The sequence below is a fragment of the Anthonomus grandis genome, chromosome 22, assembly GCF_022605725.1.
Source record: "Anthonomus grandis grandis chromosome 22, icAntGran1.3, whole genome shotgun sequence".
Classification (NCBI taxonomy): domain Eukaryota; kingdom Metazoa; phylum Arthropoda; class Insecta; order Coleoptera; family Curculionidae; genus Anthonomus; species Anthonomus grandis.
In genome coordinates this window covers 31,235,865-31,307,284 of record NC_065567.1, presented here as the reverse complement: position 1 = coordinate 31,307,284, position 71,420 = coordinate 31,235,865, and the positions used below count along the sequence as shown (strand labels likewise).

Below are 71,420 nucleotides of genomic sequence, written 5' to 3'. Positions count from 1 at the left end.
CAATCATCTTACAGAGAACATAGAGAAGAATTGACTCAACTGCCTAGACAAATATTCTGATTACTTCCAGGCACTTGAATGAATTCAATTATCTCAGAGTGAGCAATAAGACTAATTTACTCAATTACTTGGAGGAATATTTTGGTTACTTCCAGGCAGTTGAATAAATTCAATCATCTTACAGTGACCAAAAAGAGTTATTGATTCAACTGCCTGGAAGAATATATTGATTACTTTTCGGCAGTTGAATGAACTCAACCATCTCACAGTGAACAAAGAGAGTAATTGAGTCAACTGCCTGGACGAATATTTTGATTATTTCCAGGCACTCGAATAAATTCAATCATCTCACAGTGAGTAAAGAGAGTAATTGACTCAACTGCCTGGACGAATATTGTGATTACTTCCAGGCTGAATTGAATGAATTCAAAATAATATTCTTACAGAAGTATTACAATATTTTTTACAGAATGTGCAAAAAGTTAGAATTTTAATTGTTTTTATAAAATGTTATATTATAGTCAAAAAAAAAATTAATCAGGAGAAAAAAATTAATTAAAAATAAAATATATGAAATTTAAATTGCAACTATTATTTTAAAATCTTCTATTTTGTGGAAAAACATTTTATATATTATAAAAAAATTTAAATATTATTAATAAATATATAATATAAATTAAAAATAGGAAAAATCAGTTTAACTCATAATTAAGTAAGTTTTTTAAAGAAATGACATGAAAACTTATTCAAGGTTTAAGAATAATTATGGTTGACATATAGAAAGCTTACGTTTCTCAAATAGTTCAGAAAAGTGATATTTCAAGAATCATTATCATAAATTCAATCATCTTACAGTGAACATAGAGAATAATTGACTCAACTGCCTGGGCGAATATTTTTATTATTTCCAGGCACTCGAATAAATTCAATCATCTCACAGTGAGTAAAGAGAGTAATTGACTCAACTGCCTGGACGAATATTGAGATTACTTTCAGGCAGTTGAATGAATTCAATCATCTCACAGTGAACAAAGAGAGGTTGACTCAACTGTCTGGACGAATATTCTGATTAGTTCCAGACAGTTCAATGAATTTAATCATCTCACAATGAACAAAGAGAATAATTGCTTTAACTGCCTGAACGAATATTTTGATTACTTCCAGGTAGTTGAATGAATATCATAGTGAATATTTAAATTATTGAGTATTTTTTCCAAATAAGCGTTTTTGTTGAATATTTTTCCAAGTTACTGATGGAACATTTTCACTTATATTCTTCGACCACTAGTAAATTGTAAAAGTGGTAAAGAGACTATAAATGAAAATTACCTCTTGTATGAGAGTTGGGAAAATTCTCAAAAAGATAAGTTGAGCAATAATTTATCAAGGGGGGAGGATATCAGTGAAAATGTTCCCTTGTCCATGACTAGATAAAATATTTAATAATTTTTGCTCATATTTCTTCAGACTTATGAATATTTGATACCTTACAAAGGAACAGTCTCAGTGTACAGCCTCCTTTGTAAGGTACTAAATGTACAACATGGTCAAAGAGAGCAGTATTATTAATACAATTGTCTTTATTTGTAAAAAAAAAATTTAAGATTTTGTGATGTAAGTTGTACCAATCACATCAAATCAAAGTGGTTTTTCTATGATTATTATTATTAAAAATGTTATATCTGAATCTTTTACTTTTTTTATGGATGAATTCAAAGATGCATTAAATTATATCGAGAAACAAATTAAGTAAGAAAATTAAGAAAGCAAAAAAAGTTAAGAAACAAATCACCATCAGCTGCTTTATAAAGAATTACAATTAGAACATTTAAAAAATTAATTTTAAGAGCCAAGACCTCACAGTAATATTCTTGAGGCAAACTCACAATACCTTCAACATTAATGCCTTGTCTGATTAAGACAATACAGCCACCACAACAGTTTTAAAATGCTGAATCAATGTTTATCAAGTATTTTAATCAATATACAAGAGACTTTGCTTGAGAAGGAATATTAATGTGACCCCAAGTTTCCTTTAGGGAATATTTTCTAAAGAACTTTTTTCCATGACGCTCCCTAGGGGCAGAAATAGGAAGATTCAAGTTACTTCTTAGACATGCGTAAAGCACTTACCTTTTTTATTGTACTGTGAGTACTGTGGTGAGCACTTGACGTAGAAGGTAAGAACACACTTCTGGAACTTAACGGTGCGTTAAGTGTCCTATCCGCGCGCGTTTTGGACGGTTTTATTTGCAATAAGTCTTCGATGGAGTGACTGTTTCGTTTCGGTCGGTTACTCATGTTTTTCCCCTGAAAAAAAATGAATGAAAGTGAAAGTGGATAGTATTCTTTTATTTTTCTCATGTAACCATCAGTGCCCTACCAACAAATAAAAATTCACATCTTAAGCACCGAAAACAAACAATTTATAAAACGTAACCGCTAGCGAGTCGAGTAAAGTGAAGTAAAGTCTGTCTCAAGATAGGAAGTGGAGTTGAGGTAAAGTTTGCAATCTGCAAAATCGATACCTTATTAGAAAACTTTTTGAGTAGTTGGGAAACTTTTATAAACAATGAGAGTCTGATATCTGGAAGTAAACAGCTGAATGCTGATTAAAAAGATAGAATTTTACTTGGTTTTTCTTTGGATGTAAATTAAAATTTGTTTAATTAATTAAAGGAAAAAATTTATTTTACATAGAGAAACTCTTTGGTGTTGTGTGAAAAAAATGTTTTTTAGAAAAAGTTTGTCTCTCAGTAGGGATTGTTTGCTTAGTTTCACCGTGAATTATGACGTAAATAAAATAAAAAAATATATATATATATTTTAACCAAGATACAGGAAAAAAAGTCCTGGAAGAGAGAAAAAAAAGTTTCCCCCTCAGTATCGACTTTCCGTGTGGGAAAAAAAAGTTTCTGAGAAGTTTACGCCGAGTCAGGGACTCATAAAACTCAAGTCCAAGTTAGGAATAATAAAACGAAAACACCCTTTTGTATTATCTTTTGTTCTTTTAACCTTTATATAACAGGTACCATAATGGCTTATTTATTTGGCAATTTTAGCTGTTTAATATACAGGGTGTTGCAGTCTTTATTCAGTCTATATAACGGTTGAATCTGCCGTTGTAAGAAATTGAACAGCTCCATAATTCATATCTTCTTTTTGAATTAAAGGTGAAATTTTGCAAAATCCCCTATCCAAGTCAGTACTACTAATAGGACAAATTCTTTTCAAAACATCCGTTGTCAATACTTTCTGATATTATATCATCTTCCTAAAATGAACTTAGAAAACGCCAATTTTTCTCTCTAAAAGACTTAACCTGGTCCAACATTTACAGATCCATTTTTTTTTAATTTGTAAAATAACAATTACAGTTGCTATTTCACACCACATTTTTAGAAACTACGAAAACACACTGCACTGGTGTAGATACATAAATTTCCAGTTGCAGCAATACAATGAAACATTTCCAAGAATGAATTATCTTGGACAGAATGTTTACGGAACTTTTGTTGTTTCCATAAAAAGGCTGCTGCAACAAAAGGTTCGTCTGCGTTTCTTTAGTGTAGATGAGCCTTAAGGGGGCGTTGCCTGCGTACCAACATGCGCTGTCAACGAAATGACGTAAATTTCAAATTTCGAAAAGTTCGTTACGTTTGTTGTCATTGTCTGCATTTGTCACGTAATTGCTCTTCTAAGATTTAATTTGTGTCGTTTCAGTATGTCGGGCAACAGAATACCCTCCTATGTTTAATGGTTGTTGTATTTGTTTAATTTATGTGGTAAAATTGCTTGGGGTAAACATTTTTATCCAGGGTGTCATATTGATGAGCTTCACTGAATTAATTGCCTGTATTTAGTGTATATCCGATTAGGATTGGCTTAGGGAATTTTGTTATTTTTAGGTATATTTAGGCGCCCATTTTTTATTGTAAATGAGGTTTTTTTTAAGTAACGTTTTGCTATTTTGCGCATGCTTACATTAGCCACAGGGAAGTTTCTGTCTCACAGAAGGTAAATAAATCTTTAGTAGAATGTCATTACAGTGGTCTAGAATATTACAAAAGTACCCAATAATAAAAGAAAAATAGTTTATTTATTTATTTGACAAAAAAGTGAATTTTTTGCTCAAGTAAATTCGATTTTTAAGTGCGGTCCTGTAGCTTCTTTATTACGCCTATACGATGTGTGTAGGTCTTGTCTAAAAATTATTAACTTAAGAAGCAAGTATGTTAATCCCTTCATCATAAAAATAGGGACTTTCGCAGGTTTTTATAGAAATTCGATAAAACATAAATAGTTGTGATCTCTAACTGGTCCTGGAGATTTCCAACTTGAGGCTGCTGCTAAAGCCTTTTAGATTAATTGTCCAATTTCAGATTAATAGAGTTTTCTATGAAAAGATTTTTGGTTTGTTGCAAAATCATGGCTTTGTTGCTGCCTGCTGTACCTTTCATTTATTCATTCAGAAACTATATTTATGCATGATGACACGACATGAAAAGACATTTCACCACGATATTTTCCAAAGAAACCAATACTCTCTACACCAGTATATCTTGCTGCAAATATCTATGGAAAATTTTAAGAAATCAACCCCCTTAACAAACCAGACAAAAAAAAATTAATAATAAAATAAATTCGTTGCATGCATCCCTCTCCAAACAGAATAACAAACTTCCGAAACTACCCCCATTCATCCTAACGAGAGAGAAAATTCGCTGCAGCAGGTAAAGCAGAATTCACCCCTCCCGCCGGAATAATGTTGCCCCCACGTCGTCAGGCCCATCATCTTAAAACATAACCTATGAAAACAAACCAAAACAGTTCTAACTACGCTGCACGCATGCAGGGGAAACTTTTCAAACTAGTTTTACCTGGTTTAACAGTCACCACGGTGGGTTTGTTACGCGTTTTAAGTTGCCCTTTAACGCGTACCGTTAGTTAAAGTAACTTAAAGAAAGTTTTAAGAAGTTGTCGAAAAAAAAGAGGTAGATATATACGCGATTAAAACTTTTCAGACAGCGGGCTTGAGGTTCTGATTGCGCGGTTGTCGCGCACTCCCTGTCAATTTAAGGGGGTGAGTTTACGATATAAGGGCTTAATCTGTTGATTTATCGAGGGAAAATGCTAGAGGGTAGGAGTGGGGAACATTGTCACTTAAAACTCGACTTAAAAATTACTATTTGAGAGTTTCAAGGCATGATTAAAATTGGTTTTAAAGGAAGTTTCAACCACTATTATTATCAAGGTTTTATAGTGAAGTTCTACGTTGTCTAAAATTACAGTTTCAAGCAAATGTAGCTATCAAGGAGCTAAATGGACCTAAAATCTGAAATCTGGATAGTTGTTAGACAAAGTATTCATGAGTCACTTTACTGTCTAAATATTATTTATTTTAAGTGACAATTTGAGCTAATAGTAATAATGTTTTAAGGGACAAATTTGCTGAATACTCTCAACGCTTTAGCAGTTCAACAAGGCAATTTTAAGTGATATGGTCCAAAGTAGCAAATGTAGTAATTTGCGTCGAACCTGGCAACGCAGCCTGAGAGCCTGATCCAATATAGGGTTGAAAGTTAGAAAATAAAATTTGTAGTATGCGCAGCGCACTCCAAAATCAATAATACACAAACTTAAAAGTGTTTTTATTCTTATACATAACGCAAGTACTCAGCTCGGTGGAGATTTGAATGTGGAAGTTTAATGAGCATTTTGTGCCCGTCCTTTGCCGGTGGAAAATCTATATAAGGACCTACGTGTTGCTTATAGGCCGAAAAGGTTAAAATTTCATTGCTGCTCCCCAATCACTTAAGTATCGTATTTATAAGGTTAATTGATAGGATTTCCGAATGTTACATTACATTACAATTGTACATTTTAAAGGTTTTTAATACACTGCGCAGAACTCAAGCTCATGCCGTAATAATATAATTAATTAAGTCGATCATTATTTTTAGTTCCATTTTTAGCTGATTTTCTGTCAGGATTTGAGGGCCCATCAGTTTAATTTTTTAATTTAATTTAATTCTTCTGTTATACATATTATAAAGATTTTATGAATATTTAGGGTTTTCTTATTTAATATGTCACAACGTTGTTTTACTTGCTTCCCTATGAAGAAATTAATATTAAGCGAAACTAGTATATTTTATTAAACATTTAGTTAAAATAATATAACTAAATGTTTTCCGCTACTGATGGCCATTCTCTAAGAATCTGAACAATTCTTTCTTCAACAGACAATTTAAACTTATATTTTTAATTTGTGTGGCCGGATAGTATTTATTAATTTTTATTCAACTCAAGGCTTTATAGCCACTAACCAATTTGATCTGTACAATAGTTTATTCAATAATTGCTAAAAATACAACTAATTAAAAAATAAACAAATTATTAAATGAATAAACAGTTAGAGCACATTCACAGTCTTGCGACATTGATTAACTATGGAAAAAAAGACATCTACTAAAGCAACGTACATTGCATGATTCCTATAAATAAATTTCTATATTTTATTAAAAACAAATGTTTAGAAAAATTGAAAATTGAAAAGTAATAGAAAATTGTTTAGTTCTGAATTTAAGTATAATAATGGTTATTGACTTGATACTAATATTAACATTTTTAAATGGGTAGCCTTTATACATGGATACGTGTAGAATTAACCAATTCTTTTTAAGCTTTAAAAATGAAGTATTAAAGATTGAATTGATGATACTACTGGGAAATGCAACCAAATTTCGAAAACTACTAGAGAGAGGGACAGTTACACGGGAAACTTCTATCTTAACAATTAATTTCCGGTTTAGATACATTAAAAGATGATAGTTTGTATGGGCTTTTAGTGTTTATCCAGCCTAAAGGAAAAAAAACATTTAATAAACTTTCTATATATCTTGAGTTAAAAGTTTGAAAATTTTAATGAAATTCTCATGAATATTGTTTTGTCATCAGCAGGTAGTTTTCTTAAAATTCTAAAAATCGACCGACAGTAGAAGGGCACGTGATTAGCTCTATGAAGAGTGTTATTGAGTATAATAGATAATGTTTTCCAGTTTTCCAGATTGATGGCAGAGTAAGGACAAACCTTCAAAAGCAGCCTTACAATCCCCTCTATACTTCAGCTTAGTCAAAATCTTCTGCTGAAGTGCAAAGATCTCCTTGCATCGGCTGCATACCAGTATTGCATGTGAGTGGAAAACAGAGAAATATGCAGCCTTAAGAACTGATGAAGAAACCCTATTCATTAGGGTACAGAGTCGATGAGTTTAGAACATAGTTGGTCAATGTGTGGGCCCTACTGGAACTTCACCTGGCTTAGGTTCCTTATAATTCAAATTCAAAATTTATTAATTTCTAATATACATTTAAGAGTCCTATTGCTACAGTTCAACTCTAATAGAAATAAATAAGAAAAAACCACTGAAATCGTTTAGGATTTGTTCGTGGAAGTCCTAAAGATTTTTATTTCGAGCATAATACATAATATCATCAGTGATGTGACGATATTATGTATTAATAATATAATACCTTCTATCTCTATTAGACATAATTTTACAGGAAACAAAAAAAATATTTTTATCGTCATGACAATTTTATATTAATATTTTTTTTGGCAAATATTGCGTTGAAAAAGGAAATAAAAGCTAAAAAATAATATTTTTATTTATTTTTTTTTTGTTTTTTTTTATAATTAAGATAAGAGATATTGGGTTTAATATCTCTTATCTTAATGGAATGGATGGAAGTTAGGAGGTATTAAAATAGACATATTATTTCAAGACTACGACAATAAAACTAAATTTGTAGAAGAAAATAGGTATATTTATTATAAAAAATTTCTTCAAAACAGTTTTGTTAACTTAAGCTAAATTTACACTTAATTGTAGAACATATCAAACTAATTATCGTTGTTATAAGGAAGATTATCATAATAAGACCAGCAGTCTTTTGGAATAACACTTTTCAATGCTTGTAAGTGTAACCACTTTTTTTTCTTGACTGGTAATTGAGACGTATGGGCTTGGGGGTATATTATATCAGAACCTATAGGTTTTTTTCTGATAGGCAGCGACTTCCATTCCTTTCCAAAATCTAATGTGATCTGTAAATCATCATCTGAGTATTTTATCCCTACGATGTCTGTAACTGTAGGGTCTGATGTTTATTTTCCGGATCTTATAGAAGTATATTGAAAGTTTGCTACATCAGAGTAATCCTTAAAAAAATCATACTCCAATTTTATAGCTTTATACGGCTCCGGATGTTTTCGTGCCTCTTCTGTTGCCGTTAAGTGGTCACTCGGTAAATGGATTTTGTGATTTTTTAATTTTCGCTCTATGCAGCTGTGTACTGAATCCACTTCCATTTGTGAATGACCTTTTTCTAGAAACTTTTGTATTATGGTTATGAACAGTTGAGAAGTTAAGAAGGGCGTTAGACATGACCACATTCCGGTTTTGAAATGTACAGCCGTCGCTGTAGATTATAATAGGAAGATTCAAATTCAAACAGTTTGCTCTGATAAAATCTAACAAACAAGATACAAAAGTAGAAGCATTTAGGTTTGTGTCAACTTCTGTAAACCAGTAGCAAGACACTTTAAGATTTTCAACATTATATACAGTGAAATTATGACAGGATAACTTGGTTTTGAAATAAATGGAGGTGGCATTTAGATAAGGAGCTACTTTTACGGCCTGTAAATCCATTGTTAATAGAATGCATTTCTTTTCTTTAGCTTTTTTAATGTCGTTTTCTTTCTATTTACGAACTTTATCTTTTTTGTCGATGTGACATTTCCATTTATCTTCTGGCACATTTTTATGCTCATACTGTATGCAAATATCACATCGATCCTTCTTCGGGGTAAACAAACACAGATTTTTTTCCTTAAATATTTTTTCGAAAACGTACCTTCCCAACGGTGTAACATTTGCTTCTTGACATTTCTCTGAGTATTTATCAAATAGCTGCTTCATTAATGTAAAATGTTCTTCAAGATACAGCTTGTTAGTATTTTTTCTTACGTAATGGGATGGTTGTTTGGGTAATTCTTCAAAAAAAATACTTTTCATTTTCAAAGTTCATATCTTTTTTCCTCGGAAAATGCGTCACATTGTCTTTTGGAAGATTTTCTACAGAAAAGTGAATTACAGGCTCCTCCCATGTTCCTTTCAGGTCTCATTCTATCTTGTTTAACAGTCCCATCTCTGCTCCTGCTGTATCCTAAATATTCCTTTCCCTTTTCAAGCAATTTTTCATTTCTGTTCTTCTTCCACTCTGCTTGGATAGCTTTCTTCTTTCTTTTACGACCTTCTTCCATATTTCCATACATAGGCTGCAACTGAACCTCATTCCGCTCACCGATTCCCTGTCGTTCCTCACAAGCACTGGAACTGGTTTCTTCTTCAGCTATTTCCGGCTCATAAACCGATCCACTAGAAGAGCTCCTTGCAGACTCACTGTTTTCATTTACATTTCTCTTAAAATCACAAGATATACCCGAAGTGGAAGGAATCGCAATTGCTACACTTTCAGATCTCAAATCCATTGATATTATATTCTCACTTATGTGGGGAAGCCTTTCGTTGGTATGATCCGGATCATCTGAGGTCTGGTTATTTTCAAGCATACATTGATCAGAATTTTGATTATCGGTTTGAATATTTTCACAAAAATGTCCTGATAACTGATCTTCGAAAACAATCGGAATTTGATCTATATTGATTGCGAAGTTATTTTCTTCTTCTAAAAGCTCTTGTACATGAACTTTTTGTACAGAAGGCTCTTGCATGGGAAGCTCTTGCACAGGAAGATCTTCTATCGGAAGTTGTTGCATGAGAAGCTTATTATGATCCGAAAACTCTGGTACGGGTATCATATTATTTTGCGTAATTTTGGAAACTAGGTTTAAAATTTTTAGCGTACGTGAACTCATGTTGTAGATAGTCTGAAAAAAAACCTCCTATTTACCGCTTATATTAAATAATAGTTTTTTTAATACCTCCTATCTTCCTAACTAACCATTAAGAAAATTTTATAAAAAAATAAATAAAATAAATTAGAAAATATCTTAAAACAATGATTTTTAAAAATGGGCGAGAAAGATAAAAAGAGTAATGGAATAATCTTTAAAAAAATCTGAAAAATTAAAATGTAACCTAACCTTAACATAAACAATGATTATTTACCGGCTTTTTTTCTCGAAAACGGGGCAATCTTAAGATTGAGATAGTTAAAACAACTTAACAAAAATATCATCTTGAAAACACCTTACTATTTTTCTCTATTATCTTATAAATAACATTATTTATTGTAAAAAACTGCGAGCTCAGCAAACGATCTGCTCGAGCCTATACACGCAACAAGATAGGCGGTATTTGTTGTATAATAAAAAGCGCTAACAGATAGGAGGTATTGTTTTTACACAGGGACTTGAAAACAGTGCAGTTTTTGCAAGTTAGGAGGTTTTTGAATCATGCGCAGAATTGTCAGGAATAATTTTAAAGTAGTAACTGAACATATGTATTTTTGGAAGATAGGAGGTATTGTCACATCACTGACAATATTTTTAATAAATTAACAGTAATACAAAATATAAACAAGAACTTAATTAATTTACCCTATCCAAAATTTAAAAACTATAATTAAACAAACACAAAAAGTTTTTTTTTATATTTCTTTAGGGCTTTGACACACACATAAACCTTCAAATTGATATAATTGAAACAAAGTTATTTAATGAAAGTATCCATTTCCTTACTTTTTCTAAGTTTGTATGTAGAGTGTATTTCGAATTCCGATTGGAACGAAACGATAAATGTAAGGCCCTATAAATTCACTTGATCGTTGTCCAATTTTTTTTATTGTTTTAGCAGTTTTCGTTATTTTGTCATATTTATATCTTGTGTTATGGTCCAATTGATACCTTCTTTCGTGCTGCATTGTAAGCAGTTTAAAACAAAATATTTGGTGAATATCCAACAAATTATTTTCTTTATATAATAAATGACTAGAATAAGTGTTTCTTTCGTTAAACAATACTTTAAAATACAACCTCTGCATCATAACAAGATTATTGCTGTAGAACCACCATTCTTTGTTGTGCCTACAAAGAAGCCAGCAGAATATGCACGAAACGATACAGCAAAAAAAGGTACATTTTGCAACAGAGTCAATAAGGGGTAGATGATTAATATAAATTAAAAACAGTATAGGGCCTAGAATTGACTTCTGTAGTACACCAGCAAAGAAATTCAGCGACTGACGTCTGCCTTCCAGTTAGGATTTTATTATATCGGAGTCAAAATTATAGGCTTGAGTTCTACAGGAGGATTCCATTCCATTAGGGAGTCTTTTCACATTTTTAAAGAAATACATACTCCCCGTATTTTGATTGAACCTTGATTTACTGGTGAATGCGCCAAGTTACTTCCGGTTATATCTGAACTTCGGGAAAATCAATGTTTTACCATCAGTTACAAAGTTTATACGAGCGCTTTAAAGTGGTTTAGCGGAAATCGCTTTAAATAACTGGATGATCCGGTTTTAAACTATCGTGTAAACACCCAGCACACACAAATATGCAAATGCTTTAAAAAATAAATAAATTAACATATAGTTTAAGTTTATATGTTAATTTATTGCCAAATCATTATATTATCACTCGTTAAACTACTCAACTTTTCAAGTAATAAACTAACTAGTCAGCTCAACCAATTTATTATTTTTTTAATTCCTAGGTTGGAAATGGAAATAACTGTTTAATCTTAAGGTAAAATCCCTTTCTTAATCCTATCATGTATACACTAGCCAAACTGAATTATCTCTAAACCGGTTTAGCCGCTAAAGTGTATAAACTTGGTAAATGATTACATCTTTAGGAAATAAATCTACTTAACTGCATCGGACAAACATCTTTAGGTTATCATAACCAGCCAACCGATTAAAATAACCAGCTTTGTTGAACGTGCAAACTGACGGGTATCTACTAACCTATTTGTTATGACATGCTTATGCCTAACTTAACCTACAAATTTCAAATCTGAAAACACAAACAATTTTTCTATTTAATTGGTGTTCAATTAAAATTTACCTAAATAGAAGCCGCAATGAACGATGTTCCGGGCTTCGCTAACCCCGATAAGTCCGTTGACATGTCGGGGGATGAAGATGAACCCACCAAGAAGAAGTCTGGCAAGAAATCTGGAGGGTTTCAGTCTATGAATTTGAGCTTTAATGTTCTGAGGGGGATTACCAAGAGGGGCTATAAACAGCCCACACCCATTCAAAGAAAGGTAGGAACTAGTGATTTTTGACTAATATAATTTTTAGTTAAGGCGAGCCTATCTTGCCACATAATTCTCACCCTAATATGAGAGATTATAAGATCGCTACTAGAATAGCTATTTTATTATTAATAGCCATTGCTGATGTCATCAATTTATGTTTTCCCCTAAAGTCAGTGCTGAGTACTTACACTGAAAGCAGAGGAAGGGCCAAAGTTCACTGGCTTAAAATGATTTGTCGATCATGAGTGAAAGATTAGACTTGGTGGTCTCCCTTAATAAAAGAAATAGAGGCTTTTGGCATGAGCATGAAAATAATTCAAACTGTGAGCAACTTCATACTCTATCCGTTGGCAAAATTAATCAACTGAACAATTTCCCTGAATGAATTTCCAAATATGTATCTTTAAAAATGTCAAAGTTGTACCACTCTTTTAAAACCCCTTGTTTTCACCATACGAGAAATCCAAGTATAGAGCAGTATCAATCTTGCCTGTTAGTTTTAAAACCTTTAAGTGGGCTTAAAAAATACAAAATTATACCAGTTTGAAAGATATAACTTAATCTTTCATAGGCAATTTGGCTTTCGGCATAATACCTCTACAGGGCTGACAATAAACAATCTTGTACATCTGGTCATCGAGGGTGTTAAACTGTGTAAGGACACCTTTACATTATGCCTGGACCTGACCAAAGCATTTAATTGTATTTCAGAGTATTTTGCTCTGAAAACTTGTTTCTTGTGGTTTCTATAGTGTTCTACTGGGGATTCTTAAATCTCTAAAAGGAGGCAATTTATATGTTACAACCAACAAAAAAAAATTCTTAGGAGAAATTGGGACACCTGGATGTACTCCAAGGATCTGTTCTAATTCTCTTTTTTATTTATGTAAATGATCTGGTAACTTTCAGACTGTTTGCTGATGATATGACCTTTTATATAAAGGTATTGATGAGGTACAGTCGGATGTGGAGAGATGGTTTTTGGCAAATAAACTTTGTTAAAACAGCAGAAACTCAATTCAACCTCTGAAAAGGAGAACAGTTCCATCCAAATATTGCTAACAGAGTGTCTGTTTTCTGGGTGTTCACTTTGGTGTTTCCTTGATTTGGGACCAACATGTTTTGAAGCTGACTAAAACTTTGTCAAAATCAATTTATCTTATTCAGAGTTTGTCATCCTGTATCTCTTTAAAGTTCCTACTTACAGCCTATGATAGTTATTTCTTGGAATTTTTTTTGCTATGTCCACCAGATCTTTGGCTTGGAGGAAATATGTTAGAATTCTAAAATACATGGATGATGCAATCAGATTTTGGTTTGCTGACATTGCTTTGTTTTCTAATGCTCAAGTGTCTATGTAAGGACGATGAACCTTGAGCCATTCATTCATACCTGACCTGTAACAGGGCTAACTTAGCTCCAAAGTTGTTAGGACTCTCCCGAGGACATGGTATGGACTACTGTGGCATAAAAAATGTTAACCTTCTTCCCCCAAAGCATTAGGACTCTTAGCTACAGCAGTTTCAAAGAAAGAAATAAAATCTTCTTAAAAAATAAACCTTTTATAACTTTGAAGAATTTGTAAATAGTAATAAGGATATCATTCTTTAACATCTTTTATCTGTCTTGGCTATTATGTTTTAAATGTTCCTTTAATAAAAAAACTAAATAGTGTTTTAATAATGTAGTATTCAATTTTAAACTTTCATTTAATATGACTTTAACTATGGTCTTATTAAAATGCTTTGCATATTTCTTACTACATTAGAATTTGATTTTTTTTGTTTTCTCTTTTTCTAATTATATAAAAATTGCTTTTTTTTGCAGACAATCCCTTTGATTCTTGAGGGTAGAGATGTGGTGGCCATGGCGAGGACTGGCAGTGGAAAAACTGCCGCTTTTTTGATTCCAATGTTTGAGAAACTTATTGCAAGATCAGCTAAAGCTGGTGCTAGAGCCATCATTTTTTCTCCTACTAGGGAATTAGCTTTACAGGTTTGTAAAAAATGAACATATTAAAAACAGGCAAAATAAAACTTCTTTTCCATTTCTAGACATTAAAATTTATAAAAGAGCTGGGAAGATTTATGGGTTTAAAAGCAGCTGTGATCCTCGGCGGTGACTCAATGGATGATCAGTTCTCAGCGATTCATGGAAATCCAGATATTATTGTTGCCACACCAGGTTTCTTTGCTTATTTTTTAATTGCAATTTAGTGATAATAACACACATTTTTTAAAGGTCGGTTTTTGCATGTTTGCATTGAAATGGAACTAAAATTAAGCAGTATAGAGTATGTGGTATTTGATGAGGCTGACCGACTTTTTGAAATGGGACTAAGTGAACAATTAACAGAAATCGTTAACAGATTACCTGATTCAAGGCAGACTCTACTATTTTCAGCCACTTTGCCAAAGGTTTTAGTTGAGTTTGCCAAGGCTGGTCTAAGTGATCCAGTTTTATTGAGGTAAATTTCTTTTCCTTAATGTACATTAATATATAATTGTACCCTCCAAACCAATTTAATTTATCCTCAATCAAATAAATTCTTATCGATTTTAGATTAGACGTTGAGTCCAAGCTTCCTGACCAGTTAAAATTACACTTTTTCATAGTAAGACCAGAAGAGAAACTTGCAGCACTGCTAGTTCTTCTTAAAAGCCTTATAAATCAGAAAGAGCAGACAGTCATTTTTGCTGCCACATGGTATCATGTTGAATACATACATTTGGTAAAGAACATTGGTCATCTAAAAATACTTTCCCTAATTGTGTTTTTCCTCTTAAGATTCTAGATAGTTTTGGCATAACAAACACATACATATACTCAGATTTGGACCCTTCAGCTCGTAAAATCAATGCTGCCAAATTTTCAACTGGGAAAGTTAAAGTTTTAGTTGTAACTGATGTAGCTGCACGGGGTATTGATATTCCGCAACTAGACAACGTGATAAACTACAATTTTCCCGCTAAAGAAAAGTTATTTGTTCACAGAGTTGGTAAGGCTTAATGAGTTTTTATTTATAAATAAACTAAAACTTTAATTATGTGTCTGTTTTTAGGTAGATGTGCAAGAGCAGGTAGATCAGGAGTTGCTTACTCATTAGTGGCTCCAGATGAGTATCCTTATTTGCTTGATTTACATTTGTTTTTGGGACGCCCATTGTCACTAGTCACTTTGGAGAAACAGGACGGAAATATTGGAAAGCTTCCTCAAGATCTTGTTGAGGATCAGCTCAGTTCTTTATTGGCTTTGCACGATCGTCGACCAGATTTAGTAAGTTAAACAAGTAATTTCTTGAGGTATAAAAGCTAATTTCTTTTTTTTTAGGTGTCTTCACAGAACACTATAGAAAACGCTTATAAACGATATTTACAATCACGTCCCGCCGCCTCATCAGATAGCAATAAAAGAATCAAGGAACTACCCATTAATATGTGCTCCGTACACCCTGTGTTCAAAAAGTTCAATATAAATAGCTCAAAAACAGAAGTTGCAACCGAGTTAAAAGAAAACATTTTAGAACAAATGAAACGCTATCGACCTCCTGGGGTAAGTCATTTTGGCATGTAACTCGTATGTTTGATTAATTTTATAACATTTTACAGACTATTTTTGAAATTTGCGGTAAAAACAAATCACAAGAATATTTAATTATGAAAGAAAAGAGAGCTGCTCATAAAGAAAAAATTGAGTCCCATAAAAAGCTGGTCCAGGAGAAATTAGCGGAAAACGAAAGCTTGCACAAACCTGTCACATCATTAACAGGTATTTTATTTTAATGTAAAACCCATTAAGTGAAAAATACTAATTTTGATATCCCTGTCCGGGATTAACGTTGCTTTTAGACAGTACAACTGAAGATGTTAATGATACGTTCTCCAAAGTGATTTTACCTAAGAAAAGGAAAATGGAACAACTATACAAACCTAAGAAACAAAAAACAAGTGATAAAGACGATGTTTTTATTCCGTATGCTCCTGAGGATCAACACACAGAACAAGGGTAAGCATAGTTTAAACTGCGAATTATGCAAAACTATATTGATTCTTTTAGTTTAACGGTGAACAGCTTCCAAACTGAGGCAAGCAAAGTACAACTCGACTTGACTGGAGATACAGAGCGGTCTATGAAATTAAATTCCACATTGAAAAAATGGGACCGAAAGAAGAAGAAGATGGTTGCCGTTGAAGTATGTTATATCACTCCCTTTTTAAGTTTAGAATTTATTTATTTATTAACGGTATGCACTAATTTTACAAAGATAAAATAATACAAAAGATACTAATATTAATACAACTTAAGCTAGATAATGCTGAGACATAACTCATTAATCAAAGTCACTCATGAATTTGAAATAACTGCTAAAAGAAACGTGCAAGTCAAGACTATACCTATCGAAAGAACATTGCATTCTAGTTATAAGATTTTGGTGTTTATAAGAACTACTATCAAAATCTACATAGAAGAGTTTTTTCAGTCTAGTCAATTTTTGCGCCCGAAAATTCAGCCTATTTAAAAGATAATCACAATCATTCATGCCAGATATTAATTTAAAAATAAAACAAAAGATAATAAAATAAAAGTCTGAATTATTACGTCTTAACTCAAGGGGGTCCAAAGAGAGAACTGACATGACCGACTTGTAATCAGTATGACCATTAGCTAATGGAACCTTAAGTTTAAAAGAATAGTTTCTTAAGAATTTATTTTGGACTTTCTCAATATTTTCAATATGCGATTTGTAAAATGGAGACTATATGGAACTAGCATACTCCAAACTAGAACGGACTAACGAACAGTACAGAACTTTATAGACAAAGCATCAGAAGTCATGATTGCATCTATAAATCCTAGAATTCTATACGCTTTCTGAACTAACGTTTCAGTATGACACCCAAATGTTAACTTAGAATCAGAAATTACTCCGATTTAATTATCCTCTTGTAATGTTTAATTTTTTTTGCAAACTGTAGGATCCAAGAAAAGGAAAAATTAAAACTGAAAGTGGTGTATGGATTCCAGCTACTTATAAAAGTAATAGATATGCCCAATGGAAGGAGAGAACAAAGACATCTCAGACTACACAAGAGGAAGATGACGATAATGATAGTCAACAACAAAGTAAGTATTTTTTATATTCCTTGAGGTTTCCATGCAACAAATGGTTAAATTTTTTTAGACTTCAATAAACCTAAACGTTATACCCACTGGGCCAAACATAATGAAAAGGTGAAACAAAAACAGAAAACGTCGGAAATGAAGAGCATGGACCAGATTTTGAAGGCAAGAGAAATCGCGGAGAAGAGGAAGCAGAAGCTGAAGCGAAAATCAAAGTCTAAAGGCAGAAAAGGCAAAAAACGCAATTAAATTTTTGTTTTATATTGTTATTAATAGTGTTAATATTTTTTGCCTTAAATAAAATGTTTTTAATGGTTATTTCTTTGTGTTTCATTGAAACATTTTAATTATTGGATAAAAGGTTTAGTTTTATTTAATTTATAAAATAACTACTTATAATTCAAATAAATAGGAATAACAACTTAAAACTATAGTCAACCCTAATAAACTATTAATAAATTAAAACAATCAACAGTGCAATAAAAATACTGGTGGTAAAAAATCATATTATGCTTTTTGTAAAGTGCAGTTATTTTTTGGTAAGTAAAAGTTAGGTACCCCATTCACAAAAAGGGTGGAGATCAATACAATATAATTACATAATTGGAATGTTTAAGATAATATCCTAACAGTCTTAAGGATTAACTTCTTGTGCTAAACTTGACTTTTTATGATTTGGGTGCAGCTCATCATATCTTCTGTTTAAAAATTGCATTTTGTTCAGGAGGGCTGACACAGTGTCCTCCATATGAGCCTCCCGTTTGTACTCCAGTTCGGGTAGATACAGTTCTGCTTTCGATATTCGAGACTCTAAAGATTTGATTTTGTTGCCAACACACTCGATGTAGGCATCTTGAAGTGGAGTTTTGGTGTTTTTGTCTAAAAAAAAAATTGAAAATACTGTAATTATTGTCTTTAAATAAAATTTCGGGTATTATCTGACAAATTAAAGGAGAGAAACACTATTTCCAGGCGATCTAGGCACTATTAAGAAAATAATGCCATGATATAGAAAACAGAGGGAAAAATTGAATTCTCATTTAGGTATATATCCTTATCTCAGTTACAGAATTAGAAGAGTATGGGAATAAAGTGATGTTTTTCGGGTACAATCTAAAAAAATTAAAGGAGAAAAACACTATTTCCAGGCGATCCAGACACTTTTATTAAGGAAATGATGGCATGATATAGAAAAAGGTGGAAAAGTCGTGGTGGAAAGAAAATTTTCATGTATACCTCAGTTACTCTAGGTACCATTGCCTGAATTGGAAAAATCATACATGAGGGACAACAACTACACACATTTGCAGATGATATCGACTCTGTCGTCTCACAGTCAACACAATAAAATATCACAACAATAAGAACCTTGGGGCTAGTAGACTCTAATGGAATTGAAGTTTTGAGAATTTCCTTACTGCGTTTTAAAAACCTTACATGTAGAATTTTGTCTTTTAAAATAATTTTGCTTCATACTTAGTAATTTGAAGAATATTTAATCATTATCATTAATAATATCTTGTTTTTTCATTAAGCTAATTTTGCAATGGCAATTGTTTACATTTTGAGAGATTTGAAAAACAACTATTAGGAACACTTGCAAGATCCATGAATGAAGAGGTAAATTCCTCATAAACTAAGAAAGGAGAAGCAGTAGGGATGTAGACAGCACTAAACATTTATTTATTTATTTATTAATCAGAGTATCAACACCCACCCACTTACAGATATTAACCTAAATACTAGGATAAAGTATACTAAGTTAATAGGTAAAATGTAAAAATATATGGCCACTCAAAGAAAAGAAAAAAGGTAAGAGAAACATGATGTTATGTTGATTTAAGTTTATTCGTGATAAGTGTCCTAAATTTATTGATGCTAGCTAACAATTAAAATAATAGCAAAGTTTTTATATGGGTGACTTTTTATAAAGGTTTGTACATGGATCCTTTAAGTAAAACATTCTGGATTTATGAGAATTTAATTTGCTAATGGCAAAGCGGAATTGATGAAAAATGTCAGGACAATCAGTATTGTTTTTCAATATTTTATAAGTAGTTAACAAGAATATATTAATTCTCCTCTTACTCAAAGAGAGCCTGTCAAATACCTGTCGCAACCTCTAAGGGGATAAACACCAAATCTCCTCACTTCAGAAACCTCATTCGGACACCTTCAATCAGAGCCATCCAAACGTTATATAGGGGAGACCATATGATGGAGCCATACTCCAGGATTGGCAACACCAAGCTATCAAAAAGATGAAGGCTGATATCAATGCTAAGCTCCTTGGTGGTTCTAGCAATAAACCCGGAAATCTTTTTTTGGGCACTCTCAACCCTGGACAAAATGTGAGAAGAAAAAGATATATGACTATCAAAATTAACTTCTAAGTCCTTTTTTTCAGTTACTCTTTTTGGTTCCACATCATTAAAGATATAACTGAACTAAAAATGATATTCAAAGATGTGTTACAAAGTTGAACCACTTGTCTGTAATAACCTGGTTTGAATAGCAATCAAAGTGCCATCATCCCTCTGCTACCTTGTACTTTTGTAACTTCAATCCTGACGGAAAATACTGAAGTGAGTGAAATTCAACTTAGAGTCCAGTAAATACCCATTTACCTTAGACTCCACTATAATTAGAACTAGAAACATTAGAATATGCAAGTGTTGACAGCATTTCACAGATCAGCCATTTTAGTTCACAAACCACCCGCATTAGGAAAGTATACATTTAGTTTTTTGGAGTTTGTTTAATAACATTATTCCTCTTGTGTTAGACAACCTTCAGAATACCATTAACATATTGGATGTGCAATTTCTGTTCTGTATGTGAGCGCTAAGTATGTCAAAAATAGCTTTATTGTTATTAACATAATGTTGACCATATAATCTTTTACAAATATTTTAACAATTCTTACATACATAGAACATAAAGCACAGTTAACACAATTAAAAAAGTAATAAGAAGTCACATCATGTTATGCAGATCTCCACACTGTCAAAAAATTGTATTGAAATACTTCTCTAGAGAATAAAATGCTTTTGCAATTAAAAGTTTCTTTATATTTTTCCTAAAACGTTCTTCACAATTTATTAGCCTTATATAATGGGGTAGGTGGTTAAAAAGCCTTCTGCCCCTGTACAAAATAGAGTACTTAATCTGCTCACTTGATAGGATAGGCAGAGGTAAAGAGAAAGTTGTTGCTACATTTTTGGTGGTTAAGACAATGGCAATGTCAGGACAGAGTGTTTTAAAAATAATGGCCTACAGTACCTATATATAATTATCGGCAATACTATTATGAACAGGGTGTTTCAGAACTATGGGATCAACCTTTAAGGGTTATTCAGTGCAACTGTAAAAAAACATTTGAGTATAGGGACCCATGTCTGGAAAAGTGTCACTACAGCATTACAGCCCTAAGATGCATTGCTTGAATAGGATTTAAAGCATTTCATTATTGCCTTTTGTAATTGATACAAATGTTAGAGAAAATATCAAACAAGGGAGCTACACACATGTAGTAAATGACTCTTTTTTGCAAAATAAATAGAGAGCTGAACAAATACTGAGAGCACACACCCCAAAACATATCTCAGATATGAGACTCAATAAGAGCATGGTAGGCAATTTTAGCCACATCAAGTCCCTATGCTCTTTATAAGTAAGTCTTCATTCTTAATAATAATAAAGTTACCTGTTGTGCCAGCAAAATATGATATAGTGGCAACATCAATAACAAAATAAGGATCATCTTCTTCGACCAAAAATGAAATTGGAATTAGACAATTTTGTGGGTTCCGGATTTTCAAGACATGTCTCTCAGGTGTTGCCTCACAAATTTTAAACAGTTCTGCCTCTATGAGCTTATAATCCATATCGGAATGGATGGTCAGGATCTTATCAATGGGCTCTGGATCTTCTAAAAGGGAAGTTTAAACAGGAGTTTTCTGGAAAATATGGAGTGAAGAAATGTTAACTTGCCTGACAAGTCAAAATGTCGGATTTTTAGTTTTATTTCTTTTTTGGTAAAATCCATTATTGTGGTAAGTATAAATTAAATAATATTGAATTGTTTTCACTCAACTGCAGGGTCAATGAAAATCATACACAATCTTGACATTGATCAGCTGGTGATGAGTCCACTGTTGTCAAATTATTTTAAATTACATACTGGAGCTTGAGTAGTGGGATTAGTTGGGTATAGATAATAGTGTAACCTTGTATGTAAGTATTGAGTTTTGTTTTGAAATATGATGTAAATTTTAAAAACTACTAAAAATTGGTAAAAATGACTTTTGTTCCACTGTCTATGGAATAAAGTCATTTTTACATTGTTCCATAGAAAGTAGCTTTTGGAGGCAAAGAGCTGTTAATGTAAACTAGATCAAATCAGGGGGCGCTGATGTCAAGTTCCCTACATCAGTTTCAGTTTTTAGAAGAAGCTAAAAACTCTGTCAGTATTAGATAGAAACTAACTTTCTAGGAGTTTCATATAGAAACTAAAAAAATGTAATATTAAGAACCAAACTTAGAAAAATTTTATTAAATTTTTTAAGAGTTGGTATTAAGATAAGTTATAAAAACGATGACGTAATTGCATAAGTACTTTAATATTAATCATATCCTCGAATTGAAAAATCATCGTGAGATGTATGTATGATAAGAAGATACTGATTAATAGCAGTGGTGGAGGAATCAGGTAGAAAGCGATATAGTTGCTCTCTTTTTATACTAAAAATTAAGAAACATAAACATGGACAAAGCTAATAACATTATAGGTCCCAGATGAATAATGATAGGGCTTTCCCAAGGAGCGCAATACTATTTAACATCTATACAATCCATATAATAAGACAAGAACAGAGGGAGTTCAATTGTGAGAGTATGCGGATGACTTTTGTATAATAGGAGAGGGATATGACTTAACCCAGATAATAAAAAAAACTAAAAAATAAATTTATACTCAAACTATAGCCAAAAACTATGATGAATTAAACTTTAAAATATCTATACCTTTAGCCCAAGAAAACATGACATTCCCAGAGGAATCCATTACAGGGATTAAGTCATACAGGACAAAATATCAAACACAGCTTAAAGGGCAACAAATGCAATGAAAGCAGTTTCGGGGGTATGGTAGGGAGGAGATTCCCTGACTACTCAATATATAAAGGCAAACAGTTAAATGATCCAATGATTATGAAGTCCAATGATGATCCAATGATCATGATACATAGAACTAAACAACACACAGTTGCTCTCCCACTTTAGGAGAGCTTTGGGCTACAATCCTGATAATCCATTCACGATTTGAAGGGTTTTTTCCCTTACTTGAACGTAGACCAAAGCGTTCGATTGACACCGATAAGTGGTTTCATTAATTATTGTGTTAGTCCAGGCAGTTGAGTCTATTTTTATTTCATTGAAAACATAAAAATTGCTTCAAACCCCTGGAATAAATTAATTTTTTTTTCCAGGCAGTTGAATTAATTTCCCTTGTTTTCCCCATGGAACCTCAATAAAAAAAAGTTCTTTCATGCCTTTGAGACTGAAAATTTTCCATGGACCAAGATCTAGACTTTACCATTGAATTCGTGTGAAATAAATTGTGTAAAAAGAATACAATGTTGATGAAATTATTCTGATTTTTAAGGCAATTTTGAAATCTTATGAACGCCTTAAGTCAAACAAAAACTTATCTTACTTATTCGTACTTCATACATAAAGTAGAAGTAGAAAATGACAAAATTATATCCATGATCAAACAGTAAAGAGATATGGATAAAAGAACTAGAATTATAGGAACAGAGACCAGTCATACTTTTAAGGAAGAACTACATCAGTATGAAGAAAATATCCAAAATCATAAAATCGTTCCTTGCTTCAAATGCGATGATCAGATTATGTCAATACCTGTAGTCAATATGGAACTCAAAAAGGGAAAACTGAATATGAGACAAAAATTAATCGAAGAAATTAATAAGAAATTCAAAAAATTTTATCTCATATAAATGGTTTTATCGACAGGCAGAATTTGAAGTCTACTGCCCTCAAGAAGGCTCATAAATTCTCCTCAAGGTTATCAGATAATACCGAAATATATACGGCAGGAAGTGTAGTCCACAATGCAATAACGTATTGCCTGGAAAAAGATATCAAGAAATGCATCGTATTTTTAAACTAAGAAAATAAAATAAAAAAAAATCACCTTAGATAATATAAGGACAGACCTCGACCATATCTCATATTTAACAAAAAAAAATTGTATTAGACGCAAATTATAATTATATTCAAAAAATATATATAGTCTGGATTCCAGAAGAAAAAATTAATAAGTGCCTTATCCAATCAACCTGGACATACAAGACATGCTAGCGATTATATCAGAAATTTATTTATTTATTGAATTTACGGAAAAACCCCATTAAATGTTCTAAAATTATTAACAGTAGTAGTAATCATATAATATAAAGTAGTCAATTCAAAATAAGTGAACACTAAAAATAAGAAACCATATAACAACACTATTACCAAGCTAACAACTTATCACAAAGCAAGAGATCTTTTCACCCGATTGATAGTGAAATTATAAATGTCAATATCAGGCTGCTTATTTAGAAAACTCATATACGGATCTGAAACATTAAATGTTATACAATTTAAAAGACATGGAAAATCAATATCACTATGTACAAGTTTGATGAGGAACAATGCACAACAGGCCTCCCTATGACTGGCAAATGTTAACAGAGTCAGATGATTTTCAATAAAATCGTAGTCATGGTTAACCATGGCAATACGAGACAATGTCTCAAAAATGTATGTTGAACTCTTTCAAGAGTGTTAATATGAATCTGGTGATATCAAAGAACAGTGTTCTAAGACTGATCTGACCGGAGAACAATAAACGAGTCTGGTTGCCTCAACTGAGAGATGATTACGATTTCTAATAATAAAACCCAGCAACTTGGAAACCCTCATGGCCACATTGTTAATATTATCCATAAAAGCCAACCTCTCATCAGCTTTTCTATCTAACTGTCCTGCTTAAAATTTAACTAAGACTTACATGACAATCTTCATAAGTACTGAAATTATTATAAAACATATTTCAGTAACAGCTTATCAAAAAGTATCTACATCATGTGTTCCACATCAAAACATGATAGTCATAACTGATCCAAAAAGTATAGGAAGCATTTACGAACATTGCGAAAAAACAGTTTTTTTTTATATTTCGCTTGAAGTTCATGTGTTGTAGAGTTAAGAAATTTATCAAAAAGATATTTCGGACTTTGAGACATAACAATTTTATAAGTAAGCGTTGACGATACACCAAATATCTTTCTTCTAGATTTAACCACTTAGATACTTCAAATCGCGACAGATTTTTTGCAAATTTAAGGCAAACATTTTGAAGTTTTTGCAAACTCTGTTTTTCCTTTTGATTAAGTGCTGGGCAGTACAGAACATCACAGTTAGAAAAATTAGACAGTACTAATAAGTCACACTGATTTATATGCAAGAGTTTTAATTTACTAATAATATAGCTCCTTGAAGTAATTTAGATACATGGCTTTCAAATTTTAGTTCCCTATCCATCCAAACACCCACCGTTCATGTAGAACTCCTGTTTCAAGTCCACATAATCAGATGATTTAAGTCCAATACAAACTCTTCGGTTTCTACCTGTTAGGTAATTTTTAATAAGTTGGACAGCAGCATGTTTACGCACATACCAAAATGTCCCAAGTTTATAGTACAAGATTTCTTTATCGAAGGTGTCGAAGGCCTTGCTATAATCTAAAAGACCTAAAAACGTCATTATACACATGCAGAACAGCAGTGGTGGTACTATGACCGGTTCGAAAAACGGATTTTGTTATTGGCAGTACGCTTTTTTGCTCCACATATGATTTTACTTGATCTATCATAACTCTCTCAAGAATTTTTTTTTAAAGATGGGAGAATACTAATTGGACGATAATGGCTCACTAGGATCATTAACTTTAGGAATAGGGATAATACCTGTCATTTTCCAGAAGCTAGGGAATTTGTTGGATTTTAACGACGTATTACTCAGATAGCACCTAATATCCCTGGAATATGCCATCTATATCTCATTTGAAAGAATATATATGCCTAACATATCCCACAAATATATCAAATGTCGGCCGGGTTTAACAGATATACAAAGTATTCAATTTCCATATCTGTGAAATATTCCAGCTGCATTGCATTTTCAAAATTTCGTTTTTGGAAAGTAGTGTCACCATTTATCATCGAACATATATTTCATGTTTGCACTTAAAAATATCGTTACGGATAGACTCACCCCTGGATAAAAATATGGTAGTTATTTCAACCTCTATGACTGCTATTCCATACAGTATTTTTCCAAATTGTTATAATTCTTATCAAGAGATATGCCTAGGATATATATTATAGAAGATATTCCTGGCATATGTTTTATGGTGACCTTGGATATCTATTGAATATTCCTAGCATATGCCAAGTCAGATATAAATATTTTTGGCAGATATGCCAATTAGATATCCTGGGCAAATGTATGCAATTTACTTATACTGTCTGGGTAATATTTCGTGTTCTGTAATAAGTAAAATATGGAGTTATTAAAAATAACATTTTAGAGCATTTTGCTAATAATTTTATCAATTATTATCATCATTAACATAGCCGAATTTAAAGGAATCCAAGGCCTGGCCATTATTTGGATATTCCTGATTTAAAAGAGTATTAAAACTAGTAGAATCTGTAACTTTAGGTAAGCTTTTAATAAAATATTAATTTAATTTATTACAAAAATTATCATCCAATATTTTGAGGTCACCCTTAAGACTACCATTAATATTTAGCATTTGAAGCATTTTCCCAAAGCCTTTGGGATCCGTTCCAAACTTCAGATGAAGACATGCTAATATAAAGTCTCTTAACTCTCGATGTTCACCTAAAGAAAATTCGGTGTTGAGCTTTTTATTTTTACTTTGCTTTTAACCGTAGCTTCATCATAAATCCTATATTACCTTCCCAACTCTAAGTTAACCATTTCCAAGAACCCTTTATCAAAAATAATATCGCATTGCAAAAATCTTGTTTCGTGTTCAGATAAATTCAAGTTACAACTTTCAAACCCAACAATTCCAAAATATATATTGTTTATTAAAAATCCATAAACCTGACAATAAAATGAGACCAATCTACACTATAGCATCCAACTTACAAGAGTTTTAATCTTCTCCCAAAAATGCTTACATCGTTAGCGAAACACTTCTCGAAAACAAAATAAAAAGTTTTGATTAGTGATTTGAGCGTCACACCAAAGGTTCCAACCATAGCACTATCTAATCCTTTGTTTAAAAAAATTATAATAAAAGAGAACCATATAACAAGAAAGTTTTTTTTTAATAATGAATCAAAGAGGGATTCCCGCATGAAGGACCATAGGCCTATTAAGTTTGCATACCATCCATAAATAATCGGAGTAAAAACAAATTATTTTTGTGCATCGCACACACTACACATCGGTTAATTTCTTTAATGAACGTCGAGATTATGGTTAATCTTAAATTATTTATAAATTAAAGATTTCAGAGCCGTACAGAGTGTACTTTTTAAAAAAATGGGCTTTATTGGGGGAGCGGGAAAAGAACTGCGTACAAACGAGTGAAAACAGAGCTTCCTAGTCAAATTTAAAATGTCCGATTGGTGCGACATTAAAAAATATAATTATATTAAATTGTTTACTTGTCGTACGCCCCTGTGTTTTGGTAATAGCGAGCAAATGATTGTAATATTAGCAAATACAGAAAATACTCAACAAATAACACCGGAGTATTAAAATAAAACAGATTGTTTGGCCGCGATCGTATCATCTCTTCCACGCACACGACCGCGAAACTTATACCTGAGTAAGAGCAAACGTAAGTGTTTTCTATCAATATCAATAATTAAATTGTAATTTAAAACATTGCATGAGGTTATATTGAGTAATATCTCGCAACCTGAGTTGTGAATTAAGAGCAACCGATTGCAGTGAATTTTTTTAAAGTGAATTTAACCAGTGAAATTATTCTTTAAAAAAATTGTGTTAACTTCCGAAGGTCAGGGGAATAGGAAAACATTATAAGAGTACAGTTATGATGGGAGTGTATGATTTAACGATAACGGAATGATTCATTACCTGTTACCGCGTGTAGTTTGGATTTTTATATATGGCTGTTTTTTTTTCAGGTGAAGAGATCTGCACCGGCCCATACTTCTACTGGTATGTTAATTATGAAAATAAGTCATTTACTCCCTCATTTTTAAATATTAAATTAGATTGTATATATTTTTTTTAAACACGACTCTAGTATAATTTATTCCTTATTCTAAACAGGTTTTTTGCTTTCTATGAATTTTAATTATGATCTTTGTTTAATTACATTATTTATTATATTTAAGTCAATATTTCCTCTTGATCTCTGTGGGCAGATATATTCGTACAAATTGGATGAAATTATCCATAAATGCACATTTCCCAGCAAATCTATTTTATAGTTATAATATCAATAAGGTCTAATTATAGTTATATTATTAATCTTCGTCAATAGAAATTAGATTAGATTAGATATAAATGTATACAGCAAAAAGATAATTTTATAACGCCCATTGCTAACTAAAGCCAATACTTAAAAAAAAATAAGGTATTATTGTGCCATATTGTGATTTTGAAATACTTCTCCCTCTACTTCTGATTTAATTTTTTTTCCAGATATGAAATCTATATATATTTGTCATTTCATATTGCGGATGCCATTTTTAAGTAATTTAACAGAGTATACATATATTTATTTTATTATTTTAATACATATTTTATAGTTGGGATCAGAACAGTAGGCCTACTTCAAACAATCTCAACAGATAACAATCGTAGGCGGATGGTAAAGCCAAGGCTTTATTTAACTAATTACAATAAATAATTCAATTTTTAGCATTTGATAATGACACAATGCTATCAGTTTAATTATTACTTAAGTTTTGTTATACATTTTACACAATAGGACAAGATTATTTAAATGACATAAGGTTTTAATTCCTACACATATAATTCACGCTATAGATGTTAAATATCTAGTTTGGCTATTGGTAAATGGCATGTCTTACTTTAATTAAGCGTTCTTTCTTTAGATACAAATAATTAAATAATAATTAATTTTTTTTGCAGGAATGAGACAGGAATAAAAAATCAAGCATGAGTAACGAGACGTTCCTTGATGAGACTTTGTTCGAATCTTTGGACCAGTTTTGCGGATCGCCATTTTGGGTATGTAGATATATACATTCATACATAAATCATTAATCCAGGGTGCCAGGAAGAGCATTTTTAAAAATGTCCTATTTATTTTAGAATTCAACGTTAACATGGCACACCCTTGATCCCGAATTTACGCCATGTTTCGAAAAAACGGTCCTGGTATGGATCCCTTGCCTATTTCTTTGGGTATTTTCCCCATTGGAAATGCACTACCAAAAGGCCAGTCCGAACAAATATATCCCATGGAACTGGAAGAATTCCTTGAAGTTATTAATAAATGCGTTAATTTGCGCCCTATGTCTTAGTGATTTTATCACTAACTCGGGTAATGATGTGCTGGTTAAAGTCGACATTTACCAGCCTTTATGCCGACTAGTGACCTTTGTAAGTAAAAATTCTATTTAATTAACAAATTTTTTCATATATTTTATAACGGTAATAATTACATAAAGTTGCTGATTTTTATCTTATTTTATAAAATTAATAGATATTAGATAAATTTATGAAATCACCTAATCAGGTTTTAAGTATGTAGCATCCTTGACAAAAGTACAACATGTAGATAAATTTTTATATATTTTTTAAATTATAATATCTGCAATGCCAAACGATAATCCCTTAAGGAGATACAGGATGAATGAGAAAGATGTTCATTCTAAAATTTATTTTAAGTGATGAATTTCAATGAGACCTTCATGAACATCTTTCTTTTTAACCAATCACTCCACTTGAAAAAAGTGTCTTAACACCATATAAGACTTCACTTCAATATATGCCTGTGAGGTATACATATTTTATCACATTCAAACACACCATGTTCATTAATTACGATTTATTGTAATTCTTTTAAGGGTTTAGCATGGGTTCTTGCCTACAGAAACAAAGTCCATGGAGTGATGACCTCCGGAACGTTATTCCTATTTTGGTTGTTATCCTGTATATGTGGTGCCCCCCAGTTTAGAACTTTGGTCAGGGCAGCTCGCAGTGACACCATAGAAGACTACTATGAATATCTTAGCTTCATCATCTATTATCCTTTGGCGATAGCTATGTTGCTGCTAAACTGTTTTGGAGAGGGCATACCTAAGATTTATCCTTATGGAAAACTAGAGAAAAAGAGCCCTGAAATGGAATCGAGTTTTTTGAACAGAGTGACCTATTGCTTTTTTGATCCAATGATGTACAAGGGTTGGAAAAATCCACTAGAGATGAAGGATATGTGGGATTTGAAGCCTGAGGACTCTGCTAGCGCGCTGGTACCTGTTTTTGAGAGCAGGTTTGCTAAAAAAGTGGAACAAAATAAAAGGTATAATAACTTATCGGCATTTCTTCGTATACAGTACTATAAATCATTTTTTTTAGGAAATTCTTGGCTAAACAAGGAGGTAATGCAAGAAAAGTGTCTTTCAAATCAAACCACGGTTCAGTGACCGGTTCTGACCCAACCTTAAAGCCCAAACCAGTGTCACTTATCCCAGTTTTATGGAGTTGTGTATACCCTACTTTTATAATGGGCGCGAGTTTAAGATTGATCAACGATGTAGTTCAGTTCGCCAATCCTACGTTTTTAGGGTAAGTATTATGTAGTGCGAAGAAATTGATAAATAGAGATCAAATATTGTTCTTACTCTATAAGTTTAACTTACTTTTGAATAATAAATAGCCCCATTTTGAATACTTAAATGAGTGCTTGAAGTTCAAACATTGTACTTGGAGACCACTACTCGTAATCGCATAAATTCCTCAAATTCAATAGCCTATTGATCCATGATATATACTTTGAAATAAAATCATATCAGATGGAACTGAATTTCGAAGCTTTTATCGGTGAAAAATATTATTTTTAAGTGTGTTGTTTTTTGTGGGCCCAACAGTTTTTATGCTTCATGCTAAGGGTCAAATAAAACACAGGTTTTAAATTGTAATATTGCAGATGTTTTGGCCTATAATCGGTCATTTTCAGTGGATATAAATAGGGCTAATTAAAATTATAATATTATTAGTGTTTTTTTTTTGAACTTTGAAAATGATATATAAATAATGGTCTTTTTGGAACCAATAAAAGATTTAATTATAATAATGACTGATAATACAATTATTGAATAAAATGCGGATGATCTTCTTTATTACCAGTGATATATGTGTTAAAATCTCGTTCTTAAGCTAAACTGGCCCTAAGCAGCATTTAAAATACATGATGTTTGTTTTTCACACCAATTTTTATATTTATACTATGACAACAAACAGCACACAATTTGAATATATGTTCTTCTTTGTGATTGTCAAAATTATCAATTATTATTCTAAGGGAGTATTGCGAATAGTAGTCCTCATGTATTAAAATGCTTGTAGCGCCATAACCTTTAAAACAACTATATTAATTAATAACTAGTTAACCTAAAAAAGTTTTGATAATCACGTGACCTGAAAACCTAGTATTTCGAATATTTGCAAAAAAAATATAATTATACCCTAAGTGAACCTCAAATACCAAATTGCCTTTAAATCGGGCAAATAACGAAAAAGTTGAAAAATAATAATAATAATTCCACATAAAATAATAATACATTAAATCCCGATTACATTTTTTTATCATTAGGACCCTTGTATAGACCACTGTGTCGCATGAATATTGTAATAATACACGGTAAATTCTAAAACGTCAAAACTTTGTCGAATTATCGCGGCTAAAAAAACACGATTTGGTAAAAGATATGTACATATTCGGATTATCCAGAGTCTCTTGAATAATTCCGTACTAATTCCTGAAAGTTTCGAGCTATTTTAAGCATTTTATCAATGAAATTAGGAACCAAGTCCGAGCCGATTCATCCACTTTGACGCCAAGTTGTCACAATCGACCATTTTCAGACGATGTTTTAGGGTATAAAAAAAGGTTTTTACCCTTTGATTTTAGGTACATGGTAAAATTGTAGAAAGCTTTAGGAATAGATTAACATCAATTCTAGCCCAATTCCAATCGGTTTTATTAGTTAAATTTCGATTATATAAAGGGTCTTTTTTCGTCGTTTCCGTTGCCATGGGTTGCTTTGAGAGCCAGTGTGCAGGGTGATTTTTAGCGATGTTTCGCGCTTGGTACTTGTTTGGTTAAAAATTACATTTAGGATACTTGCAAAAGTGGTGAAAAAACAAAATTTTAGTATGTTATAGTAAGATGAATGGCGCATTTGCTCGATTGGTGTTGGTTCATCTATGAACTACAGGGTACCCACAATTAATTTCCAAAGTAAAAAAATATTCAAAAATTCATAACTCAAAAACGGTTTTACCTAGAGTGTTCACCCTGTATAAATGATAGCGTTAAACTTGAGACGCCATTTTATTTAAAAAGAATGCGGGTTTAATTAATCCAAATGAAATATTTTTAAATTTTGCACCATAAAAATTTTACACAAAAAAAAACTAAAAAAATTATTTTTTTTTTTTATTTCTTAATAAAATTTGTCAAGTGTATGAGGCGCACATATCTTTTGTGAGTCATTATTTCCGGAAAGATACCGTATAACCGTGATAGAAGGGGCTAAAATATCACACATGTCTGAAACTTTAGAGGTTAAAAAAAATACTTCCCGCATGCTAAGAATAAACAAAAACTATACCGAACTGTCTCACATGAACTCTAATCGATCCGTAAAGTTTCATAATATTCAATGAACCGTTGCCACCTGTATTGAATTCTCGATGAGAAATTTTTTTTTGACTTCGGAGACGCCCTTGTCCTAAACAAAAAACTAAATAAAAAATTGTATATAATCAGGTTGTAGTCCCATATTTCTAGATTATAAAAAAGTAAACTTCGTTTCTCTGTCCCAAATACCAACAAAGTTATAAGCAGTTTTGCTCCTGCGGGAGACCTTGATCATTTAACTACACCTGAATTTTTGCTCATACAAATAACACAAAATAAAGCTTTTTCTACGTCTATCAAATAAAAAACAGATACACAAACATAAAAAGTTTGTTAACAGAAACTAATTTACTAAGTGTGAAACAACAAATTCTATATAACACAACTATTTTCATTTACAAAACAATACATGGCCTAGCTCCTCAACTAGAAAATTATACATTTGTTAAATAAATTCATAGTTATGAAACAAGGTCAAAAAATAATTTTTATATACAAAAGTAAATACTAACTATCGCAAAATAATCTTTACTATAATGGTCTTAAATATTACAACACATTATCAAATAGTATTAAAAACTGTGAAACATTAAAAAGATTTCGTAGACTATGTAAACTACATGTTCTAAAACGGTACACATCAGAGTACAGCTTATCCTTTTTACTTTAAGTAATTGCAGTTTATCAATTTCATCTTATAATGTTTTCATTTTATCTAAATATTGTTGCTTATCTGTGACTTTAATAGAAGTTAGCATGCACTGAGATGTCCTTCGCATTTCTGTTATCTCTGCTTTGTTGACATTATTATCGCCTTATATTAAATAATTAATAATTTTAGTTACAATTCTATTACTACTCTGTATATTGATAAATAAGGGCATCACATTGAGCGAAATGAGAATATGATTGGGGGGTATAATCAAATTCTGACGTGTATACTGTTCATCTTTCTCAAAAGCATACTGTAATAAATTAGCAAGATATTTGGAGAGACTGTATAGCGAAACACATAAAAAAAAGACATTTTGAAAAAAACACTATTTGTGCCTTTTAGGATTTTTATTATTTCAAAATCAAATTTAAGAGAGTGGGACAGTATTTTATTTATTTTGTATAATATTAGTAGGATTTTAAAAAGCCAATTTGTTTGCGCTAAAAAATCACCTTTTGTCAAGGCAACGGGTGTATTTCCTTTATTTGCTCTTTTAAAATTTTATTATATACTCAATTTTTAAAGTTTCATCACTAAATTGGTCTAAAATATATTCCGCACCTATAATATATTGTTCTAAAGGACTTTCTCCCCAAGACTTAAAATATGTTGCACATCATCAGGAAACTGAGTACAGTAGTGTTATTTTTAAGATGATATGTATTTGAAACTAGTAAATGTTTTTTCATATTATGTTAAAAATAAAAGACACCAATAATTTTATAATTTTAGTTCCCATTATTTGTATCTATTGTGATACCCTGACTATGGCCTAATCAAGATTTTATTTATTATTTTTCTCCAGCTTGATCATTGGATTTATTGGATCAGACGAGCCAGCCTGGAAAGGAGCATTGTACGCCGTAACCATGTTCTTAGTGGCTTGTTTCATGACCTTTATAAACAGCGTGCACTTCGATCGTCTCTTCGTTGTTGGGTTACGTGCTAGGACTGTTTTGGTTTCAGCCATATACAGAAAAGCCCTTAGGATTTCCAATGCGGCACGTAAAGACAAAACTGTGGGAGAAATCGTTAACCTGATGTCGGTTGACGCACAGAAGTTCCAAGAGCTGGTCATGTTCGTCAACTTCTTATGGTCTGCCCCCATAAGCATCATCTTGGCCATCTCCCTTTTATATCAAGAATTAGGAGTTGCTGTCTTTGCAGGTAAACTACCATCATTTTAAACCTTTTTTTAGACAACAAATTTAAATATTTTTTCCATTTTAGGTCTTGGTACTATGATCCTCTTGATTCCCTTAAACACTGTAATAATTAACAGGTCAAGGAGGTTACAAGTAAGACAAATGAAATTTAAAGATGAAAGAACCAAAGTGATGAATGAGGTCCTAGCGGGGATGAAAGTGCTTAAACTGTACGCGTGGGAGGAGAGTTTCGAAAAACAAATCAGCGCCATAAGAAACAAAGAAATCACCACTTTAAAGAAATCTGCCTACTTGAACGCGGGAAGTCAGTTTATCTGGAATTGTGCTCCATTCATGGTTAGTCCGACCTCACCGGTGCCAAATTAATAATAATAAAATCGTTTATATTTTTTAGATCTCTTGTGCAACTTTCGCGACCTACGTCCTTATAGATGAAAAGAACGTTCTCGATCCTTCTAAAGCATTCGTATCTCTATCCCTGTTGAACTTACTCAGACTTCCCATGTCAATGTTGCCAAACGTTATCAACCAAGTCGTCCAAACATGGGTGTCCGTTGGCAGATTGAACTCTTTTCTTAATGCTGAAGAATTGGAACCGTATATTACGCATGAGCCATCAAATGGTAAGCATTGTCAATATGCCTAACTTACCAATTTCACATAAACTTCTCCTAGATCCTGTTCTCATCGAAAATGGAACGTTTACGTGGGGGGATGAGCCTACTCTTCAAAACATTAACTTGAGAGTACCTAAAAATAGCCTTACAGCTATAGTAGGAGCTGTAGGATCGGGAAAAAGCAGCTTGATCAGTGCCACTTTGGGTGAAATGGATAAAATATCTGGTAAAGTGAACACCTGGGGTTCTGTCGCTTATGTACCTCAACAGGCCTGGATTCAAAACGCAACCGTGCAAGATAACATTCTTTTTGGAAAGCCTTTTGATAAACTTAAGTAAGTATCAAAAATGTGGATGATACAATAGAGTAATTTCATTCTTATTAATAGATACAACAAGGTAATTGAAGCATGTGCCTTAAAGTCAGATTTTGAAATGTTGGCCAATGGGGACCAAACAGAAATAGGTGAAAAAGGAATCAACTTATCAGGAGGGCAAAAGCAAAGGATCAGTTTGGCAAGAGCAGTTTACGCGGACTGTGATATTTACCTTCTAGATGACCCCTTAAGTGCCGTAGATTCCCATGTTGGAAAACACATTTTTGATCATTTGATAGGTAAATGACTAAACTGAAAGATTAACCCATGAATGACATAAAATATATCCACAGGTCCCAATGGAATGCTCAAAAACAAAACCAGAATTCTAGTAACTCATGCTATCACCTACCTGCCACAAACCGATAACATAGTCGTATTAAAAAAAGGAGAAGTTACAGAAAGTGGAAGTTATTTACAACTTTTGGAAACCAAGGGAGCCTTTGCAGAGTTCCTTCAACAGCATATCACTGAAGAAGTTCTCGATGAAGAAGGTGAATTTTCGTGTATATAAAATCTTACAGCTAGTTAAAATATATTTTTTAGTACTGGATGAACTTCAGGAACAATTAGAAAAGACCCCGATAGCTCAGGAATTAATTAAAACAATCTCAAGGCAAAGGTCAAGGATTTCAGAGTCAGGATCAGTTGGATCCCAACAAGGGATTAATGCAATTGGACGAACAGAATCAAGGGAAAGCTTAAGAAGTAATCGAAGTAGGAAACCCAGCATAGCACTTAGGAAGAGAAGTGTTGCTAAGTCTGTCAGCGGTAAAGAGGAACCAGGTACGTTTTTATTCTTTGGATTTTGACGAAAAAAGTTCAACATTTTTATTCCAGCCAAAAATGGAACGCCAAAGCCTGGTAGAGACAGAGGGAAACTAATTGAGGCAGAACGTGCTGAAAAAGGAAATGTGAAAATGGGAGTCTATTGGTACTACTTGAATGCGGTCGGTTTGTTGTTCTTATCAGGCACCGTTTTGTGGAGTTTATCTTTCCAAGGTAAATAAATATTGTTTAATATAATTTGGTCTAAGTAATTTATAGCTTGTGATTTCAAAATTCTTGTTTTAATTTATCAGGTTTTCAAATTGGTACCAACGTATGGCTCGGGAGATGGTCGGAAGATGACAGGATGTACCAAAATGGCACTCTTGACACTGGTCTTAGGGACATGTACCTTGGAGGCTATGGCGGTCTTGGTCTTGGACAAGCAGTCTCTATGTTGCTATGTGCTATGATTTTTGCAAAAGGTACAGAGTCTTTCTCAATATATTGACCCTCCCTCTACGGGGGTTATGTGAAAAGTAAACACAAAACTTTTGGGGTTAGACCTTCCATTTTTGAATCCTATGTCAAAAATTCTTTATCTCTTAGAATTAGCAAATTTTGATAGATGGTTAGTTTTTTCTTATGGAATATCTTATGTATGACCTCATAGTTAAAAAGAGCCGAATTTTCTGATTTCAAACATTTAGAAAATAAATGATTCAGAAGTCATTATCATTTTGCCGTTCTGTAAGATAAATGAATTAAGTAAATACAATAAAGACCTTTAATATCTTATTTATTTAAAGTTTAACTAAATTATATATATTTGAAATCAGAAACTTCGCCCCTTTTTAACTATGAAGTCATATACAGGGTATTCCATAAGAAAAAACTGACCATCTCTCAAAATTTCACATTTCTAAAAAAATTTCTTGACATATATGGGGAAAAACCCGGACATTGAATCCACAATATTACATTATTATTAATTTTATATGGTGTTATACCTACAGGTACAATGGAAGCTGCAGCCAAATTGCATAACCTCATGTTACACAATATAATGCGCCTACCGATGTCCTTCTTCGATACCACTCCCTCTGGACGTATTCTGAGTAGATTTTCCGGTGACGTAATCGGAATTGATATCCGATTGCCCATGGCTTTTAATGTGTTCATCAATAACTCCTTTAGGGTAAGTTGGACCACTATCATTAACCATAATTAAAAATGTATGTTTGCATCTTTAGGGCTTTATGAATATCTTGAAATAAATCAATTAAAATTAAATTCTTAAATCAGAACATGCTTTATTACCATAAAAGGCAAAGTATTACTAGATAAAATGTTCAACACTTAAAGAGTAACTAAATAGTGATTAAAAAGTACCAAAATCTAAGTAGTAGCACATAGGAATAAAATACAAAAAGGGGAAGATATTGAAACTAGCAAAATGCAATTTTTTCAATAAAATATCATATCACAGTAATTAAAGTTATCACCAGAAACGAAATTAAAAAGAAAAAATTAAATAAATCAAGATCAAAAACTTACACACAGTTATGGTTTACTCTCAATCATCCTCAACCTATTCAGTAAGAATATAAAATGTTTCCCTTTTAAGGACAAATCTTTTAAAGCAAATCAAATTAACTAATTGGAAGACAGTTCAAAATCTTAATAATTTCATCTGTACATTTACTTAATTAGTGCAAACAAACTTAAATTCCAATTATGTAGTTTTATGAAGGTTTAGAAAGAGGATGGCATATTTTACTTACTTTCAGGTTCTTGGTACAATAGGCGTTATTTGCTTTACGACCCCGCTGTTCATCGCTGTAATAATCCCTTTGTTGGCTCTATACATTTTCATTCAAAGGTACTACGTTGCTACCTCACGTCAGCTTAGGCGTATTGAATCAGTAACCAGATCCCCGATCTTCACGCACTTTAGTGAAACTGTCTCAGGCACCACAGTAATTAGAGCGTATGGACAAACTGAACGGTAATTAACATTTGTTTTAAATAAATAAGTTTCACACTTTTAAACAAATGTTTTTTTAGATTCACAACAGTTTCTGATGAAAGGGTGGACAAAAACCAAAAAGTCATTTATCCAAACAATACGTCCGGCAGATGGCTTGCGGTTAGATTAGAAATGATTGGAAACCTAATTATCTTGTTTGCTGCCTTACTTGCAGTTTTCAACACAACAGGTCTTAGTCCGGCTCTTGTCGGTCTTTCTGTCAGTTACTCCATGAATGTAAGTTTACAGCAATTTTTTCTAATATAAGTGACTCTATGGAACAATATTTTATAGATAACAAACACCTTGAATTTCTTGGTGCGTATGATCTCAGACGTAGAAACTACAATCGTAGCAGTAGAGCGTATGAAGGAGTATTCAGAAAAGCCTCAGGAGGCTTCTTGGGAAATTGCTTCTACAAAACCCTCACCTGAATGGCCAGAAAAGGGACAGGTGGAATTTAAAGATTACAGTGTAAGATACAGGTAATTTAAAATATAATTAATATTAAGAGTGTTTTTTTACAAAAAAAATATATTCTAGACCCGGCCTAGATCTTGTGCTTCAAAAAATCAACTTTAACGTCCACGGAGGTGAAAAAGTTGGTATTGTAGGAAGAACTGGTGCAGGAAAATCTAGTTTGACTTTATCACTATTCAGGTAAAAATACACCAACTAACTCACGACCCTTTTTATGCTAATAAACGCAATAATCTTTTAGAATCATTGAAGCAGCTGAGGGACAGATCCGCATTGATGGAAAAACTATTGGAGAGTTGGGACTTCATGACTTAAGGTCCAAACTAACAATCATTCCCCAGGATGCCGTTTTGTTTTCTGGTACATTAAGGATGAACTTAGATCCTTTCAATTTATATGCTGACCAAGATGTATGGAGTGCATTAGAATTGGCACATCTAAAAGAGTTTGTCAAAGGTATATATTCTCTAATATCACATATCATTTTAGAATTAGGCAGTGGTTAATGGTTTCCCCTTGAAGATTATCATTCTTATATCATAATAAAAACATAGTAAGGCTGATCCGGTTTCATATTATAGCATTTGCAATCATTTTAAATGTATTCCTTTGAGAGCAAATTTTTAATTTTATTCCAGGCAATTGAAGCCCTTAGAACTCATTGTTTTTTTTAATTTGGTTTGTTGAGTAATTGCTTATAATATTCCAGGGAATTTGAAATATTTTTTTATATCTTTCAAGCATTTGAAGTCCTTTGAGTACCTATTTTATGGAATTATTTATTTATTCCAGTAAGGTAAAGTAATTTGTTAATGTCAAGAAACAAAGTATTCATACAAGTCAAATATTTATATTACATATATAATACACTCTTTATCTACATGTAAGTAATTCAAATATTCAAGTTTAAAACTGAGATTAAAATTACAAAATTTCCGCAATTACAACACACAAACTTTAATTAACTAACATGACACAAAAGTAAAAAAAAGTGTCCAAAAAGTGTGGGTTGGAGGAACTCTTGTAAACTGTAAAAGGCTCTGAAGCATAATTCCTTCTCAACTGCATTAAAAGAGCTGTATGGCAATATGCGCTTATTAAATAATTTAACAGCTATAAACTCTGGTGGACTTTGGCACCTTAATAGACCACAATCAGATTTTACAATACTGCTTGATTGTTTGGTTTGATGGTTGTGAATATCACTATAAATTTAAAATGCATCTCATGATCTCTTAAATAAAGAACGCATGCCTTAACGTAAATTTACAGCAAGGTTGATATATTGAGTTTTATGAGTGCAGACCTGCAGTCATTCCTATACAGACTTACACTTAACCCAATTATTCTAGGTGCAGAAGCTGATCCACCCCAAGCTAAAATCACACACCCATATACTACCTGTATGAATATCCTATTTCAGTTTTGGATCCATATATAATCCCAGAAACTTTACCTCAGATGTATAACTAAAATCTTGAGTGTCTTTCGTTCAAACAATCTTTTTTGGGTCTTATTCTGGTTGGGTTTAAGTTTGTTAGCGTTAATCTAAGCAATTGAGGCCCTCAGGTTTATTAGACTAATTTCTATTTTAAATCTATTCCTTTTGGAGTAATTTTCAAGCTAAAATTTAAATTTCTCTTTCAGACTTAGCAGCTGGACTAAACCACAAGGTATCTGAAGGTGGAGAAAACTTATCGGTTGGTCAAAGACAACTTATATGCCTGGCAAGAGCCTTACTACGTAAAACAAAGATTTTGATCCTCGACGAAGCCACGGCAGCTGTAGACTTAGAAACTGATGATCTCATTCAAAAGACAATCAGAACTGCCTTTGCCGATTGTACTGTCCTGACAATTGCTCATAGATTGAACACCATCATAGACTCCGACAGAGTTTTAGTATTAGATAAGGGTCAAATAGCTGAGTTTGAAAGTCCGAATAAATTGTTAGAGAATAAAGAATCCATATTCTTTGGAATGTGCAAGGATGCAGGATTAGCATCTTAAAATTTAGTTCAATAAAACAGAGTAATGCATTTTGTAAATATAGGTTTTTATATAAAATGGAACAAATAATTCAAGAATATAAGTGGGATACTAAAAGCAGTGTTACCAGTGCGATGTGTGATGTGAGTCATTATAAATATATATTAGTTACTTAAGCAATGTTTATGTATTTTTGAGACGATGAATAAAAGTCTAAGTTTTAATGATAAAAAATGTTTTTTTTTTAATATCTAATAAGGATTAATTAATAATAGTAATAAAATAATAATGAATTAAACTGAGAGCTAGATGTAAAGTCATGACAGATATTTGTTACCAAAACTTTATTTTGAATTTAGATCACCTATTATATTATACTGACTCTAAAAGCTTCTAGCTTAGGATTATTATAATAATCAAGAATTTGTTTGCTGTGACAAGATTTCAAAAGCTTTTGCCCAATTTTTCTTTATAGTTTATAGTCAAAATGCCAATCATGTGCCTTTTCAACAGGTTAATGAGAATATGTCCATTCATAATACATATTTTCCAGAGGAACTAATATTTGACACAATATCTTGGTTACGATCATACTTTTTGAGGAAATGTGTATGTGCTCTTACCTATCCTTTATTTATTCTCTTAAAAGATCATTAGATTCAGCAGTATTCCTAACTCATTGGAAGCACAGTTTGATGCCAATCTTTAAATCTAGGGCAAATAATTTAATCGGTAATTACAGCTGTGTGTGTATACATCAGTCAGCCATTTCTAAACTTATGACCAGTTAATTCCTATAGTAAAGAGCGGTTACTTGGTGAACAACAAAATTTTAAACATGGTAAGTTTACTGTGACAAATTTACTGGTTTTTCAGGATACTTTGCTTAGAGTCTAGAGAAGGGACAACAAGTCTATATGATCTACAGACTTCTTCAGAGTTGATATCAATATTGCATAAGTGATCCCAATTTAACTTTTCTCATAGTATGGTTTCTTGGTTTGAAAGTTTTCTTTCTTCTAAGGTTCAGCAGGTATGGTAATAGGTCATGCTTGATAACGCCTTATTAGTGCACTCTACGGTATTCCCCAGGATGGCCATTGCTCGCCATTATTGTTCCTTCTTTTTATCAATGGTATCATAATTTGGTTCAGAAATAATAAATTGTTATTGTTTGCTAATGATCTGAAATTCTGTGATTTTAATTTTATGGTTTATCCTTGAACATAGAAAAATATAATTACATTAGTTTTCTTAAGAGAAATAGGCAATTTGAATCCTTATATAACATGAATAATCTTAAATATATTAACATTGTTAAACATCTAGGGATATATTTTGATGAGCAACAAAATTTTAATTCACATGTCAGCAATATCGTTCTTAAGGCATCAAAAGTTTTGGACTTCCTTTGGATTCCATGATCTGGTCTCCTTTTTATAGAAACAAGTCTTTAGCTCTTGAAAAAGTACAAAAGAAATTTATTAGGTTTTGTCTTATATGATATATGATGATGCGTTGAATGTATTGCCTATGAAAACTTTACATCAGAGATGAGTTAATACACACCTTCTTTTTATATATATACTTCTGAATGGACATGATTCAATGTTCCCTACAAGAGGGATCTAAGATTTTATAGCCTGTACTCATTGCCTTATCATAGCACTAATTATGCATTACATTCACTTATCGGGAGAACTTTAAGACTGATCCAAAATAAAATAAGGCTCATGCTCCAGTAGTGTCGTAGGAATTAATATATAAATATATTTTTTGTTAACATTTGAATTGCATTTTAAGGTATTTATGTCAGTTTGCTCTTCACTGTTGTAAATTTTAATTATTTATTTTTTGATAGGCTAGCAGTATGATAGCGGTATTAAAATTTTGGGCATTTCCTTGAGTCACTTTAACCACTTTAAGTTGAAATCTATATACTTTGCTTTAACTATATTATTAAAGAAGTAACTTGATAAAATGATATTATAGGTCTAATTGATGTAAACTTGCAAGATGCCTTGATACAGGATAAGTACCTAATTTATGTGTAGGGTTCTCAATTATATTTGCTATATTTAAAATGAATTAAATTTTTATGGTTAGTTTAGCTACTAAATAAATTATTTATTTATATTACATAATCTTTTTGTAATGGGTTTGATCCCCTGTATTATTAAATAAATAAATACATCTGAGAGTATTGAGATCTTCACAGTTCACATATAAACCATTACAACAAACAAAAATCAGCTGTTTCAGCTTCACATTTTGAGGTTAATGTCAACATCATCTTTCAAACATCTATTTTTTCCGGATTGATTCTTTGTTTATGTCTTTCAAAAAACGATTATTTTTGATATAATGGTAACAGCCGTGTATTTTAAAATGAATTTTATACTGCTGGTGCTGTTCTCGGTCTTATTGGGGGCTGTTTTTACCATGGACACCCAAATGACGATTATGGTGCAACCTAACGCAGAAGACTGCTTTTTCCAACCTGTGACTGCCAAACAGGAGACAAAATTTGAAATTGACTATCAGGTAAAATATGAGCATAGTATTATTATCACTTAAAGAACACAGTTTTTCAATAAACCGTTTTTTTTTTAATTCTATATAGTTAACCTCACGTTTTATTAATAGCATTTAAGGTTCTCGATAAGTATCCTATAAGTTCTTTGCAATACATTATTGAATATTATTTATTTTACTATATACTCTTACATACGCCTTAATGGTAGTTATAAGTATGTTTAAGTCTAAATCTAATCTATTGTCCAAATATATAATACTGATCCAAATAAAAGTAATACCACCAAATTTATCTACTATCAAGTTTCCATTATATAATTGATGTTCTTTTTTTTATGCCAAATATATGCAGATCAAATCTTGTAATTAATTGATTAGATTCTTTTAAACTTAACTTAAAAGGAGTATTGGCACATTGATATCTAAAAAAAACATTCCTTCTCATATTGGGTACATTTATTGGTATTTGCCCTAAAAGCTGAATACTCTATAATATGATACTCATTATGTCTTTTGTAATAGGCATATCTAACAAGCTCTTTTGAATTCTTTCAAAAGCTCTCACATATGCAACCTATTTGGTACTTAAATATTTATTCTTTTCCAGGTAATTAGTGGTGGCCATGGTGACTTAGACATATCATTTTATCTGGCGGAACCAACGGGAAGGATCCTAGTGGCAGATTTTAAAAAGGCTGAGAAACATCATATAGTACAAATCGATAAGACTGGAGAGTACAAATTTTGCTTTGACAATAGTTTTAGTACTTTCAACACCAAGACTGTATATTTTGAAATAAGTGTGCATGAAGATAGTTCCGAGGATACTTCGTCAGAGGAGTGGCAGCTCAATTATGAATTCTCCAGCAAGAATCTTATTAATGAGGAGCAAATCAAGTATTTCTATCAGTCATTGAATCATGTGAGATCAGAATTGAATAAGGCAGCAGAATTGCAGAATTTAATCAAGGTTACTGAAGCCAAGGACCGGAATATTGCAGAAGAGGCATTTTTTAAGGTGAATCTCTTGTCGATTGTGGTGTTGGTTGTGATGGTTCTCTCTGGTTTGATGCAGATTATATTGATTAAAAGCATCTTTGAGGAAAAATCCAAATTACATAAGCTCCTAGCTTACCTTGATAAATATTTGCAAATGAATTAAAATTTTATGTTTTCTTATGTTCTTGTTTGTTTCTGCAGAATGATATTTGGAAAAAATTAGTGTTTTTTAAAAACTGTTAAAATGCTTGTAAATATAATATGCATTTAATAAATAAATGAAAAAAACAATATTTTTTTAATGTTTATTCAAATAGATTTGGTTTTTATGCAGATATGTTGTTAAATATAGCAACTATGAATAGTTTACAAATTATGTGGTTTAGAAAGAGGAAATGAATCCCATTTAAATAAAAAATACATTTAATTTAGCTAAAATTAGTTAAATGTCTGGGGATTCTTAAGTAATACCGGAATAACCCTATTCAACAATCACAAATGAGTCACATAATTTATTAAAAAAGCACTGGTGCAATTTCAAAAGTCCCGCTAGAGTGCAAATTTACCAACAGAGGATGTTTTATCTGTTTAGTTGCTTTAGAATGTCAATGGAGTAAACCATGTTGCCTTTACATAAATGTATTATATTTGGGGAAAGTTGTCATATAGAGAAAGAAAATGTGCTATATTACGTAAGAATAATTTTGTGTACAAGCATCCTACAAGCTAAAAAAACAAAACAAAAATACAATTTCAAAAATTAACAAAACAATGAACAAATTTAAACACAAGAAGACAAAACTTTTTGAACATACTTGAATTAAAGATAACTAAATAAAACAATCAATTACTAAATAAAGGTAAACTTGTTGACAAAACTAGAGAAGAAAAAAGGAAAAAAACACAGGTATCTAACTGCTTTTTTTTGAATAACAAAGATAATGTTAAGTAGCCCCTTATTGGTTAAACCCCAAAAAGGCAAGCCATACCGAATATGAGATTCAGTAAGTGAAAAGTACACTGAACGTGCAACCACCCCTCCCAGCTCTTGTTTTGCCATTCTTACTGCAAAACATCCAGAAGATAATTTCCCAGCTAAATGTAAAATATGATCTTCAAACCGAAGGCGACCATCAATGGTAATTCCTAGGAACTTGCAGCACTCTTTATTCTGCAAGAGGGAATTTTCGTCAAACATCAGACCCTGAACATCGCAATTAAACCCCATAATAGACGCCTTTCTTACATTAAACACGAGTCTGTTGGAAGCACACCACCCTGATAAAATCTGAAGGTCTTCAAGGATACAAGTCTTAATATAATCAGAATTTTTATGGCTCCATAGTATGGTGGTATCATCAGCAAACTGAACCACCTTGCCCTGCAGTTTCACTGAACTCAAGTCATCCACATACAGTAAAAATTACAGTGGTCCCAACACTGAATCCTGGGGAACGCCGCATTTTAGGGATCTAGAAGCAGACAAACGCCCAGACACTGTAACCTTCTGAGTATGATTTGATAGATAGGACTCAAGCCATCGCAACGCTACGCCCCTAAAACCATATTTATCGAGCTTAGATAACAGTATTTCATGATCCACACAGTCAAATGCTTTGGAGAGATCACAAAACACTGCCGCCGATGACTCTCCAGAATTCAAGGACACATAGACGCTCTCCAAAAAGCTAAAAACAGCATCATGAGTCCCTTTACCGGCTTGAAATCCAAACTGATTTGCAGACAAAATGCCATTATGATGTAAAAAGGACAAAATTCTGCTTTTTGCAAGTTTTTCAACTATCTTAGAGAGGGTAGACAAAATAGAAATGGGACGGAAATTACAAGGCTAATCCAAATCTCCACCCTCATGAAGAGGGATAACCACTACCTCTTTTAAACATGAAGGAAAAATGCCAATATGTAAAGAATTGTTTATGGCAGAAACTAAAGCATTTATGGCTGAATCAGGCAAAAAGAGTAACAACCTCGAAGATATCCTATCAGCTCCAGATGATTTATGGTTTTTCAGCTGTTTAATTTCATTTTTTACTTTGGTAAGATCGACAGGATGAAAGAAAAATGAATTCTCAACCGACACTTGTTGAAGATAGTGTAAGGGATCAATGTTACTACGAATGCCTTTGAGCAAGATATTAGGTATATCACAATAACACTCGTTTAAAATGTCAGGTCTTAACTCCAGTTCAGATACTTTTCTATGGCAATGTCTAAAATCATTAATAATCGACCAACACTCTCTTTGCCTATTTGATGACATATTTAAGCGATCCCTATAATAATTAGATTTTGCTGCTTAAATTGTCTTTCTGTACAGACTACGGTATTTCTGATGATATACAAGGATATTTTCATTTGTGATATATTTGCATAATTTAGTCAAAAAACGGAGGTTTTTAGCTGAAATTCTAAGGCCTATTGTAACCCATGGTTTTCGTTTCTTAGTTTTAAGCCTCATTTTAGGAAAGCACTGATTGATCTTATCACACAGAACTTGAAAAAATAAAGTAAGTGGGTCAGAAGCCGTTTCAAGTGCATTCCAATTTACCGAAGCTGTAGCAGCAGAAAAAGCATTGAAATTTCTCCTGCTGAAAACTCTTCCCATATAATGAGATGAAGATGATACAGTATTATATGGTATTTTAGCAAGAATAGCTTCATGGTCGGAAATACCAGATGAGAGTACTGTGCATAAAACGTCATTAAAATTTGTACATAAATAGTCAATTGTAGTTGCAGATGAAGAAGTTATTCGTGCGTGGGAGAAAGAACTTGCATTTTCAAGTCGTAGGAATTTAAAATACTTAAAAGAGAAGTACGTGGCAAGGTTTCATCAGTGTAGTTGATATTAAAGTCACCAGCCAATATAACCTTAAAGTGTAGTGCAACTGGGATAAAAGAGAATCAAGTTTGTCCAGAAACATAGCAATATCTCCTGTAGGTAGCCTATAAACACAAATAATATATAAATTAAAACGCTTACAAAAAGAAAGAGAGAATTCAAAAACATTCTCGAACAGAAGATTATCATACTTATTAATAATACAAAAAGTCGTTTCAATTGTTTGCCTAGCCAAGATCATGGTTCCTCCTTGTATAGATTGTTGACAAAAATGTGGTATAGGAACATAATCAGATATTAAAAAACATTCACTAGGCCTCAACCAGTGCTCAGTCAGAAGTACAATATCAGGAAAAATACATGTGTCCAGCAAAAGATGAAGCTCATCCATCTTGTTTCTTAGGGATTGTATATTAAGAATAAAGATACTTAAGCTTTTCGAAGAGCTAATTTCAATCTGACTAGTAGAATATGAACATGAATGAGATTCAACCTTCGTGGACATGTCTATAAAAAAGAAGAATTCAATTCACGATCAGTAATCAGTTCCGACTCATTAATTTACTAATTATACTAACTTACTTTCTGAAACCCATAATATAGATACCTTTAAATTAGATCAGTTTGAAAATAATGAGGTAGCTTCGTATTTATTAATTTACCAAACATTGCCTAACAGGAAATTCCTAATATTACGACAACGTATGCTTGAGAGATCAATAAGTAATTATACAAAGCAGGTACGCTTAAAAAAAAAGCTAAAAATTATATAGTGATTGACAAACAAAGAAAAGATCAATGCGGCAATATTGCTTTCTAGAGGGGTATGAACTTTAGGTAGCTTAAGTTAATAGCGTTTAAAAACTTGACAGTCAATAAAAATTGGAATGCTTTAGAAGCAACCGAAATCCTAAGCTCACAAATCAGAATATACTACAGGCAAAGGAATATTAAATGGAGGATTTATATAGAAGGAGAGATTTTGATGGTTATAAGACCACGATCATCACAGTAATTTTGTTTCTATATGTAACTATAGTTATTGCTGTGTCAAATATCAAACCACGAGCAAGCTCGATATAAAGGTGCATTTCTTGCTAAATTAGTAGGTCTATTTTCCAGATAAAAGCCTAGATGTTTCTAGTGTTAATGGGGACAACAAAAAATTTAAGTCGGTTAAAAGATGTGGTGCATTAATTTTATAGTTAGTATAGTTTAAACAAAAAAGAGATGGTTGCTTAGAATAGCACAATGCCTCAGAGATAATAAATTAAATCTTTGTAAAAGTAACTTATAGTCAGGTTATATTCTATCAATTTTGAAGCACATATATTTCAAGCTCCATATATTCGAGTCCTTGGTTCATTTTCTGTAATGCCTTGATTAGTACTTTATGTGCAGAATTAACAAATTTCGAAATTGTTTTGAAAAACAAGAAATGAAATACAGCATTTTTGTTTTTTTTTTCAAATTTATTCTTGCCTTTGTCCACACTAACTATTTATTTATATACAGAAATATATATTAATATATATGTATATAATTGCATCTGTTTCTAGAATCTATAGTAGTTTGATTATTTTGTACGGATTCTAAATAAAAAGACCAGAAACTCATTTAGCTACACTGGAAATTGTTAAATTCTTAAATTTAAGTTGCCCTTTGTACCATCCCAGCTATATAAATTTCTAAGTTCATTATAGTTGTGAATCAAAGGAGAAAGAGATCTATTTGCCAAACATGACTAAGCATGAAGGTAAATTTTGATTACTGCCACAAATAGGTTCATCATTCTCAATCTCACATTCTGAGCTGCTTGAAAACTTAGTACTGTAGTATTTTTTGTTAAGGGAGGTTAAAGTTTCATAATTTTAGGAAGGGATGGTTCATATGTTGAGATGAATCGTACAAAAATGACATGCAATTTTCCACTTCTTTGGCTACCTTGTGGTAGCAATTTCTTTTAAGTACATTTTTAGCATACATTTTTTTAGTGATTTTCTAGTAAAACTAGGTATTACATTATAATTAAGTGTATGAAGTATCTGCAAACAAAAATAATCCAAAACATCAGAGGTAAAGGCATTAATAATCATTTACTGATAATAATAGTAATGTAGGGATAATAAGTAAGGTTGTAATTCTTGGCTCTTCACTATTGATGCCAAAATAAGTAATTCACTATCATATTCTTAGTGACAGTACTTAGAGCCTCTTTTTGTTTTTGCTTGTGACTTAGGTAAAATACGAAAAGTCAGGGAAACGGTACATATTCATAAAAAGTTATTATGTGTCAAAATTATATACAGATACACCCTTTAAATCTCATTGTGATTATGCAATTTTGGTTTACTTAAGATAATTTTTTTTTTACTTAAGAGGAGAGTGATTCGTGTGATCCAAGGTCTGGACTACAGGGCTGATGTAAGAAGATCAACATTTTAACTCTTCCTTCATTACACATATTAAGGTGTCTGGGTTATAGTAAATGAAATCCTAATCAATATGAAATGCAAAGTACCGCCATGATCCCAATACTAAGGGTTAATTATGTAAGGCTCAATAAATCATGTATAAGAACCAATTATTTTGGACCTAAATTTCTAATAAGTTGCCTAAACGTATTAGGAGAAGAATGAAAAACAATTTTACAATTATGTGAACAAATATTTGTTGATTCTATAGCTTAAATGAAATTTTTAGATCTTAACCAGTCAAGTATTTTATTCGATTTTACATAACTATATTATTGTTGCTGTAAGATTAATCCTGATTTTATATTTCAAAAATTTTAATTCCATACCACCTGATGAATTTTATTTAATATAGTTGTTTTGTGCAGGATTTTTTCTTAATAATGTGTTAGGTGTTATACTATAGGTTCAGTTTATTATGTTTTAATTTTGCAAACTGTTATTTTACACCTTTAGAAATACATTTTTGATGTGTGTAAAAAATTGTACATTTTCTTAGGATCAATATCATTTGTAATACATTTGAATTTCAGTTTGAGGTGGTTAATTATCATATGTAAGCAGCATGAACTGGCAACATTGTGTTGGTTAACTTTCATAGCGGCTCATTGTCAGCGGTGTCAATCAATGACGCATCAAGTGACGCATGCGCCGGTTCGGTTCGACGTGTGACGCAGCGGTTCTGCGGTTGTCACTATCTGTTTTGCTTTGGTATTTATTTCTTGGACTGTTGTCAACATTTTTATTTGAGCTTTGTTCTTTATTGCGCGTTAATTACTGATCGTCTTTACTAAAGTTTTACTGATCCACGATCAACATGAAGACCCTGATCTTCACAGCGTTTTCGCTGTTTGGTAAGTTGGAAGGTTTCCTATTTTTTAATGTTTTTGTGGTATGACTCAAAATGGCATCACAAGTGTGAATTGTTATTGTTATGTGCTAATTGTATTGGTTCATTAGGCTCCTATTATTTGATTATAATGCTTTTATTTGTAGTTTTTACATGCATTTTTAAAAGTTTACTTATGACACCTTCGGCAGACAAAATGGCACTGTCTTCTTTGTTTGAATTACAAGTATTCTGGTCATTAAGGCCCTAAAAACTTGTGACATCTGATAATTAGGAAGTTTTTTAATAAAATTACTCATAAATAAGTAAATCAATTAAGATTTTTGTATGGATCATAAAAGACCACAAAATGTCCATAATGGCATGTCTTTCTTTAGTAGAAAATAGCAAAATCTGGTAATTATTGTTCTTGCAAGTTTTTCGGATCTTAGAAATGTACGTTATTCTACAAACAAGCTACAAACAACCCTTGGAACCCATTGCTCTTGACCTGATTATTCAAAGAAACTAATCTTGACCCCCAAAACTGATCTTTTGCATGCAAAAAAAATTAGGTTACAGTTATATGTTATTTAATGTCAATTCCTTGACTCTTTGTTTTTATTTGGATAATGATAAAAATGTGAAATATTTTTTTATCGGTAAACATGTTCTGAACAATCTCCCTGTAATATTTAATTAGGGCATTAAGTTGTTAATGATTTTATGCCTAAATTACCCTTAATACTTAGGGTTAAATCTGCTTTTCCCGTTTGAGTTACATTATATCATTCCATTTTCTGTTCATGTTTTTGCTTCAATTATATTTCAACATTGTAGCGATTAATATAAATAATAAAAGGTCAAAGTTGCCCAGATAAAATCATGAAAAGTGCCTTTCAGAAAAGCAAAAAAAGCAGCACAAGTATTTTGATGAATAAGTTCATTTTATCATGTGATAAATATCACCAATATTTTGACCTCTAAATCATTCAAAAAAAAAAACAAAGAAGGTTTAAATCTGCTTATCAAAAATTAGTGTATTCATAAGTCTATAAATATCATTTATAGTGACTAACAAGACTAATCTAAAACGGCCTGATTTTTAATCATTTTGCAATAATATGTTCTATAACCAATAAACTTAATTATTATTCATACAAAAAAAATGTCACTTAAAACCAAATTCAAGTAAATATTCATTTATTTTCTAAATTAAATTCACTTGCTTTAACCAGCTTTTCCGGTGGAAAAATATGTTGCGACTCAACATCGAATTTCTTATCAATTATTTTTAAAATAAATTATGTAGGTAAATAAAGGTGGCATACCACAACTGATGTATAAATAGTTCAATAATCTAATTCAAAAAACACATATCAACTGCCATATAAATCTTAGATATGGATATAATCTACTATTTATTGCAGTGATTGCTATTGAAATAAAAAATATTCTTTTACTATCAGAGCTTTAGTCATAGAGATAATAAATAATTAACATTTTTTGTGCTGATTCATTTATTTTCTTGCTTTTAATAAAATGACACAAAGAATGAATAATTTAAAAATTGTTATGATTCACAAATTTGAGACAAAGACTATTCATCTGAGATGTTAGTAGTATTTATTCTGTTCCACCACTTTATTCCAAAATACCCACCAACTGAAGTTTAAATATAATGTACATTATACCTAGGACCAATTCTATTCCTCCTGTATATAAAAAATTTATCTTTATTCATGACAGGTGCAGTTGTCATTATGTTTGCCGATGACACATTTTTCTTTGTAAAAAAAAAGAACAAATAAACACAGTGATTTCAGAAATTGACAGATGTTAGAGGTGGTGTTAGATATTAGAGTCCAATATCAAAGTTAATAATATTAGACTCTTAGGGTACATTTTAGCCAATCAGGCAAACTGAGAAAACCATATTGCAGAACTCAGTAAAAAACCGAATTGGAATATGTTACTGCTTAGGAATACTTTGAATGAGACAAATTCAAACTGGTATATTGAAAACTGGGTACTATGCATGTTTTGAATCTTTGTTCTGGGGTGTCTCAACTGATTGGCGGATAGGATTCAAATTTCAAAAATAGGCTTATGGCTCTTATGAGGAGTATAAAGATCGGACATCTTCAAAGGCTTGTTTTAAGCAATTCAAACTCTTAACTGTACCTCAATTATATACACTGGAATGTCTTACGTGTGTATATAAAAACAGAGACCAGTTTACATTTGAAAACTCCTCCACCAGACAAAGACAGAATTTAATTTTATATCTGATTGATGCCTAATCTACTTTCTTTCAAAAAAGCTTTAATTATATGTCAGCAAAACTGTTAGATAATTTACTGAACAGCTATAAAAATTTAAGCATAAAAAAATTCAAAAATTTAATGAAGGCCCTGTTGATAGAAAAAGCATATTACTCTGTACAAGAATTCCTGGAGGATGGGTGAAATGTTTACAATTCCTAAATTTTTGTAACATAATTACTACAGTCATATTATTCTGACAGTACTTGTGTATAATTTTGTGTATAGTATAAGATTTATGCTTGTTTTATGTTCTTCATTTTACGATTTTCTATTAAGCTTCTGTATCTCTTTTTTTTTAATTGTAACAAAACTGTTGTGGAAATAAATAAATAGGAAAGAAATTTACATTTTAATGGGTCGAAATTAATTTTTTCAGCTGTGGCTTTGGCTGTGCCTCCCTCTCTATCAAAACAACGCCTATTGGGAGAGAAGGAGTGCACCTATGGACCATCTTATTGGTGTCAAAATCTGACGTAAGTATCTCTCTGTCTGTAAATCCTATTAAATAATTAAATCACAATTTTTATAGTTCTGCCGGCGATTGTCATGCTACAAAACACTGCATACAAACCGTGTGGATCCATAAGCAGTTCCCAGAAGACCGATCCAGCATTTGTGACACTTGCAAGGAGATGGTGAAAGAGGCAAGGGATCAACTGGAGAGCAATGAAACTCAGGTATATCATAGTATTTAATTCATATAATAATAAAGAAAGCTTTATTGTTTTAACAAATTACATTGTTATATACAAAACACAAACTAGGTATGAACTACAGTCAATAATATAAAAGCACAAATTATTACAAACAATTAAAAAAATTAAGTCAGAGCTCAAAATTATCCTCTAAATACTCTAACAATCTATAGTATGCCTTCTTTAGCACCAATCCCTTCCCTATTTCTCTTTTAAATTTATTTGTATCTTTAATTTTGCAAATTAAGGAAATTTGAACTAGAATAAAATAAAAAATTATTTGCTAGTGTTGAATGAGGTATAGGCAAAGGTATGTACAATATAAAAACTTTTAGTAAAATTAGGATTATAAGCTATACCTATATTAAATTTAGAGTTGATCAAACAATAGGTTTCTAAAATAAACAACAATAATCGATTTAACCCAAACATAAATTTAACCGCTCGTTTTTGAAGAATAAAAAGTGTTTGAAAACTAGAAACTATATTATACATGTATCTCCTTAGGAGCTCATCAAGGAAGTTTTCGAAGGCTCATGTGCTTTGCTGCGTCTTAAACCGGTTGTCAAGGAATGTGATAAAATTGCAGACGAGTATATACCAGACCTCATTGACACATTGGCATCTCAGATGAATCCGAGCACCGTATGTTCTGTCGCAGGTAATTAAATCTGAAATCAATTATAACCACCTTAATAATTTGATGGATTTATCCCATTTTATTCCTTCAGGGCTATTTAAATAAGTTTTTAGAATGTACTGTTTTCCTTTTTCAGGACTTTGCAACAATCCGAGATTCCAACAGCTCTTGTTAGAGTCCACAGATGAACCAATCACCAGTATTAAAGAAATTACACCAAAAAGAGACAGGTGCGCAGATTGTAATACGGTCATGGACCTGGTTGTGCAAAAATTCAATGGTTTAAATAGAGATGAGTTCCTGAATTATGTTTTACAGGTTGTGATGTTTTATTGCCTAAATTTATGCATATTACAATTTTTTTTTACTACTTATAGCTTTGTGGAGAACTAAGTAGTTTCTCAGACGGATGCAGCAACTTGGTAATAACGCACTTCGAGGACATCTACAGTTATTTGCAAAACAATTTGAATTCCCGCGATTTCTGCTTGCTCTCTGGCGAATGTTTCGCTAATTTCCATAAACACGATATTGAAATTACTCCAATGTCTAAAATCGGTTATGTACCAGTAAAGTAAGCTTTTCACTTGTTCAAATAGTTCACAAACTTCATAGTTGGCTTTATTTTAGTGGCCAAGGAGACGACCTACCATGCGAACTCTGTGAACAACTTGTAACTCATTTAAGGGAAATCCTTGTTGCAAACACCACCGAATCCGAATTTAAGCAGGTTTTGGAAGGAATCTGCAAGCAAGCCAAGTCAAGTTTCCGTCAGGAATGCTTGAGCATTGTCGATCAGTATTATGAGGTGATTTATGGTTATATTGTTGCTGGGCTCAACCCAACTGCTGCTTGTCAAATGATCAATATTTGTCCCAGAGGAAATCAGGTAAGAAAATATATAATTTATTGTAAACTCACTTGCTTGGTTTGTCTGTATAATGTAGATTTTCTTCGTTAGGTGAATATTGACTAATTTAATATGTTTTTAGAAACCGCTTTATATTGCGCCAATCCTTCCAGTGGAAACTGCCGAGGTTGCATCTAAATTGAACGAAAGACACCGAGTCCCCATACAAAAGGATGATTTTGTCATTAGGGTAAGTTAATGTTTTTTGGAATTTTAATATTTTTATAAAATCATTTTTTTCAGTTAATTAAACCCAAACAACAACCCCAACCAATTTTATCTGCCCAAGAAATGCAACTACCAATCGACCTTCTTGTGCCACCCCATCAACAACTCTATAACCAGCAATTCTGTGTCTTTTGCGAGTATTTCCTTCATTTTGTCCAAAAAGAAATCACCGATCCTAAAGTTGAGGTAAGCCTGTTTTAGGTCTAATTGATTTATTTATTTTATATAATCTTACAAACAAATATAAAACAGTGCTTATTGGCATAAAATAGAAGCAGAAAGGAAAAAATGTAGCTAAGGCAACTATATCAACTAACTAAAAAAAAACAAAGAAAAGAGGAACAACAACCAAAACACCTACATATTCTCTATACTATAAGAAAAAATTAAACTTAATACTGATTAGATTAAGTATTTAATAATGTCAACATTTTTTAAAAAAATATTAAGTTTAGAGAAGAAATACTTTAAATTCAATACTTTTTTCAATTGGACTAATAGAATCCGAGATATTGGGCAAAAACCTGCTGGTCAGACCAAATGGTCAAGTGCCAGACCCTAAATGTAACTATCAAGTTTAGGGAAAAATGCTTAAGAGCGTTCTTGTAGAACATTTCTAATGAAAACGCTTTAAAAAATAATAATCCCAGTCACAAATTAATTTTAATCAAGAAAATGGAAAGTACCCACTGATTTTGTGTCCAGTCTTTGTGCTCTCTAGCAAACTTTAATTTGGCCACTCTATGCAGTTTCTTCAACAACGGTTTTTTAACAGCACGTCGACCATATTTCCCATTATAAGGCGACGTCTAACAGTCATGTCAGAAAGCTTAACGTTTAGAAATTCCGCCTTAAGTTCTTTATTATATCAACCACATTTTTTTTTTGGTTTCATTAAAATTGCTCAGTCTATTTTTGACCCCGTTTTTCGCGGTCTTCCACTTTTAGTGCATGTTCTATAGTTCCTCGTTATAAATAACGCTTAACAATTTCATTTACAGTTTTCCTTCTTATGTCAAGACGTTTAGAAATGTCAATTTGCTTCACACCTTTATGGTATGATACAACTATTATCTGTTTAGAGTCAGCCTCGTAATACTTGCATTTTGGCATTGTTCTTGGTAATACTTTAATGGGTGATTAAGGCCAGGCAATAACTAAAGTAAACTTTATAGGATAATATGTAAAATGTTTCCGTACTTTTGTGAACAACAAAATATCAAAATTCTATTACAATCCGCAAAAAAAAGTTTCACTTTTTTTACGCTCTATCATTAAATTTACTGAGGTTTAACAAACATGCGCATAAGACACCGTTGGCCGTAAATAAGATGACTGTAAGAAATAGTATAAAAATAAAATGTTACATTAAGTGACATTTTATTGATATTAAACCTTTCAGATAATATGGACTCTAAATCACACTAAAACTCATCACAATCTTCCAAAGAAGATATACGTTTAAATAACTTAAATAACTTCATCTGCAAAAATTAGGCACTTAAAATGTTGTACAGTTTGTTGTACAAAGTCATTAATAAAAATTACAAACAATAATAGATTAAGGTTACTGCCCTGCGGCACTCTAGACATAGCTGTGCATTATGTGGATAATTCTTTGCCTATTTTAACTTGTTCAATTCTTTTATTTAGATAGGATCTTATAAAGTTACATGCAGACAGTGAAAAGTCGTAATCTTTTAATTTAGCAACCAGCCTTTAGCAGAAAGCCTTTTCACAGTCTTTAATAATCACAACTGTTCTTTATTATCAATAGTTTTTACTAAGAAGATTAAGATTGTGTTCAAAGATATTTTTAAAAATTTTTACAAAAGAATTTAGAACGCTTGGTTGTTAATTGTTAACTGAAGATGCATCTCCTGATTTGAATATTGAAGTTCCTGACCAATATTTCAGGAAATGCATTGTTCTTCAAATATAGGTTAAAAATTATTTTTAGTAGAGCACACAGAATATCTGAGTATCCCTTTATAAATATAGGAAGGTATGTGATCATTATCAGCATCATTATTTTTATTTGGTTATAATTTTTTATTGCTAGCTTTAATGTGCTTAAAGTACAAGGTTTCCAGAGCATTTTAAACTTTATTCACACATACTAATGGGGTTCTCATTTTAGAGTGAGGTGGAAAAAGTAATGGACAAAGCTTGTTCAAAACTGCCAGCATCAGTTAACGATACGTGTGTTGCTTTCGTTAATACTTATGAGCCGGCCCTCGTAGCAATTTTGGCCCAGGAGATCGACCCTTCGCAAGTTTGCCCCATGATCAAAGCTTGTCCTGCAGAAAAAGCTAAGGATGTGGACATCTTTTCCAGCGCTAAATCTTCCTCAAATTGCCCTCTTTGCTTGTATGCCGTTACCGAGTTGGAATCCATGATTAAGGGACAAAAAACCAAGGTAACATTATAATTTAAGTTTTTTTAAAGGGGATTTTAAAGTTGTCGATTACAACGAATTTTTTTATGTAATGGTGGCTTTGGGATTCTAGAGGGACCTTTTGATATTTCCTAATCGGTACTTAAGCCAAATGTTTTTATCGTAGGAAAAGAGTAGAAATAAACAAAGATGCCGTGATTGTCGTAAGGAAGTCAGGAAACCTAAAGTTCACAGACATTCTAAGAAGAAACAGCTTTCAAAATCTGAATATTTTTGCTCATAAATATCGCCAATAGCGTATTCAAAATTTCCGTGAAGTATTGTTTAAATTATTGTTAACATTTGCAGCAGCATCATTACTAAGTTATTTTATATTTTTAATTTTTTATTTTTTTCACGATATTAGGGTAAATTTTTTGTTAAAAATAATAATTTTTTTGTCAGGCACGTATTGAATTTATTAAATAACAGAAAAAAACTCTCGCTTTTTTGACGTGTTATTTTAATATACATATATCGCATTTACGTGAAGAGAATGTAAGTAATCAGGATTCAATCTATATTCCCTGCTTAAAGGCTTTTTTTTTTGTTATTTTTTTTGCATTGTGAGTTATATGCATAAAATCGTTTCTTAGGTTCAAGATATATTTTTCTGAACATTTGCCATATCATACAAATCGCATCATTTAATTTTTCCCTCAAATGTTACAACTACTACTGGAATTCAGAAAAATACAATCTAGTACCAGTGCCCTTGTCTTTCCAAGTAATTTTTAATGATATTTTTTACATAGGACGAAGTCAAAAAATACTTGGACCAAGTTTGCGATCACTTGCCTCACAGTGTCAGAGAACCATGTGAAGATTTCGTGAACACCTACACTGAGGAACTTGTTGAAATGATTGTGGCGGACCTTAACCCTCAAGAAGTCTGTGTTTATTTGAAGATGTGCAACGATTCTGCTCCCGCTACTGGAATCATGGCTGAAGATAGAGAAGAGTTCTTTGGAGGAGATACAGGTATATTTTATCGATTAAAAATGCATTTGATGTCTAATTTTCTGTGCTTTGTTGCAGAAACCAACATGATTTATGATAATACAGTAAACGGACAAGATATACGCGATCTTGGGGACGAGAAGTGCATCCTATGCGAGTTCGTTATGAAGGAAATAGATGATGAACTAAAAAACAAAAAAACCGACGTAAGATTTATTGAGATCTTGAATGCATATAAATTATATTTACAATTATTATTAAAGGATGAAATAAAGGCCCTCGTCCATGGTATTTGCAAGGCCCTTCCCGGCACTATCAGAACATCTTGCGACAACTTCATTAATCAGTACGCAGATGCGATTATAATTTTACTGCAAGAAACTATGGATCCTAAATCGCTCTGCTCTTATTTGAAATTCTGCAATAAATTACAGGAGCACCCATTACAGTTTATTAAAAGTAAGTATTTGCGTCATTTACTAATGCAGTGAGTCAAATGTATATTGTTTCTTCTGCTCTTGCAGTAAAGCAGAAGGAGTATTAAGGGTGATTAATAAATTAGATGTTTCTCAAATAAAATATTTAATTATTCAAGTATTTACTTTTGTTTTTAGCTGAAATAACAAAATGCGCAGTTTGTACCCAAGCGGCCGAAATAATGCAGAGCATTTTGAAAAACCCTAGAATCGACCAGAGTGTCGAGCATATCTTTGACAAAACTTGCCGTGGAATGCCCGAAGGTTCTAAGAACTCGGTAAGCTGGATAAAATTTAATGTTTTTTTATTGCTATGCTTTGTATCCTATTTTGCTATTCAAAGTCAGTAAATATTAATAACTCAAAATCAAGGAACCTAAATAAATCCCAATTTATATAAAGTATATACTTATTTTAGGTATAATTTTCAACTGTTAGAACTAATTTATACAGGGTTTCTATTTTAAAACTTCCCACCATCGTTTTTCTCTAAAAACAGCAATGAGGCTTAAATAATGCTTCATTGTAAGGGAGTTTCCATTTAAATTGACACCCTGTGTAATGCTTAGCTACGCTTATGTAAAAACAAGCCTATTTTAATTCCAGTGCGAACATATCACCAAAGAGAAGGGAATCGAGCTGGTCGCTTTGCTCTCTCGCGGAAATGCTGAACCAGCTTCGGTATGTCGCTCACTAAATTACTGCAACATGCCTGGACAAGTTGACATTACATTTAAATAAATTCGTAATTTTTTTTAGTTTAGGAGACTAGAATCTCCGCTTTTATACGGGGTAATTCTTAATATTAATTTATTATTGTCTTAATAAGAAGAATAATCTCGTATAAAATTCCAGATATTAATCACCTAATTTTGATTTCTATTTAGCATAGACCTAATTTAATAAGTAGCTATAGTAAATTTTATGTAAAAATATTATATTTACAGATAGCTTACTAAAATAATATGCAGCTTAGAACCGTTGCTGTAAGCTAGTTTGATAAATTATAATAAGGTAGCACTAACCAAAATTTGCAGCAGCGACTTATAGCCATAATATTTTTAGGTTAACTGTGATAATTTGTAAATTTAAATTTAAAAAATACAATATTGGTTTAGACTATACTTTTTGGGGTTTTTATTGCTTAGAGGTTCAAGAAAGAACAACATTAATTTAAGTGTATATAGACAAGGAAGTAACATTTAAAGTATTCAACTACTTCTCGGCTTATTAATCTTAAATAACTGTATATACTAGTGCTTTAAATACGGAAGAATTTACGCGGCCATGGTAAGTTTTTCTTGTTAAAATGGTGGATATTTGTCATAAAATAAAACAAGACATGTATTTTATTAGAACTGCTTGGGTCAATCAGTCTGCAACCATTTTCCAAAGTACATGGAATCCGATTGTTATGATTTTGTAAGGGAAAACACAGATAGTTTGTTAGAACTGATTTTTGGCAACAATCAGGCTAATAGGGAGAATTTACAACAGTCAGGTAAATTATGATATAAATTTAAACTCACAATGTATAGGGTTTATAAACCCTAATATATTATACACTTATTTCACAAAATTACCTCATAGATACCTTGAAGTCTATTAAAGAAACATGTGGCATGTGTAAATTTCTCATGAGAATTATCGGCTTGCAACTGAAAACTAAACCGTTACAAGTAAGAGTGGCGCACCAATTATTTTATTCTTACCCTATAACCTTTATTATGGTTCTAGGAGGGTATCGAAAAAAGCGTAACTCAGGTTTGCGAAACTATAAATCGTCCGATAAAAGCAAAATGCGAATCTTTCGTTAAAGAATTTGGTCCCAAACTGATTAGCAAGTTGCAGCAGACATTTGAACCACAGTTCATTTGCTCACACATTAAAGCTTGTCCAAAAGAATTAGATGGTCCTATAGATCAAGGTAACTCTTATTTATAGGAGTTTGCTCACAGTAGTTTAACGATTTTTATTAAAGGTGTAACTGATGAAGTTGATATTGAACATGAAGACTTTTCATTGGAAATTGTAGATGAAACTAATTTAAGTAGGAAGCCTTATTGTGCAGTTTGTAAAGCAGTGGTGTCAGCTGCTAAACATTTAATTAAAACTGACTATTCCAAGGTACTTTTTGGCTATTTTCCTTCGATTTTTCTAAGACAATTAGATTTTTAGGGCCACATCAAAAATACTTTAACAAAAATCTGTGGGAAGCTCCATAAGTTTGGGGATAAATGCAATAAATTTGTAAATCAATACATGGATCGACTAGTTGATGCCTTAGCTGATGCCACTAAGAGGAATCAAGTTTGCAGGTTAATTACAGTGTGTTCACACCTTATTGAAAATGAGGATAATGAAGTGGAATATTATGAGGAAATTGATAGTAATGAGTATGCTATTGTGGAAAGAAATGATTATTACTTAGAAGCCAACTTAGAAACTTCAGATGAAAATGTTGGAATTGGTGAATGCATCATATGCAAAGGAATTGTGAAGGCTGTGAAGGAGATTGTAAAACATTCGTTTACCAGGGTAAACCTGAATCAATATATTCCATATATGCACTTATAGCACTTTATAATTTTAGGATAAAGTACAACATGCTTTACGTAAAGCTTGTGAAAAAGTTCATTCTAAGCATTGCAGCAGCTTCGTAAATAAACATTTTAACCAACTGGTGAGTCTGTTGGTTGCTGGATCTTCACGTGGAAAAGTGTGCAGACTTTTAATGGTTTGTTCAGCCCAGAATGCATTTGAAGATAGTCTAGGATACGCATCACAGAGTAAATTAGAAGGATTTACTAGTTCAACTGCGGAAGAAAATAGTTATTACTTAGAAACTAGCCTAGAAGATAAGGAAATTTTAAACAGAAATGTTGGAATCAATGAATGCTTTATATGCAAAGGAATTGTTAATGCTGTAAAGGAGATCGTTGGACAATCATTTACCAGGGTAAAAATAAGTTACTATCTTCTTTATATACAATTATAGCACTCAATGATTTTAGAATAATGTACAAAATGCTCTACGTACAGCTTGCCAAAAAATCCATTATAACCATTGCAGCAGTTTCGTAAATAGTCATTTTAATCAAATGGTGAACTTGCTGGTTGTTGAATCTTCACGTGAAAGAGTATGCACAATAATGATGGTTTGCTCTATTCAGAATGAATTGGGTAAGTTAAAAAGATTTTCTGTTTTAACTGAGAATCCATTGATTTAATTTCTATAGAAGCTCAAACTAATGATAAGGATCATATCAAAAATGAAATTCCTCCCTTAGGAAGTGTAGAGGAAACCGGTTTAAGTAGGAAGCCTTATTGTGCAGTTTGCAAAGCAGTGGTGTCAGCTGCTAAACATTTAATTAAAACTGACTATTCCAAGGTACTTTTTGGCTATTTTCCTTCGATTTTTCTAAGACAATTAGATTTTTAGGGCCACATCAAAAATACTTTAACAAAAATCTGTGGGAAACTCCACAAGTTCGGGGATAAATGCAATAAATTTGTAAATCAGTATATGGATAGACTGGTTGATGCTCTAGCTGATGCCACTAAGAGGAATCAAGTTTGCAGGTTAATTACAGTGGGTTCACACCTTATTGAAAATGAGGATAATGAAGTGGAATATTATGATGAAATTAATAGTAATGAGTATGCTATTGTGGAAAGAAATGATTATTACTTAGAAACCAACTTAGAAACTTCAGATGAAAATGTTGGAATTGGTGAATGCATCATATGCAAGGGCATTGTTAAGGCTGTGAAGGAGATTGTAAAACATTCGTTTACCAGGGTAAACATGAATCAATATATTCCATATATGCACTTATAGCACTTTATAATTTTAGGATAAAGTACAACATGCTTTGCGTAAAGCTTGTGAAAAAGTTCATTCTAAGCATTGCACTAGCTTTGTAAATAAACATTTTAACCAAATGGTGAGTCTGTTGGTTGCTGGATCTTCACGTGGAAAAGTGTGCAGACTTTTGTTGGTTTGTTCAGCCCAGAATGAATTTGAAGATAGTCTAGAATACGAATCTCAGGGTAAATTAGAAGGATTTACTAGTTCAACTGCGGAAGAAAACAGTTATTACTTAGAAACTAGTCTAGAACATAAGGAAATTTTAAACAGAAATGTTGGAATCAATGAATGCTTTATATGCAAAGGAGTTGTTAACGCTGTAAGGGAGATCGTTGGACAATCGTTTACTAGGGTAAAAATAAGTTGCTATCTTCACTATATGTAATTATAGCACTTTACGATTTTAGAATAATGTACAAAATGCTTTACGTACAGCTTGCCAAAAAATCCATTACAACCATTGCAGCAGTTTCGTAAATAGTCATTTTAATCAAATGGTGAACTTGCTGGTTGTTGAATCTTCACGTGGAAGAGTGTGCACAATAATGATGGTTTGCTCTATTCAGAATGAATTGGGTAAGTTAAAAACATTTTCTGTTTAAAATGAGAGTCCATTGATTTAATTTGTATTAAAGCTCAAACTAATGATGAGTATCATATCGAAAATGAAATTCCTCCCTTAGGAAGTGTAGAGGAAACCGGTTTAAGTAGGAAGCCTTATTGTGCAGTTTGCAAAGCAGTGGTGTCAGCTGCAAAACATTTAATTAAAACTGATTATTCCAAGGTAATTTTTTTACTCTCTTTCTTTGAATTTTACAAAACAAACACATTTTCAGGGACACATCAAAAATACTTTATCGAAAATCTGCGCGAAACTTCATAAATTCGGGGATAAATGCAATAAATTTGTAAATCAGTATATGGATCGACTAGTTGATGCCTTAGCAGATGCCACTAAGAGAAACAAAGTTTGCAGGTTAATTACAGTATGTTCACATCTAATTGAATATGAGGATAACGAAATGGAATATTATGATGAAATTGACAATTATGTTTACGAAGATAATTACTTAGAAACCAACCTGGAAGTTTCAGATGAAAATGACTGTTTCATATGCAAAGAAGTTGTTAAGGCTGTAAAGGAAATTGTAAAAGATTCACCTACCAGGGTAAACACTTGCTATACAAATACTGTTATAAACTCGTTATAATTCGTTTTAATTTTAGGATAAAGTACAGAAGACCTTAAATAAGGCTTGCCACCAAGTTCATTCTAAACATTGCAGCACGTTCCTAAAAAATCATTTTAATACACTGGCGAAATTGTTGGTTCCTGGAGCTTCAGGTGAGAAAATCTGCAGATTTTTGAGGGTTTGCTCAGTGGAACCAGATTTCCAAGACCCAGGAAGGGCATTGGGTAAGTTGAACGATGTAAACCAAACTATATTAATTCTCGCTTTCTTTCTTAGAGACTGGAGCCATAATACCATTCAGAGATATTTGCAATATGTTTATAAGCAAAAGTAAAAAAATAATTATGGAAACCTTAAAAGTAAAACATACATGTTTCGCATAAAACCGATATATCTTATTCATTTATTTTAGAATGAGACTTACAGGAAATTAGCGTGTGAATCCACGGATAAACCAAATGTTTTCTGTGAAAACGATTTAGAACATCTGGATCAACTTTCCGAGCTAACAAACGCAATACTAACATACCATGTTGGTATTGCAATGCCAGTTTGTATGACATCGGATAACTCATTGGAAAACCGGTTAGAAACTAAAGTCACAAATTTTCGTAAGCAATAATTTACAATATTTAGTTTTCCTATTAATAAAGGCTTATTTAGGTCCAATAATTTGCCGAGGATGCCAATTCGTATTAGATATCGTTCGCCAAGTACTTTTTAACAACACAATAATGCACTTATTAGTTAGGGACATAAAAATCCTTTGCATATTATTGCCAGACGGTTTAAAACGAATGGTAAGTATGCACTTAATTTAAGTCTAATGGCGCTTACTTTTTTATGTATTTTAGTGCGTAAAAGAAATTAGCCAGTTTATACAATACATACAAAATATAAATACTCAAGATGCTTGTCACTCATTATCGCTGTGTTAATGATGGGACTTAATTTTTAACACTTTATTGTAATTTATGTTAAAGAAAATATATTACTGTTTTGGCATTATTTGTGTATAATTCCTGGTCACAAGATGGTAAAACTCTCTAACCCAGAAACTTTTTGATACAAACGTATAAATAATAACGAACGTCCCTGACCAAAATCCTCTCATTATTATCACCCAACATCCCTCCTCGCTCCTGTAAAGGGGGGCGGGGTAGGGGGGAGGGGTGTCTTCATCCAAAATGATTAATTACACTACGATGAATATGCATGAGCGAGCCTCCCCGTGCGGCTGGGGTAGGCCCCACGCGTTATCTGAATACTAAATACTTACAAAACTTGCCGAATAATATGTATGAATAACGTTTCCGCTTATATAAAGTATTAGGAGCAACCCGGGGCATCAGAAATGGAAACGTAAAAATAAGTTAAAAGTTCTAAAACAAGATTTGGGGTTGCGCGAGAAACGGCGTCGGTCGGATTAGCGATTTTGCATGTTTAATTTACTGGGATAACTTTATTTGAAATTGTAATTAGGGGCGTAAATACAATTCGGCCCGATGACAATTTTATAACTCAGTAGGGCATGCGCAGACTATTCCTAAAAAGCTCCTAATGTTAACCCTTAAATTATATAAAAAAATTTTTTAAATAAAAATTTTTTATGTTGATAAAAACATAATTCCTATGTATTTTTCTGGTTCTAGAATAATTAATTCTGGTCATTTGCATTAATGTTTTTTACGGTATATTATTATATTATTTTCATTTAGGAAAATAACCGCATTACAAGATTTTCCATTGCTTCAACATAAATGGACCAAAGGGACGTACGGTCACACTATAACTTGATTATTATTCAAAAGTACAGAAACAACACATTGACATTGTAATTGTGAAACAAAAATACTTTGCCAAGATAAAGTGTTATTTGAATTTCAAAAAGAACAGAAGCTCTTAGAAATTGACATAGAGAAGAGAGAATTAAACAAATCGCTATAAAAATTTTATATACTTTTTTATTATATAGCCTGATACTGCTTTTATCAATAATTTTAATCAACAGAAATTGTTTTAAATTAATTGTTTAATCAACCAATCTGACGTTAAGAAGTAAAAGCAAAACTACAAGATTTGGATATAATAAATTTAAAAATTGGATTCAGAATGTCTTATAGAATACCTAATATGCCAAATTTATAGTGCTATATACAGAGACTTAGATAACAACTCGTTAAAGAAACTTAGTAACTAAACTAGACTATTTTTTTTTGTAGGAAAAGAGATTATATATAAATAAAAAAATCCTAAATTTCAAAATTAAATGGAATTTAATTTGTAAAGTCAAAGTGAAAATATGTTTTCTTATCATAACCATATAGTTATTAAGAAGGCGGACAATAACTAAATATAGAAATACGAAGAGAGTGAAATAGACTCGAAAATTGAAACATAAATTCTTCTAATAAAATCATTAGACACCTGTGTTGTCATTTTTTTCAAGAATATTTAAATATTGAGAAATCAGGCTTGGAAGTTGAAAAAGATTCCTTTAAATAAATTGAAGTTCTTAGGAACAAAATATCTCCCAATAAAATGGTTGGATACGTATTTCAGCATTTCTTCCAAAAATTAATTAAAGTGGAAAAATCAGCCTTGGAAGTCGACAAAGTTTTCTTTAAATAAATTGAAGATCCTAGGAACAAAATGCTCATATTGCTGAACCTAAGAAAGTTAAAGACTTGTAAATAGGATCACAGAGTTTTTGCAGCAAGAAATTTAGTGTATAAACAGCAGACAACAAAAATTTCTAAACGTTGGTTTCACCAAAATCTCCAATGCATAAAAGAAAATTAAAAGCTGATTGATCGGAGCTACACTATTGTTCCTAGAAACAAATTGATAAGTGGATATAAGTGTTTTTTTTGCCTTACTTTAGTTTTTACTTACCTATCATAAGGAAATTCTTAAATATAAAATGTCTTGTATAGTGGGTTTAGTTACTCAAAATCTTTGGAACAATCTTAAATCATTAAAACTACTTCGATTAACTACGTGAGTAAAATGATCGCTAACTATATCACCCAGTGAATGGGAGAAAACAAAGTTGGCTATTCTGCAAAAAAAAAGCATAAACACAATATTATTATTGAACAAAGAAGGAGAATAAACAAACAAACGTAGATAAAATACCATAAATCACCGTGGCAATGGGAAGCACCCCCGAAACTATAAAGGAATAATAAATAGCCCAAACAAGACAGACAATTTACCGCCACATTACGACATACAAAGCGATGCTTTTATTGTGTACCACATTCGTAATGAGCAACATCTGGTGGTAAAAAAGATGGTTTATGTGTTTAACAACGTATACACCGGGGGATGTCCTTTTTGCGACACCCTCGGGGGATACCGTACCGTATGGTGACACTGATATGCAGTTTGCACTGTTTTATTTTGTGGATAGACGGTTTTTTTTATTAAAAGGTATCACAACATCTAGTTTTAAATTTTAAAAAAATAAGTGAACTTTTAACACCCTTTTACCCCTTTTGTTGTATCACAAGCGGTCATAACTTCTGTTTTAGTAAAGACAGATTAGTTTTAACTAAAGCTAAACTGGTTTTCTCTAAAGTTTATGAGATAATGAACGGTTTTGTTGAGCGATACGCTATAAGGGCTGTCGCTTAATCGCTCTTGACTTTAAATGTAAATGACTCCTTTATTTTTTATTTTTAGTAAGCTTATCAATTGAGACCATAATGTGCAGTTCCTCATAAAATTAAAAGAAAAGGTGCCAGAAAATTTACAAAATTTGATAATGCAAATAATCACAAAATACTTATTCCAGGCTTTTGGATGAATTTTTCGGGCTCTTAAGTCACTCATACCCTTTTTTAGATATCTGAGGCAGTTATTCCAGATTTTTAAGTTAGGTAGTCACATGTCCCGAACTTTCATTCATTCCATCCTTTAAAGTTACTTAGAAGTAACTTTCATGCTGTTTAATCAATTTCTAAAAGGCTTTTAAATAATTAATTGTTTTCCTGGGTATTGAGTTACTCAGAAGCTTTTCCAGACATTTCAGGCACTTAATTTAAACATCATAAATAATTAGTTACTAAAATTTAGTTCAGACTCTTAAGTCACTAATGAGTTATGTCAGATATGTGAGGCACTTATTCCAGATTTTTAAGTCACTAGTTTCAAGCTTTTCAATTTTTTCAAATAATTATTCTAGACTTATAAGTAACTATCATGCACTCAAAGCAATTTCTGGAAGGCTTTTAGTTAATTAGACTCTTATTTATTTCGGTCTCTTGGATTAATGAGAATTCTTTTCTTAGCTATTGAGTTACTCAGAATTTTTTCCAGGCATTTAAGGCACTTAGTTTAAGCATTAGAAATAATTATTCACTTATTCCAGGCTCTTGGGTTCCAATCCAAAAACACTTATTAAGTAGTCACTTATTCCGAGTTTTTCAAAGGTTTAATTCATCCTTTAGGGTTACTTAAAAATAATTCAAGCAATTTCTGGATTTCAATAAAGTTAGACACTTAGTCCAGTCTCATGGATCTACGAAAATTCTTTTCGTAGCTTTTGGGTTACTTAGAAGTGTTTTCAGGCAATTAATTCACTAGAAATAATAAGTCACTGATTCCAGGCTCTTGAATAGTCTCTAAATAGTCATTTAGTCCACATTTTTTCCAAACTTTAAGATTACTTAAAAGTTACTTCCAGGCATTTTGAATGCTAGAAGAACTGCAACAAGGTATTTCAAGAATCTGAACTAATTGTCTTCTTAATGCAAGCATTCAGAATGCCTCAATAAACTTAAATGCCTGGGCTAGGTTCTGATTACTTTAACTGCCAGGAATAAGTGTCCAATTAACTAAAAATATTTTAGGAACATACTTAAGAGCCTGGGACTGTCATATTGTCTTAAGTGCCTTAAAAAGTTTTCAAGTGAATGAGAATTCTTTTCTTGACTATTGAGTTACTCAAGAATTTTTCCAGGCAATTAATTAATTAGAACTAATAAGTCATTTATTCAAGGCTTTTGATTCAAATGACTTTTCTATTAATTAGTCATTTAGTTCAGGCATTTCAGACAATTATTCCAAACTTTAAGATTACTTAAAAGTTACTTTTAGACATGTTGGATGCTAGAAGAACTGCAAGCGCATGAAAGAAGCACTTGAAGAATCTGAACTAAGTGTCTTTTTAATTAAAGCATGCCTGGAATAAGTGTCCAATTAACTAAAAATACATTAGGAATTTACTTAAGAGCCTGGGACTGTGATATTGTGTTAAGTGCCTTGAAAAGTTTTTAAGTGAATGAGAATTCTTTTCCTGACTATTGAGTTACTCAAGAATTTTTCCAGGCAATTAATTAATTAGAACTAATACGTCATTTATTCAAGGCTTTTGATTCAAATGACTTTTCTATTAATTAGTCATTTATTTCAGGCTTTTCAGACAATTATTCCAAACTTTAAGATTACTTAAAAGTTACTTTTAGACATGTTGAATGCTAGAAGAACTGCAAGCGCATGAAAGAAGCACTTGAAGAATCTGAACTAAGTGTCTTTTTAATTAAAGCATTCAGAATGCCTTAATAAACTTAAATGCCTGGGCTAAGTTCTGATTACTTTAACTGCCTCGAATAAGTGTCCAATTAACTAAAAATACTTTAGGAATTTACTTAAGAGCCTGGGACTGTCATATTGTCTTAAGTGCCTTGAAAAGTTATTAAGTGAATGAGAATTCTTTTCCTGGCGATTGAGCCACTCACAAAGGATTGAGCTACTACTTCAGGCTTTTCACACACTTATTCCAAATTTTAAGATTGCTCAAAAGTCACTTCTAGGTACGTTGAATACTAGAAATAACTTGAGTAACTCTAGAAGAATTTTAAAAATCTAAACTATCTTGTTTAACGTATCTGGAATGGCTCAATGTACTTTAATGCCTGGGCTAAGTTCTGATTAATTTAACTGCTTAGACTAAGTGTCCAATTAACTAAAAATATTTCATGAATTTACCTTTAAGCCTAGAATGCCACATTGTCTTAAGTGCCTTGAAAAAGTTGTTAACTTTGTATAGACCGTCCTTAAGCTTCTGGAAGAGCCCTTAAGAGTCTAAAATAAGTATTTAATTGACTTAAACATTTATATTATGCTCTCATTAAGTCACTATGCTACCTTCAAACTCACTTAAAATCTTGGAATAAGGGCTCCGTTACTTTTAGAGTGTCTAGAAGAACTCTATCAAGAGCGTGAACTAGAATCATGTTTTTCTCGTTTTAAGAGCTTAAGTTCTTCGAATAGATGTCCAAGTAATCAAAAAGATGCCTGGACTAAGTGCCTTATTACACTTACGAAATCCTAATGATCGTCTATTGATTTTATATAAATGTACAAAAAATGCATTAACTTTGTTTGTTTATCAAATTGTTTGTATTTCATCTATGATCTTCAAGAATAAAGAAATTAAACAATATCCAAAAACTGATACTAAAACAGGACCAGTTGTGGCAAATATAGGTCATCTGCAAAGAAACCAAGTATTGAATTTCGTCAGTTGTACGCTGTAATTGACTATAAGGAAAGTGAAATAGAACACAAACACGTCTTCAGCTTAAAAACTTACGTTCTATTTGAGTTTCCTGATAAAGATATCAAGTCTCTTCTGGCATTTAATCAGGAGACTCCATGGAAGAGTGAAAATTCGACTAAAATTTCCTTTTTTTTTATGAACGTGCGCGACAAAGAGGCGTATATATAAAACCCACCAACAACAATATTGTCTCTTCCAATTTAGCCTCAATCAAATTCGCAAAAGGAAGTTTATATTACAATGTAAAACGTATTGTCGCGTCAGATGCAATTTCGAGCTAATATATCTGGCAAAGGGGAGATAACGCACCCCTATACAAACAGACGTATTAGCTTTCGGTTGGTGTCTTTCATCTCGTCTCGTATAACGCCTTTGTAAGCCAATTATATGATTGCTTTATCATCGCGACCGATCAAAATTGTTGCGAATATTACGGGGATTCTTATATGTATGTGTATACGCCACCCTGAGGAGGAAAAACAATTTTTTTTTTGGTATAATTAATCCCTAAGAGCACACTATATTTTATGAATATTCATATAGAACTTAACAGACGCTTTACGGATATTCTGAGATATTGAATTGATTTTGTATATATTTTGAAAAATACTGAAATTGGTGTTCAAACAAATTGTCGAGGAAATATGTACAAATTTACCACGTTGTACCTAGTCAGGTTTATGAGTTATGGACATTTTGTACAATTTTAAAAACATTCATTTTTTTACGCATAATTTTTTTCCAACATCCTTTATATATTTGAAAAAAAAACGGTTAAATACGTATCCAGTTAAATTGTCTCGAGAATATTTGTACAAAGTTGCACCTATTCAGGTTTATAAGCTATGAACATTTTGTACAATTCTTGTAATTGTAC

At 32.0% G+C, this 71,420-nt stretch overlaps 5 protein-coding genes across 12 annotated transcripts; 4 read left to right on the top strand and 1 right to left on the bottom strand.

Annotated features, from left to right (window-relative positions):
• Nucleotides 1-11,892: 11,892 nt before the first annotated feature.
• Nucleotides 11,893-17,738, top strand: LOC126748194 (ATP-dependent RNA helicase DDX54). The gene is made up of 13 exons (XM_050457251.1): nucleotides 11,893-12,305; nucleotides 14,127-14,294; nucleotides 14,354-14,483; nucleotides 14,541-14,766; nucleotides 14,862-15,030; nucleotides 15,087-15,297; nucleotides 15,361-15,575; nucleotides 15,630-15,851; nucleotides 15,908-16,067; nucleotides 16,148-16,304; nucleotides 16,356-16,491; nucleotides 17,276-17,423; nucleotides 17,482-17,738. Exons 1-13 carry the CDS (start codon nucleotides 12,120-12,122, stop codon nucleotides 17,667-17,669), a joined length of 2,316 nt encoding a protein of 771 aa, XP_050313208.1. The 5' UTR covers nucleotides 11,893-12,119; the 3' UTR covers nucleotides 17,670-17,738.
• Nucleotides 17,724-21,865, bottom strand: LOC126748196 (uncharacterized). The gene is made up of 3 exons (XM_050457254.1): nucleotides 21,414-21,865; nucleotides 21,127-21,351; nucleotides 17,724-18,299 (listed from the first exon to the last, which is right to left on the bottom strand). The coding sequence occupies exons 1-3, from the start codon at nucleotides 21,466-21,468 to the stop codon at nucleotides 18,055-18,057; spliced, it is 525 nt and encodes a 174-aa protein (XP_050313211.1). The 5' UTR covers nucleotides 21,469-21,865; the 3' UTR covers nucleotides 17,724-18,054.
• On the top strand, nucleotides 21,640-40,772 carry LOC126748193 (multidrug resistance-associated protein 1-like). Of its 4 annotated transcripts, none has more exons than XM_050457246.1 (22): nucleotides 21,640-21,656; nucleotides 27,684-27,717; nucleotides 28,660-28,758; nucleotides 28,843-29,133; nucleotides 29,601-30,055; nucleotides 30,112-30,321; nucleotides 33,919-34,280; nucleotides 34,344-34,615; nucleotides 34,674-34,902; nucleotides 34,955-35,231; nucleotides 35,286-35,512; nucleotides 35,567-35,767; nucleotides 35,820-36,059; nucleotides 36,114-36,275; nucleotides 36,356-36,526; nucleotides 37,058-37,239; nucleotides 37,832-38,049; nucleotides 38,109-38,307; nucleotides 38,365-38,555; nucleotides 38,614-38,730; nucleotides 38,792-39,006; nucleotides 40,198-40,772. In XM_050457246.1, exons 3-22 carry the CDS (start codon nucleotides 28,687-28,689, stop codon nucleotides 40,557-40,559), a joined length of 4,653 nt encoding a protein of 1,550 aa, XP_050313203.1. In that variant the 5' UTR covers nucleotides 21,640-21,656; nucleotides 27,684-27,717; nucleotides 28,660-28,686; the 3' UTR covers nucleotides 40,560-40,772. The 4 variants fall into 4 exon arrangements, with proteins under 4 accessions (XP_050313203.1, XP_050313202.1, XP_050313206.1 ...); XM_050457245.1 differs by lacking the exon at nucleotides 21,640-21,656 and adding an exon at nucleotides 27,244-27,373; XM_050457249.1 differs by lacking the exons at nucleotides 21,640-21,656; nucleotides 27,684-27,717 and adding an exon at nucleotides 28,312-28,375.
• A 2,027-nt stretch (nucleotides 40,773-42,799) lies between these two features.
• Nucleotides 42,800-44,363, top strand: LOC126748669 (transmembrane emp24 domain-containing protein 5-like). Its single transcript, XM_050458045.1, has 2 exons — nucleotides 42,800-43,082; nucleotides 43,681-44,363. The coding sequence occupies exons 1-2, from the start codon at nucleotides 42,903-42,905 to the stop codon at nucleotides 44,233-44,235; spliced, it is 735 nt and encodes a 244-aa protein (XP_050314002.1). The 5' UTR covers nucleotides 42,800-42,902; the 3' UTR covers nucleotides 44,236-44,363.
• A 5,722-nt stretch (nucleotides 44,364-50,085) lies between these two features.
• Nucleotides 50,086-64,980, top strand: LOC126748197 (uncharacterized). Of its 5 annotated transcripts, none has more exons than XM_050457256.1 (32): nucleotides 50,086-50,263; nucleotides 52,942-53,038; nucleotides 53,095-53,242; nucleotides 53,768-53,921; nucleotides 54,037-54,218; nucleotides 54,278-54,474; nucleotides 54,531-54,789; nucleotides 54,893-55,000; nucleotides 55,054-55,224; nucleotides 57,179-57,457; nucleotides 58,231-58,456; nucleotides 58,514-58,641; nucleotides 58,699-58,894; nucleotides 59,050-59,189; nucleotides 60,268-60,412; nucleotides 60,502-60,590; nucleotides 60,649-60,838; nucleotides 60,893-61,038; nucleotides 61,090-61,449; nucleotides 61,505-61,870; nucleotides 61,926-62,094; nucleotides 62,151-62,302; nucleotides 62,354-62,713; nucleotides 62,769-63,134; nucleotides 63,190-63,358; nucleotides 63,418-63,566; nucleotides 63,619-63,951; nucleotides 64,010-64,199; nucleotides 64,252-64,334; nucleotides 64,388-64,586; nucleotides 64,639-64,775; nucleotides 64,830-64,980. In XM_050457256.1, the coding sequence occupies exons 1-32, from the start codon at nucleotides 50,227-50,229 to the stop codon at nucleotides 64,911-64,913; spliced, it is 6,009 nt and encodes a 2,002-aa protein (XP_050313213.1). In that variant the 5' UTR covers nucleotides 50,086-50,226; the 3' UTR covers nucleotides 64,914-64,980. The 5 variants fall into 5 exon arrangements, with proteins under 5 accessions (XP_050313213.1, XP_050313212.1, XP_050313215.1 ...); XM_050457255.1 differs by having other exon boundaries at nucleotides 63,415-63,566; XM_050457258.1 differs by lacking the exons at nucleotides 61,090-61,449; nucleotides 61,505-61,870; nucleotides 61,926-62,094; nucleotides 62,151-62,302 and having other exon boundaries at nucleotides 50,090-50,263; nucleotides 63,415-63,566.
• The last annotated feature ends 6,440 nt before the right edge of the window (nucleotides 64,981-71,420 follow it).

Excerpts from the sequence above, each read along its gene's own strand:
- LOC126748194 (XM_050457251.1), top strand. The coding sequence starts at position 12,120 with ATGAACGATGTTCCGGGCTTCGCTAACCCCGATAAGTCCGTTGACATG. Across the intron at positions 15,852-15,907 it reads AACGCTATCGACCTCCTGGG|ACTATTTTTGAAATTTGCGG; the intron begins GTAAGTCATTTT and ends AACATTTTACAG. Across the intron at positions 16,068-16,147 it reads ACCTGTCACATCATTAACAG|ACAGTACAACTGAAGATGTT; the intron begins GTATTTTATTTT and ends CGTTGCTTTTAG.
- LOC126748196 (XM_050457254.1), bottom strand. The coding sequence starts at position 21,468 with ATGGATTTTACCAAAAAAGAAATAAAACTAAAAATCCGACATTTTGAC. Across the intron at positions 21,352-21,413 it reads CCGACATTTTGACTTGTCAG|AAGATCCAGAGCCCATTGAT; the intron begins GCAAGTTAACAT and ends CTTCCCTTTTAG. Across the intron at positions 18,300-21,126 it reads ATATTTTGCTGGCACAACAG|ACAAAAACACCAAAACTCCA; the intron begins GTAACTTTATTA and ends TTTTTTTTTTAG.
- LOC126748193 (XM_050457246.1), top strand. The coding sequence starts at position 28,687 with ATGAGTAACGAGACGTTCCTTGATGAGACTTTGTTCGAATCTTTGGAC. Across the intron at positions 34,616-34,673 it reads GGAATTGTGCTCCATTCATG|ATCTCTTGTGCAACTTTCGC; the intron begins GTTAGTCCGACC and ends TATATTTTTTAG. Across the intron at positions 38,308-38,364 it reads CTGTCAGTTACTCCATGAAT|ATAACAAACACCTTGAATTT; the intron begins GTAAGTTTACAG and ends AATATTTTATAG.
- LOC126748669 (XM_050458045.1), top strand. The coding sequence starts at position 42,903 with ATGGTAACAGCCGTGTATTTTAAAATGAATTTTATACTGCTGGTGCTG. Across the intron at positions 43,083-43,680 it reads AATTTGAAATTGACTATCAG|GTAATTAGTGGTGGCCATGG; the intron begins GTAAAATATGAG and ends ATTCTTTTCCAG.
- LOC126748197 (XM_050457255.1), top strand. The coding sequence starts at position 50,227 with ATGAAGACCCTGATCTTCACAGCGTTTTCGCTGTTTG. Across the intron at positions 50,264-52,941 it reads CACAGCGTTTTCGCTGTTTG|CTGTGGCTTTGGCTGTGCCT; the intron begins GTAAGTTGGAAG and ends TAATTTTTTCAG. Across the intron at positions 54,219-54,277 it reads TCCTGAATTATGTTTTACAG|CTTTGTGGAGAACTAAGTAG; the intron begins GTTGTGATGTTT and ends TACTACTTATAG.